Source organism: Apium graveolens, chromosome 2 (genome assembly GCF_009905375.1).
Source record: "Apium graveolens cultivar Ventura chromosome 2, ASM990537v1, whole genome shotgun sequence".
In the NCBI taxonomy this organism is placed as follows: domain Eukaryota; kingdom Viridiplantae; phylum Streptophyta; class Magnoliopsida; order Apiales; family Apiaceae; genus Apium; species Apium graveolens.
In genome coordinates this window covers 28,208,813-28,280,901 of record NC_133648.1, presented here as the reverse complement: position 1 = coordinate 28,280,901, position 72,089 = coordinate 28,208,813, and the positions used below count along the sequence as shown (strand labels likewise).

Below are 72,089 nucleotides of genomic sequence, written 5' to 3'. Positions count from 1 at the left end.
AAAATTCAAGGAGTGGAAGAATCACAAAAGTCTAGGATCTTGATTTGTTCGTTAAGCAGAAGGTTCTGATACCAATTGTTAGGTCCCAATATGTTTGTAGAAGGGGGGGTTGAATACAAACTATACCGTTTAATCGAATAAAATGTGGAATAAAAAAGTGAAACAAAATTCAAGTTAAATAAAACTATTATTAAACTTGAAAGGTGTTACAACAACGGTATCATTTACAAGGGATTAATCTCAAATAAATTATTCCAAATCTAGAATAAATTCGACATGAACTTTTTCTTTTTGAAATAAAAGGATCAAATGCTAAAAGTAATTTGAGATTAAGTTCTAGGGATTTTGATCCGCTAGATAGTTACACAAGAACAGGAAAAGGATTTTTAGTGGTTTAGATTTAACAATAAATACTAGAAATTAATGTCTAGAGAAATTACAATAAGTTCTCTGCTGTTCTGTGTTCTTCATGTGGTTTTGATATTCAATGCTCTTTTGTATTCTTCAGTTTCTGTTTTTTATATTCAATCAACCCTTGATTTAATTGGCAAGACAATCCTTTTAGCTCAGCAAGACAATCCTTTTAGCTGGTAGAACTTTCGGTAGGACTATTGATTGAACTGGCAAGACTATCGGCAAGACAATCTAAAAAGACTTGGAAAAGACCTTTCGGTATGACAATCCAATTGTCATACCAGTTCAAATATTTGTCTTGCTGATTAATTTTGAATATTAATTCAAAATCATTTCTGAAAAATGCATAATAATAATTCAGAATTAATTATCCAATTAATTCAATAATCAATAAATTAATCTTTGCAGATATAATTTATTTTCTTAATTAAATTATATGACTTAATTAATAATAGAGAATTATACTAATCTTGAACATCTACCCTCTCTGACAATCTTTTTGAAAATCACTGAAACTTATGAATCCATTCACCCACTTCAATGTTGACACTCGATTTACTGTCTGATTCATGCATGGACTAACATCTATGATGTTTCTTCATGTCTTGATTTTCTTCAGATTAAATCCCTATAATTAATTGATACCCTGACAAGATCTCTATCACTTGATTAAATCCACAATCTTGGTTTATATCACTGAGGCTTGATCAATTTCTTGAGCTTCTTCCAGTGAATTAAGGTCCTCAAGTCTGTAGATGAATAATGTTACTTAATCCTTTGACATATTGTACTTTGAGAGATCTTTCTGACGATAGAACCACTATTTACTTGTTACATCCTTATTTGAGTTGAGTGTAAATCCTCGAATAAACAAATAGGCTATGACATATGCCTTTCAGCCATGGCATCTCGTACTGAGTCAAGCACACTTCCATTACTCACAATGGAAGCATATAGACCAATAGATGATACTCAGGACACAGAGAGAGGAGGTGCACATTGAGTCAGTTATAGTGCCTGCCATAGTTACGGCAAGAAGAGCAGTCACATGCTTCAGAGAGAAAATCTGACTCTCAGCCACCTCTAATTGAGTCATTTTCTCCCCTCCCAGATCCAACACCTCTGCCTCCCTCACGGGATTCTTCACTCGCAGATTTTATCTGGAGAAAGTGGAGGGCAACTCGGTCAACCTATCCCTGAAGCAATTCACACATCTAGTTCACATGAAAAGATAGGTTTGACTGAGGATCGGGACTCGCGAATTCCCATTGCACCACCACTGACCTCTCTTGAAGAGGCTAGGGTGATTTCAATTGCAGGTACAGAAGACCAGCTACAGGATGGCTCCTCACGAGCACTTATATTGAGAGAAACACAAGCACGTGAGTTTAGTGAACAAAACAGGAGAGATATTCAGGTGAGCGCACACACAGACACAAACACTGAAATCTGTTAGCTCAAATTTGCTGATCTGAAAGAACAACTTGCTAAAAGTCAGACTGAGGCACAAATATTCAAAAGCACAAGTGGTTGAACGTTCTTCTTCTTCCACCTCTGTTAATAATCAGCTGGCACCTCATCAGGACTGAGATATCAAATTGAAAGTCCACTGTTGTACCAAAGCTTAACTCAATCCAGGCATCTCCAACTTTATCAGCTGAAGACATTTCAAACTTTTGCTCTCTCCATATAAGAATGACTTCTCTAGAAGACCTGGTTGAAATGAATCATTCACGGGGACTCTTCCAGATTTGTGAAGATAGAAAGGGACATGGAACATCTCAATGAAGGGATGAAACACTTGTATTTCATGATAAAAAATTCTCACTGCCCTAATGAAGAGCAAAGGATTTTCTTTGAAGGGCCATCTGGTGGAGGCTCGGGCTATGGAGGAAATGGAGGTCATGATGGGTCTCAAGGTAAGCTGTAGAGGATTCCTCAACTAAGGGGGAGAAACAGGGGGAAGTGGGAAAAGAAAAAGTTCAAGATTCTGATGTTGGAGGGACAAGGAAGGCTGATGAGAATACTATAGTAGAGAACAAGATGACTTTGACATTCTAATGTTCCAACTGTTACCACTGAACCAGTCATGGAAGATAAAGCTGATATCTTTGAAGCTGAAGAGGAAAGTCATTTTGAAGACTGGGAAGATGAAGCATCAGTGGACCATGTCTTTGAGAAAGAGTTCCAGAAAGAGCAGTCGGAGTTGAAGAGAAAAGAAGTTGAACTTCAAAAGATATCTCAGATCATTGACATGAGGAAGGAAATCCCACGAACAGAAACTCTTGAAAAGCAACGTCTTCATGACATCAAAGCTGAAGAACGGAGGAGAGATGTAAATCTGAAGATTAGTGTAAAATGGGATGAAGCTAGGAGAGTACTTGATATGCCTCAGCTGAGCACAAACAATGATAGGCAGTTTCTACACCTTCTTGACAAGCTGGAAATCTCTAATCCAAACAATGACATGTACATGAATGCTATCAAGACTGAACTCTCAAGGATCACGGCTACCTTTGACAGATCTTTAAATGAAATGAGCATCTTTGTATATTGTCATAATGAAGGATCTTTTAAAGTATCACTTCACTTGTTTGAGAATCGTTCTTTATCTGGGATTTGGGTTCTTACTCAACAAAGTAAAAAGAAGCTCAGAATTAAATGAAATTCTTTGAGAAAGGCTCAAAGAGTTTGCCAGCAGGGCTAGTCCTCAAGTGGTCAACAATCCTCATCAGGTAAGATTTTTTAAGTCTGACTGTCTTCAAATCTGCCATCTCAATGCACAATCTCTTAAGACTACTCTACTAAGCATCTTGTCTGGATGGAACATCAACTTAAGAATTGTCGGATACTCATCCATGTTGAAAACTCAAGCTGCTGATCTGATTCAAGCTTACTGTGAAAAGAACATCAAAAGGTACAATCAGTTAAGAATAATCTAAGTTCAGTCAGGGTTCAACCAGTCAAACCAGGTAGTCTCTCTACAGAAAAGGATCGTGTCTTCGATAAGGAATTGCTGCAAGAATTGGAAGAAGGTGAAGTTGGAAGGGAAGATCACTGAATTCGATAGCTCAAACTTAATGTATATGCTTAGAGCTTTATGAATCAAGATAGACCAATGTATTCATATGTTCAGACTAGAAGGAGCATCTATCTTATATTCACTTGTAAATTTCTTTTGGAATCTGGAAAATGTTAAATATAATCCAGAACTTTTTCTGCTATTTACTTTGCATTTTCTGTTAATATCTTTTTCTTATTTGTTAGTTGAGTTATCCTCTAGGTATTTGTTGTTATTGTCTAACAAACAAATAGGGGGAGATTGAAAGGCATATGTCATAGCCTATTTGTTTATTTGAGGATACTCAAATAAGAATGTAATAAGTAAATAGTAGATCCACAGTCAAAGAGATCTCTCCAAGTAACATTTGTCAAAGGCTTCAGTATCAATGTGTTCATCTACAGCTTTAAAATTACTTCACTGGAAGAAGTTCAAGAAATTGATCAAGCCTTAATGATATAAATCAATATTGTGGATTTAATCAAGTGACAGAGATCTCGTCAGGGGTATCAAATATTTACAGGGATTTAATCTGAAGAAAATCAAGTTATTAAAGTCAAGACATGAAGAAACGTCACGGAAGTTAGTCACTCATGAACCAGACAGTACATTGAGTGTCAATATTGAAGTGGTGGAATTGATTCATAATTATCAGAAGATTTTCAGAAGAATGGTTGATGTTCAAGAGTAGTATTAATTCTCTATTAATAATTAAGTCGTATAATTTAATTAAGAAAATAAATTATATCTGCAAAGATTAATTTATTGATTAATTGAATTAATTGATTAATTAATTCTAAATTAATATTATAAATTTTCAGAATTAATTTTGAATTTAAATTCAATATTTAATTCAGCAAGACAATCTTTTGAACTAGTATGACAATCGGTATGACAATCAATAGTCATACCGAAAGTCATGCCAGTTCATTTGATTGTCTTACCAGAAGTCTTACTAGCTGTTGGGATTGTCATGTCAGTTCATTTAACTGTCATACCGAAGTCTTACCAGCTGGTGGAATTGTCTTGCTAGCTCAATTGATTGTCTCACAGATCATGCTAGTTCAATTTATTCTGTTGATTGAATATAACAAGACAGAAGCAGAAGCTCATTCAATAGACAACAACAACCTGAAGAAAGAAAATATCAGAAGCATTTCATTTCTCTCAACTGCATTCAGAGCCTATTAATTTCTAGTCATTAATATTAAATTCAAACCACTAGAAATCATTATCTTGTTGTTGTGTAATTATCTAGCGGATCCAACATCCCTAGAACTTAATCTCAAATTACTTTAAGCATTTGATCTTTTATTTCAAAAATTGAAAAAGTTCATGTCGAATTTATTCTATATTTGGAATAATTTATTTGAGATAATCCCTTGTAAACGATACCGTTGTTTGTAACACCTTTCAAGTTTAATAATAGTTTTATTTAACTTTGAATTTTTGTTTCACTTTTTTATTCCGCATTTTATTCGATTAAACGGTATAGTTTGTATTCAACCCCCCCCCCCTTCTACAAACATATTGGGACCTAACATTTATTCACAAGAGAACTCTGAGATATCGATAAGCCAACATGTCATTAGAGAACTCAGAATTATCGATAAGCCAAAGTGAAAACATGAAGATAAGAGATCTCAACAAGCCAAATTCTCTTATAGAGAACTCAGAGACTTCGATAAGTCAAAACAACTGTAGAGTGATTAGAGATCTCGATAAGCCAGTATACTTATCGAGATGTCAAGTTCTCTATATACCCAACTGGAGATCTCGAGGTAAAACTTAAAGTACAAAGTGCAGACCAGTCAAATATCCAAGATTATCAATCAACAATCCAATCAGTTGGATGACAAGTCTATAAAAAGCAGCTTGAAGAGTACAAGATCAAAGGCCAAGATTAACTGGCAAAGCAAAGTCACAGGCGTGCAAGATTAGCAAGATACACTAAGCCCAGAAATAGAAATATTGGTTATCCAAAAATAGGGTTTAGTACATGCTACTGCATGTTGTGTAATAACCAGTGTTTACTGTTCTATAAAGTAAACACTGGATGATTTGTTAGTAGTAACAATTTAGATCAGAAATCTTGTATTCTCTCAAGGAAGAAGCTAAGCTCTTTTATCAAGAAAGAGCCTAGAAATTTTGTAGCAAAACATTCTAATTTTAATATAAAATTAAGTGAGTTTTGAAAGATTTGTGTTCACTTTTTTATCAGTCTAAATTCAGTACTAACACATTTCACTACAAGAATTTAATTTACTTTGTTCATCACCATAAACACTTCAAGAAAAGCAGAAAAACACAAAAATACATTCACCCTCCCCCTGTGTGATTCATTATCTAACAAATCTCAATTTGCTGAAAGAAAAGGGGAACTTGAAGATTATGAAGTATGTGTTATTTAATATGTAAGGGAACCATAATAGAAATAGTTGGATGGTATTTGTAATTCAATTTATACTTTTCTTTCAAGTGCCATATGCCAAAATTTTCTAAATTTATTGTAATATATAATTTTAAGTTGTACAATTTATTTTTCTGTTGTACTGTATTTTTGGGATGTAAGTAATAATTGTTTAATGAAACAGGTTTATAGAAAATATATAAATATCAATAGAAAACAGGAAAAAAAAATAAATTTTTTGTGACAGAAAACGTCGGCATTCTTGCTGCCCGACGCTACTGATGAGAAGCAAGTTCGTCGGCATTTCTGCTAACTGATGCATTTGGTGAGAAGCAATTACGTCGGTTAAATAACACGACGTATATCATGAACACCTGATGCATCGGCATTTTAGTGAACCGACGCAACAGGTGAGAACCAACAACGTCGGCATTTAAGCTGACCGACACAATTAATCAAACCAAGGGCGTCGGCATTTGTCCAACCGACGCATAGCAAGGCAACACATAGGGTCGATTATATATATAACACTGACGCCATAAGTCAACCTATAACGTCGGTTGATGACCCTACGGCGTGTGTCGCTTAACCGACGTAATTAATGTTTGTATGTCGTTCGTTTAACCGACGTTGTAGGTTCATACCTATAGCGTCCCCCACATTTACTTCGTCACTTACTTCGCCCCTTGACCGACGCCTTAGTGTTGTTTTGACCGACGCTTAAAAGTCCAGTTTGTACCAGTGATTTTGCATATTAGTTTTTTAGGATTTTTATTAGTTTTTCAAATAGAGGTAGAAATGGAGGAAGGCTATTTTCCTAAGAATGAGTTTTAAGATTGAATATTTATGCAGTGGTTTTGTTAATCATCTTTTTAATAGAAATTCTATGAATGGGGATCAGTATGGCTACATCATTCACATAGTTTCAGACAGAGGCGGATCCTCCATGGGCGACCCCCCTTAAATTTTAGTTTAGTTAAATATGTATATTCAAATTATATAAAATTAAAAATGACCCCCCCTTAATTTTTGCAAAAAAAAAGATTGCCCCATACTTAAAATTTTTGATGTCAAAATCTTTTCATTGGGGCAACATTTATAAGTGAAAGTTATACATTTTTGTATTAAAAAATTATGAGTTACAAATGGAAGTAGAAGTTAGGAATAAATGACAAAAAAAGATAGGTATAGATATTGAGTGAGCATTTCTAGTTAAAACACTTTAACACCATTAATTTTTAATTTGATAGAATTATAATGTAGTTAATATGAAGTTGATTTCTTGCCTATCATGCCTTAATCCACATGATTTTTTATCATCTTTTAATTAAAATTCTATCCTTCAGAATTTGATCAAATACGTCTTCTAATAACTTGAAGGTCATCTTTTTAACTATATGGTTGACACAAAAATCGAAGTTGATTTTCAAAATTTAAATGGTATTCTTGATCTCGTTCAAAAGATGGTTGAAAAAAAATAGGGGTGTAATTCGGTCTGGGCGAGCCGGGTGTAATTCGAGTCGGATTTAATTGAGTCGAACCGGCTCGTTTAATTTCACGAGTCGAGTTGAGCTGACTAGTTTAATCAAACGAGTCAAAACCTCTACCCGAAATCGAGCTTGTTTACGAAATAAGCCGAGTCGAGCCTAGTAAAACGAGTTCGAGTCGGTCGAGTTCGTGAGGTGCCCGAGTTCGAGCCGGTCGAGCTCGTGAGCTGCCCGGATCGATTACAGCCTCACACAAAGATATTGAATATCTTTGGATTTACATGTTGGTAAAATTGTCAGAATTTTAAGCCGAAAATATTATCAATAATCTAATATATAAGATCTTATTTTTGATTTTTTTTTAGTAAAACGCGAGCTTATTTTGAGCCGAACTCGAGTATAGCATGCCAAATACTCGGCTCGAGCTCGTTAAATTTTTTTTTCGACCCCCTTAAATTCAAAGCTGGATCGGACACTGGTTTCAGATACTATAGAGGGTGATAGGGCATAGCAGACCCGGGTATGCTTCAACTTGGACTAAATGGAGGAAGGCTCAACCAACATGCTAAGACCCCCCTCTCCCAGGCCAATCAAACATAGGAGCCCAGGCCCGGGCCTATCCTACTTCCCGGATCCGGATCCGCCTGCATACCCGGGTCCGGATCAGGGCTAAAACCACAGTGAGGGAGGTCCCGTCAAGCACATGCACATCCCGCAACCCGCCAAGCGAAGGTACGTGGGCACGTGACTATGACAGCTATGAACAACCGGCGCACCAGACAAGCACTGCGCGTGTCAGAGGCCGTTTGGACACTCTGGAGGTGGTCCTCCCCTGGACACGTGTAAACAATCCACCCAAGCCAGGCGTCCTCTGGTCCCAGACATCCAACGGCCCAGATTTAGAGGTAACTACCCCTAAACCCTACCTTGGGGCTATATATACCCCAAGACTGAAGGGTTTAGGGGTTGGAAAATAATTTCTCTTGCACTCACACACTCACATACACTCAAAAACATACAGCAGCCATCACATAAAAACACACATACACAGCAGCCTCTAAATTACATAAATATATATATACCTTCATCTTCTCCAAAGCCTGTTCTTATTCTTACACCGGAGGCGCCGTGGGAGCCAAACCCCCCTTCCGGTGTTGTTTTGCAGGCGCCCAACCTACAGCTACACCTCTCTCACGCACGGAAGGTCCAGGAACGCCAACGGACGGAGCCACCCGCTCTCCGGAGTTATCATTTGGCGCTAGAAGGAGGGGGCTCCATCCTTGGGTCTCGGTGCCCCTGGATTCATCTTCATCAGCAAAACTCTTGAGAGAGTCCACTTTCAAACCTGTAAGAACATAAACAACCAAACCCTTTCTTGAATATGAATGTTCATTATAGCCACGTTTGTGTGAGCTTGTTGCTTTAGGCCACGTTTGTGTGAGCCCGCTCTTGTTTGTTAAGTTTTAGTTGTTTAGGGTTTGATAATCTTGATAATCTTGAAGCCTGGGGTTTAATAGTCTTGGTGATTTAAAACCCAGAACTGTTTTAGCTTGCGTATTTTCTTTTGTGTTCAAGAGCCTGCTGTTCTTGTTTGGTATTATTGTTAGCGAAACCCAGAAAGTTTGCTTCTTGTTATTCTGGAAAATTTTTGTAATATTCAAAAAAGCAACCCCAGATCCACATTTGTAGCCTCAAATCTTGGTCAGTTGTTTGTACATTTGTGGTGATGGCAAGAGCAGGAAAAAGTACAGCTGGTAGGCCCTCTGCCAGTACACATATTCAGGATCAAGACCCCTCTCAAGTTCAAGAACCTGGGGGAGACAGGGAGACCTTCCAGGAGCAACCACTGACACAGCATACACCAATCAGGGATGCTAGAAATGTCATAGAGCTAAATCAGTACAAGTACACCAATGTTCCAGTTGCAGAGGAGCATATGGCTAACTTAACAAGCCATGAACTTGCTGAAGCAATCAGGCTCTACAGAGATGAACAAGCCCGGGCTCAGATGGAATTTGAACAAGATGATGAGCAAGAAGAGTCCGGGGACTCTCAGCAATCCAGGAGATCTGTCTTCGACCGAATTGGGGCTAAGGCAAAAAAGAATCAAAAAGAGCCTAGTAAAAAGGAGACAGAAGCAACCAGAAAGAAAAAGTTAGAAGAAATCAGAGAAAAGATAAGAAAAGAAGAAGAAGAAAAGCTAGAGCAAAAAATTCAGAAAAGAATGCAGGTGGAGGAGGAGAGGCTCCTCGCTAAGACAAGAGGCAAAAGAACTCGGAGGGACCCTACCCCCGAACTTATTTCTGATGACGAAGAGGAGGGTCAGAAAGATCTCAAGGACATGATTTACGAGCTCCAGAGAAAAATGGAGAAAGAATCCGGGGTGGAAGTTGAGGAGACCCTAACGCCCTTCAGTCACTCCCTAGAAGCCATCCCTCGACAGAAAAATCTCAAACATTACAACTTTGACTCTTTCGACGGACTTGGGGATCCGGAAGAGCACCTCAACTACTTTGAACAAATAGCTCAGATATACTATTACAATGACTTGACGAAATCTAGATTCTTCGCCTCGACCCTCAAAGGGGGGGCTCAAAGATGGTTCAGCAGGATCCCATCAAGAAGCATCCACTCCTGGAAAGAATTCAGAGGAGCCTTCCTTAGAAGATTCAGAGCCAATAAGACACATGAAATGCACATGTGCCACCTGGAGACAATCCGCCAATATGATAACGAAGCACTTTCAGCCTATATGCGGAGGTTCCAGGAAGCCATTAACAAAGTCTCGAATCTCGATGAAAGGGAGGCTCTAAGCATATTTCGAAGAAACCTGGATCCAGAACACAATGAGAGGTATATTGTGGAGTTGATAAACAAAGAGCCCCAAAGCCTGGCCGCGGCTTATTCCATGGCAGCCCGGTTCATAAAAGAAACAGATGTTCTCCAGGCGATGAGAATGACTCGGAATGGAGGGAACAGGAACAAATCTTCTGATGACCGACCGAAAGGGGGTTACCATCAGGAGAAAAAGTTCAAACAAAGCAACCAAACCCAGCAAACAAATGTGGTGCAAAGCACCCCAATTTTCCAAAGATTGGGTCCTAAAACAGAGTCCAAAAGTGATCCCGGTCCCCCTAGGCAGCAAAGGGAGCCCAGGCAAGAGCCAGAGTGGACACAACTAAACAGAACCCGGGAAGAGATACTGAAGGAGATCAAGGGAAAGCCATTCTACTATCCTCCAAAGCCAATGCAGACTCCGCCAGAGAGCAGGCCTTACAACAGGCAGTGCGACTATCATGAAACCCATGGGCACAAGACTGAAAATTGTCTCTCTTTAAAATACTTCATCGAAGATCAAGTCAAGAAAGGCAACTTGAATCAATACATCTCAAGGGAGAAAAATCAGAGAGAGGAAAGACAAAGAAAAGGTAAGAATGTGGTAAATGTGGTCCTGGGAGGCTCACATTCTCCCCCGAGGAGCCCGGGCTCAGGAGATGAGGTATTCTCAATCCAATCCTACCCGGAGATGATGATCTCATTCAGCAGCAAAGATTATGAAGGGGTCAACCCAAATCACAACGAAGCCTTGGTGGTAACACTCGACATCTTTGATAACGAAGTGAGAAGGATGCTGATCGATAATGGATCTTCAGTAAATATACTCTTCAAGCATACTGTGGACAGGATGAAACTTGGGAGCGTACGCTCCAATGAATGCCAAGAGGACCCTCTGTATGGGTTCGGGAACAACTTGGTCCCGATCCAGGGAACTTTATACTTGCCAGTCGTATTCGGATCAGGCTCAAACCAAGTTACCCATGTGATAAAGTTCTACGTGATCAATACTCCTTCATCCTACAACGGCATAATCGGGCGCTCGGCATTGACCAGGATCCAAGCAATCACCTCCATATCACATTTGAAAATCAAATTCCCAACTCCGACCGGGGTAGGAGAAATCAAGGGAGACTATGAAGTAGCTGAAAGATGTTACAGCCAGGCTCTGGTAATGGCTGAAACCCACCAAGACAACAAGAGAAAGGCCGTGGTACTCCGGAAACAACAAAGTATTAAGAAACATCGCCCCCACTCAAGGGACGATGCGAGGAAAGAAGTTCAGGTAATAGAGTCCCTCTCAAATCCGAAAGTAACCATACCAAGCTCAAAAGAGCAAAAAACCAACCAAGTCACAGAAGGGATTGAATTGAACCTAGGCCTTGGCCAGATCAACCCTACTGTGCAAGCAACCAACCCTGAAACAATTGAAAAAGGGAAAAGCAACCAAAATGAGATGGGAGCCCAGGCTCAAATTTATATGAAGAAGAATACAGAGGCTCGGATCCAAAAGATGGTTTCAGAAACGGCTCAATCCAAGATAGAGGCCGCTGTTGAAACAGAAGCAATCCTGATCAGTAGAAGCGATCCTTCAAAAAAGATAAAGATAGGGTCCGGACTCGAAGCTAACTTCAGAAAAGAACTGGTGTCACTAATCCAAGGGTACTCTGATATATTCGCCTGGACCCCGAAAGAAATGCCCGGTTTGGATGAATCCATAGCAATGCATAGCTTGGACGTCAACCCAGAGAGGAGACCAGTCAAGCAAAAGAGAAGAAATTTTGCCCCGGAAAGGCAGAAAGCGATTGATGAGGAAATTGAGAAATTACTAAAAGCTGGAATAATATGCGAAGTTAAATACCCAGAATGGCTGGCAAATGTGGTGATGGTGAAAAAACCAAACGGAAAGTGGAGAATGTGTATCGATTACACAGATTTGAACAGTGCATGCCCCAAAGATCCCTACCCCTTGCCAAATATTGATCAACTGATCGATGCAACCTCTGGGCATGTCATGCTAAGCTTCATGGACGCCTACTCGGGTTACAACCAGATCAGGATGAATCCCAGAGACATTTTAAAGACAGCATTCATAACCCACAGGGCGGTCTATGCCTATGTGATGCTGCCATTTGGATTGACTAATGCGGGAACAACATATCAAAGGGCAATGAATAAAATCTTCAAGGACCAGATTGGAAGAAACCTGGAATCCTATGTAGACGATATGATCGCAAAATCCACAAGCATAGCCGGCCACATTGGAGACCTGAGAGAGTGCTTCGACAACTTGAGGAAATACTCACTCAGGCTCAATCCAGAAAAATGCACATTTGGTGTAGGGGCAGGAAAATTTCTGGGATTCATGATAAGCAACCGAGGAATTGAGGCCAACCCAGAAAAAATAAAGGCAATACAAGAGATGAAGGCCCCAAGAACACAAAAAGATGTGCAGAAGCTAGCAGGATCACTGGCCGCACTCAGAAGATTCATCTCCAAGCTAGCTGAGAGATGCCTACCCTTCTTCGACCTGTTAAAAGGAGCAACCAATAAGAGAGAAGTTAATTGGAGCCCAGAATGCCAAAGAGCATTTGAAGAAGTAAAAAGGTACCTTTCTCAACCCCCTGTATTAACAAAAGCTCAACCCGGGGAGCCCCTATCCCTTTATCTTTCAGCAGGGGCCCTGGCAGTTGGGGCAGCGTTGATCAGGGAAGAGCATGGCAAACAGCAACCAGTTTATTACGTAAGCCAAGTGCTAAAAGATGCAGAGACCCGTTACCCGAGCCTAGAAAAGTTTGCCTACGCATTAGTCACAGCATCCAGGAAACTCAGACACTACTTTCAGGGAAGGGAAATACGGGTGGTAACAAATCAACCATTAAGGAAGATAATACACAAGCCAGATATCTCAGGGAGGTTGGTAAATTGGGCAGTTGAGCTGAGTCAGTTCAACCTCACTTTCATTCCTAGAACAGCAATCAAAGCCCAGGCTCTAGCTGATTTCATCATAGAATGCAATTTCCCGGAAGAAGAGCCCGCGCCCATGTGCATTGAGACTGAGACAAACATAGATCAAGAAACAGAAGCCTGGGCTCTCAACGTTGATGGTTCTTCAACAAATGAAAGATCAGGAGCCGGGCTCATCCTAAAGAGCCCGGAAGGGTTCACAATCCAAACAGCAATATCCTTTGCATTCTCAGCAACAAACAACCAGGCAGAGTACGAGGCTTTGACTGCAGGATTGAAGTTAGCAAGAACACTCAGGATCCAGAATCTCAAAATCTACAGCGATTCCCAGATCGTCGTAAAGCAAACAAACGGCGAGTACATAGCCAAGGATCCAGTTCTAGCCAATTACCAGGCTCTGGTCCAAAGCTACCTGGCCTCCATACCAAAAGTCCAAGTCATCCAAATCAGCAGAGAGGAGAATTCAGAAGCCGATTCATTGTCTAAACTTGTTCAAAATTCATCAGACCTGGATTGCTCCGTCTACTTCGAAGAATTGCAGAAACCAAGCACAGAGTCTGAGGAAGTAATGGAAATAGAAAACATTCAAAATTGGATGACCCCATTCATTAACTACTTAGAGAAGGGAGAGCTCCCGGACGATAAAGGGAAGGCGCAAAGGTTAAAGGCAAAAGCTTCAAAATTCTTCATGGAAGAGGGAATACTCTATCGCCGGACCTTCTCCTCCCCCATCCTCAAATGCATAGGCCCAGGAGAGGCACAATACTGCCTCATGGAAGTTCACGAAGGAATCTGCGGGGACCATATGTCCGCAAAAGCACTAGCTCATAAAATCATAAGGCAGGGGTACTACTGGCCTACTATCCATCAGGATTCAACAGACTTTGTGAAAAAGTGCAAGGAATGCCAACTCTTCAGTAATGTGACACGGATGAGCCCCGTCCTACCTTCTTCAGTCTTGTCACCAATCCCATTTGCTGTATGGGGAATTGACATCATGGGACCCTTTCCCAGGGCAAGGGGAGACCTCAGGTACCTACTAGTCTCAATTGATTATATGACAAAATGGGTAGAGGCAAAGGCGATGAGGACAATAAACCAACGAGACTGCATCAAGTTTATGGACAACATATTGATGAGGTTTGGGATCCCGAGAGTACTTGTCTCAGATAATGGTCCACAGTTCGTCGGTTCAGAATTTGAATCGTACCTTCAAGAAAGGGGCATCCGACACAAGAAGTCTTCAGTAGCCTACCCTCAAGGAAATGGCCAAGTTGAAGTAACAAACCGAATACTTCTCAGGGGGATAGAGAAGAGACTCAGGGAAAGCAAAACCAAATGGCCAGAAGAATTGCCTAATGTACTCTGGGCATACAGAACAAGCCCCAGAACAAGCACAGGAGAAACCCCCTTCAAGCTGGCTTATGGAACTGAAGCCATGCTACCAATTGAAGTAGGATCCCCCTCCCATCGAGCAATCAACTTTGATGAAATAGCAAACGAGGAGGGGCTCAGAACGAATATTGAGCTAATCGATGAAGTTCGAGACCAGGCAGTGGCAAGAATGGAAAAGTATAAGCAGAAAACAAAAGAGCACTTCAGCAAGAAGTCCCGGGTCAAAAACTTTCAAGTGGGAGATCTGGTCCTACGAGACACAGAAGCTTCAGATCCCACTAATACCGGAAAGCTAATGCCGAAGTGGGAAGGCCCATACAAAGTCAAGGAAGTTTTAAGGCCAGGAACATACAAGCTCATGAACATGGATGACTCTGAAGTACCAAATACATGGCATGGACTCAGGCTCAGAAAGTATTACCAGTAGAAAAGCAAACAAAAGCAACCAGAACTTGTAGCCTATGGCAAGCAACCAATCTATGATCCGATATTTTGTATGAAAAAATTTGCAAATCAATGAAAACAATTTTCCATTTTCAGAAAATTATTACTTTTAAATTACCAGTTATGGAAGCAAACAACAACCCGGGTACCTTCTCACACCCGGGTTAGAAGCAAAAAACGAAAGCAACCACTATTTGCTTAGAAAAATTCTAAGTAAATGGAGCAATCACCAATCCGGGTTAGACATACCCGGATTGAAAGCAAATTTAAAAGCAAAAAGCAACCCGGATTAACATTTAAATCCAGGCTGCAAAAATCCATTATGTACTTGGAACATAAAGCAAAAAAGCAAACAACCCGGGTTAGACACACCCGGATTGAAAGCAAATTTAATAGCAAAAAGCAACCCGGATTAGCATTCAAATCCAGGTCGCAAACAACAATTATGTACTTAAGTTTTCAAATACTTAAAGCAAAAAAGTAAGCATCAATCCGGACACTGTCCCATACCCGGACCAAACCCGATATGAAACAAGTCCGGATTAGGGGCCATAACAAGGATCCGGATTGCACAAAAAGAGAACAAAATATGGAAGAAAAGCAAATATTTTCAAAGGAAATTCAAAGGCTAATCCGGATTGACATCAATCCGGAATAAATCCAAATATTACAAATGGTTCAAATCAAAGTACCAAACAAAGGAATCCTAGAAATGAAATTACATGGTCTGGGCCCGAAAAGCCTTGTAAGGCTGATCCGGATCTAGAGGAAACTGGGGCTCGGACCATCATAGGGTTCCGGTTCCCCTTGACCTTGCTCGACAGCAGCCTTAGCAGCAAGGAACTCTTGGATAAAGCTCTCCCAGGAAGCAAAAGGGTCAGTCTTGATATGGCGCTCTGCAACAACCCAGGACCTGCGTACCTCGGGAACCCCGGCCTGAGCAACTTCGAAGTCATAGACGTCGCTGGCCTTGAAATCAGCAATGATGGCCTCCTTGTTCAGGTTCTCTTTGGCAGCAAGCTCGGCCTTCAGCCTCTCGACTTCCTGGGCCAGCCCCTCAGCCCGGATCTCAGAGTCCTTCAACTTCTCGTTCAGCCCGGTCTCCACCACCCGGAACCCCTCCCGGGCCTCCTCCAGCTCACCCCTAAGGGAATCGGAGAGAATCTTCTCAGCCTTAGTCCGGTTGTTAGCCTCCTTCAGCTCAGTGAAAGCAACATCGGAGCAAATGGAAATTGCACTCCCAAGCTGAGAAACAAAAAAAAAAATATATAATACTATGAGCAAAGAACAAAGTAAATTCGAGGCATAATCCGGAACTAAGAGCATAAAAATCCAGAAATTACCTGCCCCCATTGACCAGTGACCCTCTTCAAGGCAGCAGCCATGTTGTAGCCCTCGACCTCCTCCCAATCTTCTTCTGAGGGGATACTGGACATGAACCCGGCCAGATCAATAAGACTCTTTGTCCCTACCCGGATAGGAGCCCCATCCGGTCCCTTCCCCTCCGAGTCGCATATGACCCGGTCAGCAACAACAGTTTTTCCGCGGGGAGGCTTCCCCGGGGCGGACTTCCTCTTCTTCGAAGGAAGTTCCTCTTCAGAGATTTCCTGAACGTCCGGGTCCTTGGCCAATGGAGAATTACCCGGATCAGCAACATTCCGGGGGGCAGAAGATTCGGCACCGCCCTCTACATCCGCAGATCCGGATCCGGTGCCTGGGGCCCCCTTGGTTGTCTTGTATGCCAACCCCAAAGAGTTAAAAGCCGCTGCGTATGCTGAGGAAGACATTATGGCCCGGGTTGCAGGGTTATAATGCGGCAAACCTGAGAAATAGAAGAAAACTATAAGCACAGGATTAATAAAAATGAAGACTACCAAACCCGGAAAGAAATACTACAGGGAGCCCGGACCATGGCAAGACGTTTTATGCAAATTATCTAAAAAGTAAAGCAGGAAAAGCAGGGGGACCCGGATCAAAGACCAAAATAGACCTTGATCCGGACCAAAGATTACAAGTTACAAGCAAAAGAAAGGTAATCCGGTTCTCCAAGCTTGGATGGAGACCCGGATCAAGTAAAAAGGGGCAAGTTAAAAAAGAACTCACAGCCAAGTTGGAACATGAGTTTATGGTTCATAAACGTATCCCGGGTTGGCTGGAACCCGAGACTACCACAAAATTTTCTAACTTGGTCTACAGCCTCCCCATCTAAGATCTCTGGGTTGAACTTCGTCTTAACCTCCCCAGTCGTGAAATAAGGAAGATACTCCAAATCGTAACCCTTCAACATCAGTATCTCCCCATTCCAATGCTTCAAAGAGGTCTGGTGCATGACTGGTTTGGACCTACCCGGACCAAATCCGCACTCTGCTGCCCGGAATCTCAGTTCGTAAAAAGGTTTCTGGCTTGACCTAGAAAGGTAAAAAATCTGGTGGAATAACTTGAAGGTAGGAAGAAGCCCGGACTTGTTACAGCAAGCTATGAACCAGGTCATAGACTTGATCCCATTCGGAGTTATCTGCATAGGAGAAATCTTGTAGACATACTTACAAAGGTGCTTCAGAAAAATGTGCCACCTGGGGCTCCACCCGGACCTTAAATGCTCCAGCCAGACCGGGACAAAACCATCAGCAGGACGATGGAAAATCCTCTCATATGGCTCAGGCCACCTCCAAGCGATGTCAGAAGTCAATTGAAAAGCAGCCCGGATTGCATTGTCCATATCACCCGAATCTGCTTCGGCATAAAAATCCTTAAGCTGGTAGTGATCCCGGCTGATCCCAAAGGAAGCAAAAGCTGTTTCCAGAGCACCTTGGTCATAAATACCCGGGTGCCCATCCTCGTGCCTCTCATATCTGACCCGGGTATAATAAATGCTATCCTCGAACCCGGGTGGCTTTCTTATTAAATGATACTTAATATCAGACCACCTGCCCTCTGGCGTAAAAATAACAGAGTTTTCTGGAAGCCTCTTGAACCGGAAGCTCGTAATTGTTCCCACGGACCCGGACCCCTTTCTAACCATCTCGCCCTGGATCTGTTCTCTACCAGATGAATCCGGATCACTCTCCTCGTCAGAAAAGTTGGGATAGCAGTTGTATACTTTCCTAGCTCTCTCTTTGATCCGGACCATATACCTATTAAAATGAAGGTCAGTTAATCTGGGCCCTACAGATTTTATTTGTCTTACTAAGTGGTCCGGATCAGGTACGTTATGTTAATTTTATCATAACCTAATGATCTGGACCACCAATGCAAGTCCAACCCGGAAAAACATCAACGATCCGGATCATGTTAACTACAATCCACAAAAACAAACCACCATGGACCCGGATCTTGATGGCAAATACCCAGATCCGGATCCATTGCAACAAAAAACTTAAAGCAAAACCCATACACCCAGATCCTCATGGCAAACACCCACACCCGGATCAAAAGCAACCAAAAAACAGATAAAACCCAAGTCATACAATTCTACCCAAAAACCTACCCCCGATCCGGATCCTATACCCTCGACCCGGATCCAAACAAAAACCCTAACCCACAAACAGTTACCTTGGGAATCAAAAGGCAAAACATGCCACTTTTAACCTATACATATATATATATCCCAGCCAAGAACACGAAGAACAACAGTGCAAAAAACCCATAGAAATCAACAAAAATCGAGCCTAAAACACAGAGACACTTACTGATCTACAAATAAACAAAAAGCCAAGCAACAAAAACAACCAAAAAACTCGATTTCACTTCGAAGAAATATAGACGAACCTCAAGCATGCAAAATCAAAATTCCAAAAACAAAATCGAAGAACAAATGGAAAAAACAAGAAAGAAGAGATCTTACAAGTCAATTGAAGATGAATGGAGCAACAGCGAATCAGCGGCGGAAGAAAGAAGCCGAGAGTGAAAGCCTTCGAAGAAAAATGAGAAAAAGAACAGAAGAAACTATTGGATTTTTTAGAATTTGGGAGAATAAAAGTAAGAAGGAAAAAAGAAAGGGGACTGCAGCCTTTTATAGGCCCAGGGGAGAGAAACCGCTCCTGCCACGTGGCAGGATCCTACTGGTTCCAGGAGCGGTTACAAAAAAAAAATAATACACATTAAAACACATTTAAAACCCATAATGATTATGGTCCGAGTTTCTAGGAAGTAACTGCCCAAAATTCAAATTCAAAGGGGGGAAAATGAGCAAAACCGATTGAAATCCCAAAACCTTTCGAATTCCACAGCCCAAGACCCGGATCAATAGCCATAATCCGGATCATTGCAAACAAGATACATTTCAGAGGCCACCAGGATCATAAATTCTTCCAAAGGCATCAACAATTCTACCCTAATCCGGATTGGCATCCACCTCACCAGATCCGGATTGGGGGGCAACCAGGGGCAGAAATTTTCCTGAGCAACCACTATACCTTAATCCGGATTGGTATCCATTTCACCAGATCCGGATTGGATGGCAACAGGGGCAGAAATTTTTCTTAATCAACTATTATACTTTAATCCGGATTGATATCCATTACACCAGATCCGGATTGGGGGGCAGAAACTTTTCTCTAAGCCAAATATGCGATCCTACTCTACTCCCTCATCCAGAAGATCTGCATAAGGGAGTGGGGGGCAAATGATAGGGCATAGCAGACCCGGGTATGCTTCAACTTGGACTAAATGGAGGAAGGCTCAACCAACATGCTAAGACCCCCCTCTCCCAGGCCAATCAAACATAGGAGCCCAGGCCCGGGCCTATCCTACTTCCCGGATCCGGATCCGCCTGCATACCCGGGTCCGGATCAGGGCTAAAACCACAGTGAGGGAGGTCCCGTCAAGCACATGCACATCCCGCAACCCGCCAAGCGAAGGTACGTGGGCACGTGACTATGACAGCTATGAACAACCGGCGCACCAGACAAGCACTGCGCGTGTCAGAGGCCGTTTGGACACTCTGGAGGTGGTCCTCCCCTGGACACGTGTAAACAATCCACCCAAGCCAGGCGTCCTCTGGTCCCAGACATCCAACGGCCCAGATTTAGAGGTAACTACCCCTAAACCCTACCTTGGGGCTATATATACCCCCAAGACTGAAGGGTTTAGGGGTTGGAAAATAATTTCTCTTGCACTCACACACTCACATACACTCAAAAACATACAGCAGCCATCACATAAAAACACACATACACAGCAGCCTCTAAATTACATAAATATATATATACCTTCATCTTCTCCAAAGCCTGTTCTTATTCTTACACCGGAGGCGCCGTGGGAGCCAAACCCCCCTTCCGGTGTTGTTTTGCAGGCGCCCAACCTACAGCTACACCTCTCTCACGCACGGAAGGTCCAGGAACGCCAACGGACGGAGCCACCCGCTCTCCGGAGTTATCAGAGGGTGTTACATGTATTGTTCTTAAGCTCTGACTGTGCTGATTGGGCTCAGATGAGCGTTCTTTGAAGGGGAATATCACATGCAACTTGAGTTGGAGAATGCCGATGAAATGAAGGAATGAGAGGACTGGGGTGACATCTTGACCGTAATAACCATGAAGAAGAGATCCACCAGTTGGAGCGTGATCAGGGAGAGTAAGAATAGGTTGGCTCGTTATCTAGCCAATAATGGAGCGACTAGTAGAACTAGCTTGGTGTTGTTCATGAGATCGTTCCATATGTTTAAATGTGAAAGTTGGATATCTGGGGTCTGGTGGAAGATAGCCTATATGTAGAAGAAGATGGATATCAAATTTTAGCTAGCGGTAGAAAATAGATTTCAATTATTTTAGAATTGAAAAAGTATTAATTTCTCTTATGTGATAAGCCATAATATACTGTGTTCACAACAATGTCAGTTTAGCTCTAGATAGGATGAACTTGAACCTACCAGCTCACATAATTAATTTAAATATTTGTTTGAACTTACTAGAATGCTGAAGTCTAGATTGTACTATTGAAGTGTTGATCAATAGTTATTTATTGTTAGATAAGAAAGTGTTGAATAGTATATTCGTATAAAATTATGTTGAAACCAGCTGGTTACTTAACCAACATTTATTAAATTAAGCAAAGAGCCTTATTAGTATTGAAACGAGATGTGCGAACGAGAACATTGAAATGTCCCGAAACTATCACCAACCACCACAGTTCCTAATTAACTCCAGAAATTAACTATATGATATCACCCAAGGGAAAATAATCTCAAATCAAGGGACAATGAATACTAACTGATCAACATGATCTCAACTGACTCGTTAATCATCAAGCACAATCTTCATACTTTTGATTTTAACAGCACCAGTACTTCCAGGTTTAGGCACCAAAGTAACCAACACATTATCATCATCCTCAGCTCCCAAATCTTCCAACAAATCAGTCAAAGCCAACCTCAACCTTGTCTTAATGTTCTTACCATGCTTATGTTTGTGTGGCACATTCACAAAACTTCCAGCAAACTCAGTCTTATCAGCGGCGCTCGCAGCCTCATCTTCATCATTAATAAAAACATCAAACTTCACAAAAGCATCCCTCTCGACTTCAATACCTTCGATCACCAAAATCTCCTCTTCATTTTCTTTCTCCTTTTTGGTTCTATTTTTCTTTGGCCTGTGAACCAAAACCTTCACTACTTTGTCGAGTTTAATAGGAAAAACATCCTTAACCATCGGAAACTCAGCTGCATTGGCTACGTCGCTTTTCTTCAACTTGTTTAGTACTCTCTTGAGCCTTGGTGTTGGGCGACTTCCTGTCCATGCAAGTGGAACATCTTGATATACATATCCGAGTTTCTTGCTATCCAAGCTATCTCCAACTTTTACTCTTACTAATTGAGACTTTTCATCGTAGAACACGAATTCAGAATCTAGCCAATCTCTATCAGTATAATCCCTTCTGTTTCCACCTAGTGTTTTCCATACGCTCCACATTCGATCACAATTAGCATGATGTGCGTAAAACATGGGATCTCGACCAGCAGAGTAGAAATTACCCATGTTTTCGAGATTTGGTTGAGTTCTATCACCTGACCAAATATGAACCGGACCGTGTGGCACGCTCTCGAAGTTACCACCACCTTGTTCAGACTCCCCCGCCCTTAATGGACTTCCAAGAAACAAGCTTGCTGATTTGGAACCCGAAACCATTTGCCTATACATGATAGTAAGATTCTGATTCGCCTGTTGGTCTTTCGTGATATTCTCGTCTCTTCCATTATAATCAAGATCAACCATAAATCCGCTGGTCGAGTGTTTGGCATCACGAAACCGATCATAAAGAGGAGAGCTTCGATCTGTATACATCGAAGCCATTGGCATTCCTCCAGAAGAATCCCAGTTCCAAAATGGAATCGCAAATGTAGGATCATCAATCAAGCTTCCCAAGATTCTTTCGAAAAAGTACAAGTACCATCTATGAAAAGGAAAGAAAAGCCAAGAGTTATGAACTTGGATATCTAGTTCAGGAAACCCTACTTGCTCATAAGCTCCATCACAATAAGCACAATGAATATTAGCTTGTTGTGTGAAACTACGAGGATCAGAATCAGGCAATGCTTTCATGAGCTCAAGAGCTTTCTTGAACTTAGCTTGGTAAGCCTTATCAGCCAAATGAGCAGCCGGTCTAACACGCATGGTGCTTGGAGGTACAGGGAGTTTGTAGTCCACCACCTTGCCCGAAAACGGAGGGCAACAGTTGGTGTGAGCTGCACCCGCTGGTAAATCAGCCTCACCACATTTCGAGAGATCTGGTGCCTTTAGAGGAGACGCGGATGCGGATGGATTCGAGGTTAGGCTTGTAGCTCCGTAAAGTCCACCTAAGCCAATGAGTAAGTCTCTCCTATCAAACCTACTAGCATTATTTTTTGAGGTGTCTTTGGAGTTTTCATCACCATTTGTGGCTTTGCAAGTAAATTTTATCAAGCCATGATATGAGTACCTTTTAGTGACGGTGAGTTGAGATGGTCTAGCAAGAAATGGGGAGGAGGAAGACGAGAACGCCGTCGCAGAGGCGGCAGATATGGTGGTGGCGGTGGACGTTGGAAGAGGAAAAGAGGCCATATTTTTGAATGGTTTATGGTATGTATTAAACTATAATAGAGGTGCGTTTATTAATACTAAAGGTGGTGAAGACTTTTCTTGATCGGAGGGGGTTCAACGTGCTACCAAAAGTTAGAAACGTAGGTTAAATAATGTCAAATGTACATTCACCCACGTGTGAAGAAATTAAGTGTTTTTTCAAAATTGATCTGTAATTTACTGGTTGTTTATTAAATTGAAATTACCTCCAAAACTAGTTTATTACTACTCCCTCCCTTTTCTTTTATAAGATGTTTAATTTTTATGCACAAATAATTATTTTGATCATGTAATTAAAATAATAAATTTTAAATTTTTTTTATGAATAAATATATAACTAAAAAATTAGTTCAGAAAAAGAAATTTTTAAAAATTATTATTTTAATTAAGTCGTCAATAAATTTAGAAATATATGCATAAAAATTAAATTTCTTATAAAAATAAAACAAAGGGAGTATATATTTATAGTACAGTTCAGGTAGATTTAGCAAATGGAATCAAATGTGGTGGCGTTGGCGATTATTATATTATTTTATTACGTGCCACTATATATTTTTAATGTAATCATCCCAAGGCAGGCAGATAATTTTGAATCTTGAATATGATACTACAAGTGGCGTCCTCTTGGCGTAGTTTATAATTAAGGCTGCTAATGGAGATATGTAACCTCTAATTTGCATACTTTAATATTTGGCATTGTTTTAGATGAGATCTGCTGCCATATATTAAAAACAATGCACAGAGACTGCTATTTATCTTGTTTTTCTGTTTGTTTATTTATGATTGTGCTTAGGGGGTAGCTTTATCTTTTTCAATAAATTCTACACCTTGTAACTAAAAAACTTGTGTGAAAATAAAATTTCCCATTTTTTTAACTTGATGTGGATTGTATTTAAGATTTGATGTATATAATCCAGCAAAGTTATGTTCTCTCATATTATTATATACTAGCTTACGGCCCGTGTACGGCTCTTAGTTAATATTTATATATTTTTATTTATATTTTATATAAATTTATTAAAATTTTATATTAATAATTAAATACTAAATAATGATTATATAATTATATTTTCATTGTGTATAATTTGAAGTAAGATTCAAATAGTATAAATAGTATATGATTATGAGATCTATATTAATGTTTGTTGTTAGTGACCTAAAAAGTTATATGTATCTTTATAAATATAAATAATAATATAAATGTTTGTTGTTAACCGAATTAAAACCTGAGAACTTAAATGTATCTTTATAAATAATAATATAAATATTGTTGTTGACGGATTCGAACCTAACAACTTATGTAGTGTATTTTTTTAGTATTTAGATTTAACGTTCTGATTATTTGATGAAGAAAATCCGGCTCTGATTAATGGGTGTGTAATTATTCATTACACACCCACTAATTATTCATTACACACCCATGTGGTGGTTTGGGTTACCAAAGCCACAACGTTAATAATCAATTAAACAATTACTAACCTATTTCGTCGTCATTAGCTAGTTAACTGCTGTGATCTGTATTAGTAGTATTTAATTTAATCATTTTAAAGACCAAAAGTAAGACAGGTCATTAGTATCATCCTCTTACACAGCGTGCACGCACCATTATATGAAAAAGAGAACATTGTAGCATTATTTTAAGATCAACTCCACTTTTAAATTAATTTTTATTAGATCCATCTTTTTTAAATTCTTGATTATAGATGTGAACGACTAGTTTGAAATTTGGAAAAATTGATAAACAAGGTTATCCTCTTCATCTCCCTCGTCAAACGTAAAACACCAACGTGTCTATATGTCGTTGCTTATCTGAGGCTCCATCTCTTTTTTACTACCAACCTAATTTTATACTATTGTTTATCAGAACCAACTCCATAATTCAAATTCACGATATATTGTTTAGTCAACTAAAAATTTAGTTTGATAGCTACAAATTAATCGGAGTTTCAAATAAGTTAAACCGGTATCATATTTGATGTGTTAAGTAAACCCGAACTACAATCTATTTTTTCGAAACCATGTTAAATATTTCAAAAATTAGCACATATACCGTTATTTTCAAATATTCTTGACAAAAATTATAAAGTGTATGATATTATAATTTATAATAACTTTTTTTTAGAAAAAGAATAGGCTTCAATACCCAACAATGAGTAATTATTTTAAATAATTTCAAGAGAACGACGATCAAAGCAAATTCTTAAGTTACCTGACACTTTAAATTTGTAGGGTTACTTGGTTTTTTCTTTTGAAATAATAAAAATTAGTAGAATAATTGCCTACCTAATAAAAACTGAAATTGTTGGCCTTGAGGTCATTCTTAGGCAAAATCCCTGAGCTTAAAATAAATATAATATAAGTAGGGGGTTAATTTTATAAATTATGAAAAAATAACATAATCTTAGGTTAGTTATCTAAGATCAACCTCAGGTCCGGTTTTCTCATAAAAATTACTATAATATCTTCATTAGAGTACTTGCATGCATGTTTGATTAACAAAGCGAAAATAAGTGAAAAAGAAATTATTATGTTTTAAAGTCATAATATATGTTCGTTGTTTCTACGTAACTAAAAACAGTGTTTAGAATTTTCTAAAATCTAGAGAATCGAATTAAAGACAACTACAATAGTAATATTTTTCGTATCCGATTTTTCTAGTCAATTTTTTTAATTTAAAACACAAAAGCAAACGTGTGGTAGACGTGACTGTATGCTGTATATTCGTATTCAAAACAAGTACTAGTCACATGTTTTAGTTAATTTTAAAATAGTTGCTAAGTTTTCTTTTAGTTTGACATTTATTGTTAGATTATGTATAAGTATAACCAAGGCGAAACGGTGTTAAATTATTACTGTTGGGTTATGCTACTTGGATGAGGAAATTAACGATTATGCCTGTCTCGTTCCAGATTTTTTATTTCAGTGGTATTAACTTTCGAACTCTCATTTAAGCTCTATTATGTAAACCGGAGGTGGTAGTATATCATAAATTTAAACTTGCAAATAAGCACCCCGAGAGAAAGCCCAGATTTTGAGGTTACATAGTTCTGTTTTTTTTTTTCTTTTTCATATTAAAACTCACTCACCCACATTTCTCATTCTTGCAAGTTTTGAACTCTAAATATCCCGTAAAGAAAGCCGGTGTGAGATACCCAGTTCTTTATTTTTACTACATGTTACAGTTATTTTCATAATTTCAACCTGATTTTGGACTGTATAAATTTTAAAACCCATTTTCAACAAGATTTTTATATGTTTCAGTTCTGTATATTCGTAACCACCCCTTTAAAAGATACAAAGCTTAAATTTTGCAAATAATAACTGCACAGACCTGAATAGTAAACTTCGATACAGAGGTTTAGTCAATTCTGTTGACAGAAGTTCGGTACCAAAGCTAATAAACATAAAACAACTGGGAGCAAAATTGTACTCGTAAGAGATTAAAAAAAACACACTAGACGAAAAATTTGAAGTATATGAATTTGGAAGGCATAGTATTGCTATTGCAGATTATGATCAGTAAAAGAAAATGACATATTTCAACCACCCCAAAACCTCCAACCAGTGCAGATGGTAAGTAAAAAAATAAATTAAAACTTTGAAATCTTTTTTCTTCAGACTTGCCATCTTTTTCCTGCATCTTCCGTTTCCTCTTTTTCGCATTCTGCGTAAAGAAAAAGATGCAGTCACAGAAATGAGAAATACACCATTTGACATTTATGATCTTTAGCTGTATCTATCAATCTCAATCCTACAAGCTGTTGCTTTCTCTACTTTTATACAACCAGGCTCCTAACAGAATCGTAACCAACTTTTCTACAAGAAATGACTATCCTACCCTTGACAGTTGACTAACATGGACTTGACTAACATGGACTGACTTAGTAGCAGTAGTGTAGCAGCTGCAGCATTTAGCATCATTTAGCATTTCATGTCTCATTACTCCCCCTCAAGCTGTGTGTTACATGTAGTAACACCAAGCTTGTGAACTAAGTAGTTGTGCTGCTTGGAAGAGAGCTGCTTTGTAAAAACATCAGCAATCTGAGCATACGTAGGAACATGTCAAAGAAGAATTGTCCCAGAAGCCACTTTATCTCGAATAAAATGACAATCAATTTCAACATGTTTTGTTCGCTCATGTAATACTGGATTAGCAGCAATAGCAAGAGCCGCCTGATTGTCACAATTAAGCACAGTTGGAGGCAAGTTGTGAAGACCCATATCATGAAGCAGAGTAGAGAGCCAAGTTACTTCACAGGAGGCCAAAGCCATGGCACGATACTCAGCCTCAGCACTAGACCTGGACACCACAGATTGCTTTTTAGATTTCCAGGAAACGGGTGAAGCACCAAGCATAATACAAAAACCGGATGTAGAACGTCTAGAGTAAGTACAGCCAGCCCAATCAGAATCGCAATACGCTGTGAGTTGGGCTGCTGATTTGCTGGCCAAAAGAATACCCTGACCAGGATTACCGACCAGATACCTCAACAAACGTTTTGCTACATGCATATGATCTGTAGTTGGCTTTTGCATATACTGTGCAAGAATGTGCACAACATAAACTATGTCAGGACGTGTAACAGTGAGGTAAATAAATTTACCTAGTAGTTTCTGATATGGCTGAGCATCTGTCAAGTAATCACCTTTGTCAGGATTTAGAGAATGTTTTGTCTCCAATGGAAGTTTGCTTGGTTTAACACCAGTCATATGATACTCATGCAGTAAATCGACAACATACTTCTTTTGAGAAACAAAGAAACCATTAATTGATCTGTGTACCTCCAAACCTAAGAAGTATCTAACTTCACCTAGATCTTTCATATGAAAGTATCTTGACAACATTGTCTTTAGCCAGGAAATTGCAGCAGTAGAATTCCCAACAATGAGAAGATCATCAACATACACAAGTGTGATTGTAATTGTTGTGAAATCTGCCTTTGTAAACAAACTATAATCAGCTTTAGATTGCTCAAAACCATTCGATCTCAGTGTAGTTGACAGCTTATGAAACCAGCACCTTGGTGCTTGTTTTAATCCATATAAACTCTTTATCAACTTACACACCATCTTAGCATCTGAACGACCAAAACTCTCCCCTGAATAGTATAACCATCACCTGCAATTCTACTACCCCATCCAGTATATCCTTGAGGAAAGAACATGTACACTTCTTCTTGCAAATCTCCATGCAGGAAGGCATTTGTAACATCCATTTGTAGAGTATGCCAGTTCTGCATAGCAGTGACAGCCAATAAAGTTCGCACAGTTGCCATCTTGGCACCTGGAGCAAATGTCTCTTCATAGTCAATATCACGAGTTTGTCTGCAGCCAAGAATTACCAACCTGCTCTTGAATCTGTCTATAGAACCATCAGCTTTGTATTTTGTCTTAAACAACCACTTACAACCAATAGCTTGCTTTCCTGGAGGTAACTCCGTAATGACCTAAGTACCATTTCTTTCCAAAGCCTCGATTTCAGCATTCATTGCATCAATCCAGTGTTGATGCTTAACAACCTGTTTATAAGAAGTGGGATCTGCATTTGTTGTAACAGATGTTAAGAAACAGCTAAAGGTTGATTCTATAACTTGATCCACCACAGCTGAAACATTCTTAGCTTCAGAAGACACCATATTAGCTGTATAACTAGTCATCCAAACCGGTGGTTTTCTCACTCTTGCGGATCTCCAATTCTGTAAATTCTGAGGACCAGTTGAGTCAGTATCAAGAGAGTCAGAAGACACTCCATTATCAGATTCACTTGTTACTATAGCGTCTTCAGTCAAGTTCTGAGTTGATTGATCAACTGTGTCAGTTGGTGCTAGATAATCAAAATCATCACCATACTTATTAGGCATATTTACTGACTCGGGCATATAAACTGGTAATGGCTGCAGATACTGAGGTGTAGCAGATTTGTTAAAAGGAAATATATCTTCCCTAAACACCACATCCCTTGACATAAAGAATTCTTTGGTGCTAATCTCCAATAATCTGTATCCTTTTTGACTAGGAGTGTATCCCATGAACACACATGGTACTCCTCTACACTCAAACTTATTAGAGGTATGCGTTGGATTAGCAGCAAATGCTAAGCAACCAAATGATCTCATATCTTCATATGCTGGTGCTTTCTTGTACAACAGTTCATAGGGAGATTTTTTGTTCAGAACAGATGATGGAAGTCTATTAATAATATAGACTGAAGTTAGAACACACTCCCCCCAATACATGATTGACACTCCTGACTGGAACTTCAATGCCCTTGCCATTTCTAAAATATATCTATCATTCTCTCAACCCGGGCATTTTGTTGCGGATTATAGGGGCATGATGTTTGATGCAGTATACCAACAGCAGCATAAAATTCAGAACATGATTTATCTTTAAATTCCAATGCATTATCAGTTCTAATCATTTTAACAGCAGCATCAAAGTGAGTGTGCACATAAGCATGAAAAGCCTTAAAACTAGTCAAGAACTCAGATTTGTATTGTAGAAGATAAACCCATATCATTCTGGAGTAATCATCGACTAATGTCAAAAAATATTTATATTTGCCTCTTGTAGCCACTTTGTATGGCCCCCACACATCAATGTGCATTAAATCAAACTCTTTGCAAGCATGTGATTTACTTAAAGAAAAAGGCAGTTTGGTAAATCTTGCCAGAGGACAGGTAACACAAACATGAGAAGGAACATAATTTACCAGCTCTTTTATTTGTGCAATTCCCATAATTTTTGACTCTGGAGCATGTCCCAGTCTTTTATGCCAGATTTCATATTTAGACTTCACAGAATGTTGTACAACATTGCATTTAGCTTCACTGCAGGAATTTACCAGATAGTATAATCCTTTCTTCAGAACCCTCATGCCTTGCACAACATCAGTTGCTTGATTCATAATCAAACACTTGTCTGGATAGAACATTACTTGACAACCATTGTCTTGAGCTAGCTTATGAATTGACAGCAAATTATGATTGAACTCAGGCACACATAGCACTCCAAGTAACATTAGTCCACTCTCTAGTCTAACATCTCCAACATGAGAAATAGCTGCAGTATCTCCAGTTGGTAGTTTTATAGTTAACCTTGAGGTTACTATTGTGACATTGCTTAACAACTGCAAATTAGATGCCATGTGATCTGTAGCCCCAGAATTCATGATCCATTCCTCCTTATAATAGCAGTCATAATTTCCAACGGCCATGCCAGAAAAAGGACTATCCAACTCATTTGTATCCTCCTTTTTCTGATGTTCAGGCAATAACTTCAGCAGCTGCTCTAATTGTTTAGCTGATAGTAGTACTTGATCATCACCGGAATTTTCATCTCCATCCATGGTAACAGAATTTTCCATTCTAGCACCAGAACCACCATAATTCCTATTTGCCTGCCATTTAACTGTGTTACCACTCTCTGAAGTCTTTGAAGTTCCTGAGTTCCAAGATCCTTGATTCTCTTTCTTATATCTACTATGCCATTTAGGATAGCCAATTATACTCCATCAATTTGCTTTTGTGTGACCTCTTCCTCCACATTCTGAACACCTCTCTATATGACTCTGTGAAGAACTTTGTGAAGTATATGAATTTTTAGATTTACTATACATAGCAACAATCTCATTTCCTGCACTAGATTTACTATTTTTTCTTTGTGACTCCTCTTGTTGAATCACAGAGCAGGCTACTTCTACTGTAGGCAATGGTATCATCATTAATATTTGACTCTTTTGTGGTCCATATCAGAATTAACAAACAATATCGATTTCTTGATCGCATCAGATACGTTGTTATGGAGCCAAGAGATTACCGTCGTATTACACGTATCCCATTGCACAGCCTCAGTTGCATCAGTCGCACTCCGGATCTCCGTTCCAGTCACAAACCCTAGCTTTCGCTTTGAAGCTAATTGAATCTCCATTGACCTCTTCCAAGTTCGATAATCACCTGATCCTTGCAGTTTTGTAACACTTACTAAGGTCGGTCCATTACTTGGATGAAGAAATAATGGATTCTGCAAATCTGCAAACGAAAATCGACTCGCTGCCATTATCAACAGCTTCGATCTTACAATATACACTCAATTGATCACAAATCTACTCTCAGTTGATGTTTTACACAAAGATGATAACGATTTCACCAGCTTTTTAACAGATCTTATGACTTTAATGGAGTAATCTCACATTCTCAATGACTAGCTCTGATACCATGTTGAGTAACCAGCTCATCTAAAACCTTAAGGTGGTAGAGGAAGGCCCCAATAGGATCATATATTTAACACTCCCCCTCACTCGAAAGCCCATTTATGGGTCGAAGAGTGGAACACCGGCACCCATCTTTTGGGGTATTGATTGCCTTTAGTGTCCACAATAAATTATGAGAATATTGGGGGTGGCTGGGAATCGAACCTTAGTTCTCCCGCCAGCCTAAGCTCTGATACCATAAAGAAAAAGATGTAGTCACAGAAATGAGAAATACACCATTTGACATTTATGATCTTTACTTGTATCCATCAATCTCAATCCTACAAGCTGTTGCTTTCTCTACTTTTATACAACCAGGCTCCTAACAGAATCGTAACCAACTTTTCTACAAGAAATGACTATCCTACCCTTGACAGTTGACTAACATGGACTTGACTAACATGGACTGACTTAGTAGCAGTAGTGTAGCAGCAGCAGCATTTAGCATCATTTAGCATTTCATGTCCCATTACTGCGAAAAATAAACCAGTCACATTACTGATATGAAAACAACTTACAACATAGTTTTAAAATAATAATGTATAGATGAAGCAAAAGAAGCAGATGAAACTTGGAGATTTTGAGGTTTGAGTTTGTAGGAGCCCTCTTCAAGGTCACCAATCTGCCTCCTCCTCCCCACAGCAAGGTCCTGCATAAGACACTTGGTAGAGGTGAACAAAATATCACAATAGTTGGTAGAAGTACGGGCCGAAAATAAAAATAATAGTATCACATTATTATTTGCTAAATATAATATGTAAAATATTGTTAAAATATGTAGTTAAAAAAATCGAAGTTAAGTGTAATTCTAAAATTTCACCGTATAGTTTTAGTTATGCATGCACCTAATTATTTACTTAAATAAATCTCACATGTTAACTTACTAATATGATTATTTTAAAGTATTAATATTGATAAACACGGACCCGAGATTAAAAATATCGAATTAATATTTGCAGGGAATTATTCATAATCCGTGCGAAACACGAATTAAAATTTGGTACTTGTAAAAAATAGTTATGTGGTTAAAAAAAATCGAATCAGTTATGAAATTTTCCACCATAATTCTAGTTTTGTATTATTTTACTTGATTTAGAAATCTAACATATTAGTTTTATTTTTATGAAACGAATTTTATCTCTATCTTATGAACCAAATATTTGTTCTTTAGATAATTTAATATTAATTAATATAATTTAATAATTATCTTATAATTAGCCTTTTCAATATAGTTTATTTAATATTACTTAATTATCGATAAAAATCAATTTACAAATTAAAAGTAAATAGATGTTATTAAATTTAATTTAATATTACTTAATATAGTCTAAATACAACCCATAAATTTGTTACTGTTAAAATATGTTTTATAATTTAAAGTAAATAAACGTTGTGATGGACAGTAACAAGTACAATCGTTAAATCAATAATTTTCAGTTTAAATAAAGTTAATAAATGTTACTAAAGTCATTTACTATTACTTAATTATTCTTAAAATAATACTATAGAAAGTAAAGTTTACAGAGAATAGAAGTCAGTTCGTGTTAATAGTTTACTTTGTAGTTAGTAATTTTTTAAAATAAAAGTAAATATATGTTATTTTACTTAATTTAACGTAACTTAATAAATTTTGATATAATTTATAAATAAATAAAATTTGCAGAGAATATAAGTCAATTCGTGTTAGTAGTTTACTTAGTAGTTTGTAGTTTTTCTAAAATTAAAAATAAATATAAGTTATTTTACTTAATTTAACGTAACTTAATAAATTTTTAATATAATTTACAAATCGTTTAAAAGATATTTTTATTTTATAAAGTAAATAGATGATTGGATGAACAGTAACTAAAAATAAAATAAAATTTATAAAGAATAGAAGTCGATTTGTGTTAAAAACAAAGTTTATTGAGAATAGAAGTCAACTTATGTCAGGTAAGTATCAAAATTTATTACCTTGGTACTTTGGTACTTTTAGCACCAAATTATACATGGTTTCGTTTATTAATAAAAAGTATAGATTCAGTCCTTCATATAAACAATTTCTAGTAGCCACTGATATTGTTCCTACACCATACACATATAAGCAGGCTTGTATAGATGCAAAGTGGTTACAAGTCATGAAGCATAAGCTCAATGCAATCTTGAAAATAATCACACATAGGAAATTGTTCCCAAACCTGCCAACAAGCACATTGTTGAATGCAAATGGCTCTTCAAAATCAAGCATATACCTGATGGTTATATATAGAGGTACAAGGCATGCCTTGTTGCCAGGGGTTTTACACAAACTTATGGGTTTGACTAGTTTGAAACATTTTGTTGTAAAAGACATGCATGTACTTTAACAAGACTAAGACAATTTGTCAACCCTAAGTAAGTTGTATTGTTATCTAAATTTGTATTTTTTACTTGTAACACTTAAAGTCTGTAAAAATGCAAAGGAGCAGACTGGAGTCTTTTTCCTAGAACAGTATCAAGCCTAAGGATTCTATCTGGAAAAAGATCAAGAAGATCATGCCTCGGAAGAATTTTGAAGAATTTTGGAGTTGAATAAATCTGTTTGGAGAAAAATATTCTAAGTCAAGATCTGTACAAGTCACAGATTTAATGTTATAGAGAAGTCATTCGAGAACTCCAGAATGATTTATCGAGAAGTCATTCAAACTCCAGAAAGTACTGACGGATGAGCAATATCTACTCGATGGATGAGCAACATCTACTCGATGGATAAGCAATGTCTACTCGACGGATAAGACATCACTACTCGACGGATAAGCAATATCCACCGGGAGTAGAGAAGTCAGGAAAGCTACTCGAGAACTCAAGAAGATATCGACAAGCCAATTGAAGAACTGTAGGTTGGAGATATCGACAAGTCATTTCTTCACTAGAGAACTCAGAGTTATCGACAAGTCTACATTTATTCGAGAACTCAGGGATATCTACAAGTCAAAGTGAAGATATGAAGACTAGAGATCTCAACAAACTGAAGACCTCTACAAGCCAAACTCATTACGGAGTGATAGAGATCTCGATAAGCCTATGTACTTATCGAGATGTCAAGTGTTCTATTAAATCAAACTGGAGATCTCGAAGTACAGTCTCAAAGTACAAAATTGCAGATCAGTTCAATATCCAAGATAAACAATCAACAAACAATCCAACAGCTGAATTTACAAGTCTACAAAAAAGCATCTTGAAGAGTGTGCAAGATCAATGGTAAAGATTAATTGACAGAGGAAGATTAAGGTAAACACGGGATGCCAAAGATAAGTTAAGTCAGAAATGGAAGATTTGTTTTTTTATAAATAGAAATTGCAAGTGACAGTTTAGAAAAGTTAATAGCATATTTATTATCCATTGTGTAAACCAGCAGTTAACTGAGATATAAAGTTAGCATTGGTCCTCTAGTTAGAAGTAACAATTTAGATCAAAATTCTTGTAACACTCTCGAGAAGAAGCTAAGCTCTTTAACTTCAAAGAGTTAAGAAATTTTGTAGCAAAACATCTTAATTTTTAATACAAAAATTAAGTGAGTTTTGAAAATCTGTGTTCTTTATTTTCTGCAAGCTTATAATATGCATGAACACTTTTCTTATACACGATTTAATTTACTTTGTTCAACCATTAACTTTCAAGAAAAGCCTAAAATCAGAAAAACACATTCACCCCCCCTCCTGTGTGTGATTCATTACCTAACACATTTGCCCATGTTACCAAAATGACCACATTTTGTCTGTTAATAATTGTTTCTAATTCCCATAACTGGTCAATTTCTCAGTTGGATGTTACAAATGCGTTCCTTCATGGTGACACTCATGAATAAATCTACATGAAACTGCCTCCCGGATATTTGCAATTATCCACATGCACTTCTGTTTCTCATATTACCGATCATTTTGCCTTTGTTTGTAAACTTCGAAAGTCTTTGTATGGATTACGTCACGCTCCTCGTTGTTGGTTTGACAAGTTCTCCTCGGCTTTGAAGGATTATGGGTTTTTTTAGTCTCATTCTGACCATAGTTTGTTCACATTAAACTAGGGAAGTAAGTTTGTTGATATCCTTGTGTATGTTGACGATATTTTAGTGACATGAACTCATGTTGAACTCATTTGTATTATAAAATCTTATCTGGAAACTAAGTTTTCTCTTAAGGATTTGGGACCTCTTCGGTGTTTTCTTGGTATCGAGGCTGCTCGTTCCTCTAAGGGCATCTATTTGAGTCAAAGAAAGTATGCTCTTGACATTTTGCACGACACTGGTTTGGTTAATGCTCAGCCATATGTGATTCCCATTGATCAAAATCATAATATACAGGATAATGTTAGTCATTTACTTCCTGCTGAGGCTGCTTCTTCTTATCGACGTTTGATCGAACGTTTAATTTACCTCACAGACGCTCGTCCTGATTTGGCCTATGTTGTTCAGGTTTTATCTCAAATCCTGGATACTCCTCGTCATGATCACTATACTGCAGCTCATAGAGTTGTTCAGTTTATCAAAAATGCCCTTGGTCAGGGCTTACTTATGTCTTCACCGTCTCAATTTACCTTAAATGCTTTTTGTGACTCTATAAGATCGAGGAATTTCACGACTATATTACGATATATTATGTAAAATATTATGTGTTTATCTCAGTTTAAAATGTTTCTGATAATAAATCTTACGTGTTATATGCTATATGTGGTCCCATGAGGGTAAGAATATTTTTCGAATATTTTATTATGTGTTAAAACATTATTATATAAAATTTTACGCTACGTGAATTGATTTTGATGGTATGTATTACGTATGGTGTATTTAATATTATTATGCGTGAGTCATCACTCGCAATATGTGTTTTCGGAATATATTATTAATTTAGAAAATATTTCATTTTATGAAAAATTATCAGACCGGACCCTTATTGGGACGTCAAAATCCACGAAATTCGTATTTTTATTTTTATAAAATCACGGGACTTTCAAATAGTCTATATTTTCACATTTTTGAAAAGTTCATAATTTTTGAAAAAATTCGGTATAATTTTTATACTTATTCAAAAATAATATTTTAAAAATTATTCCAATTAATTATTATTTTGGGCATGCTATACAAAATTTGAGGTTAAAGAATTTTATGGGAGAGTTTTTGGATTAAAAAAAATTATATTTTATATAATTTAATCTACCCAGCCCCCCCCCCCCCCAATTAGCTGTACCCCTCTCATCTTAATCTTTCACTTTATTATGTCTCTCTCTGATCTATATCTAAAAAATTTAAAATTTTAAATCTTACAAACCGTTTATCCAAATTTCGATATCTATATATAAAAATGACCAGTTTTTCAATATCTAGAAGAAAATTTTCTAGGAAGATTTTTCATTTTAATTTATTTTCGGTTTAAACAAAGGGAGTTTGGTGATGTGAATTAATCTACAAGGTAATTCAACATGTGTGTATCTATGTGTATTAATTCCAGATTTTTCTGAAAATATTTTTCGGACATCAGAAAACCTCTTGGGGTGACCAGAAGTAATGTTGGGGTGAGAATTTTGAGATTCTGATTTTGTGCTTAGTCATATTATAGCATGTAAGTGTATATATATTAATTTCGGAATATTTAGAAATCGTTGTTGGTCGGGTTTTGGGCTTCGGTGGCCGTATTCTTTGCTTCGGCGAGTTTGTACGTGTAAATATAAATTACGGTGTGTTTGAAATTTATTTATTTTATTATGGTATAATTGAATGGTGGTGTTTGGGATTGATTTTGAGGAGTTGTGATTCCGGGGGGAATTCGTTTTATAAAGCCGTTATTTCAAAATATTTTCTTCTGATAAAGTATTTATTTTTGGTTTAATTGTTTTATTAAAATGTTAATTAGTGAATTATTTTGATTAATTGACTTGTAATTGATTATTAAATTTGAAAAATGATTTATTAATCGAATTATTAATTCATAATAATTCGATAATAATTAGACCGGTTATCCGTTTTAAATGAAACAAATGTGTCTAAACTCAGAAAATTATTCTTCTTTCAATAAAAATACTTTCAAGACCTAATTTTTTTTGTAACAAAAAGGTCGATTGTTTTACAAACACTTTCGAGTTAGATATTTTTCGAAAAGTCGTATATTGACCCGATTTCAGTTTTAAACACACTGAGACACATCTTTTGACGAATGAGTTATGTGTTACGTGCCTTATGTGTTTACGTGTTATGTGAATTGTGCGTCCACGTGTCTCTTAATTTTTTTATAATTAATATGATTCTTATCTATTGTCGTCTGGTGGGTAGACGATAAGGATAGACGCATTGATTAAACAATTATATATAGTCGATTGATTAAAATAGTATATTTTATGATACATACACATAGTTCGAGGCGTTCGAGGCGTTCGAGGCTAGATTGAGAGAATAAGAGTAAAGCTTGTTCATATGTAAAAACGGAGACCAGTAGATTCAAAGATGAGATGGTCTAAGAAGAACATAATGAATAACGGGTAAAGATCGGATAATATGTTGTTTAGGACACGGATAGACGAAAGCTGATCCGAGAAAGATTTATGTGGCAGATGGTTAAAGATCAGATGCATGATCAATTAATGCAAGTATTTCTCTCATATTCTAAATCCAAAATAATTAAATATTTTAAATTTCGATGCAATAAATCTCACTTATGCCAGTATTCCTTATTCTTATTCTTGCATTATTAATTATTGATTTATTGAGCAAAATACCTATTATTCTGGGTTATTTGCGAACCCTGAATTATGATATTTTAACCAAAATGGTTTATTATCAAATACTCTACGAACTAGATGGTTAAGAAAAGGGTCATAGATGGACTGGACCCTATGATTTATTAGGCCAAAGTGTGCCTGGGTACCCGTTATGATGGTGGGTATATATGGATGTGCATAGATTCGTACTGTATTCTGACTGATTAGTGGGATATAGTACATATGTTGGTTCTCGTGTTCATTCTAATTTCTTGTTGATCGCCATTAACGACATTCCTTTCTCAAAGTTTCATAGTTACGAAACCAAACATGTAACTGATTCATGAGATGAATCAGTGAATTGTCAGTTGTTTTGTTTCAGAAAAACCAAATTTATTGTCAGAGGCCAATGAGGGTTGATATTTTATTCGCTCAACTATTAAAATAAGAAAAGACGTTTGTAAAACTATTCCAAAATGGTTTCCAGTGATTTCTTTTTTTGATATTGATACTTGGAACCCGAATTATAGTACTTGTTGGGCATTTTTGACTCACTTTTACTTTGTTATTTTCTTGTCCTTTTAGTATTACCTGAGGATAATTGTAGATAGCTTGCAGTAGGAAGCGTAATGGAGCGATACCAGCTTCAGGATGTTGGATATCTCAGAATGGATAAGACGAGAAAGTTGGTAAAGAAGTAATGAAGTTTGAGTTAATTGTTATAAAAGTTTAGATGTTCAGATTCTTGTTCATACCATAACCTCTAATTGATCCAGAGTTTGAGGGTTTATCTTTATATTTATGTTAATATAAAGGTTTATATTATTTAATGTTGTTTGATGACAGCCAATTCTGATCCTGAATTTGGGGATGTCACAAACTCCAACTGGGGAGGGTGTAAAGAGACCCGTCACTCTTTGACAGACTGTTGTGTGATGTTTGGTTCATCTCTTTTATCTTAGAAGTGTAAAAAGCAGCCTACAGTGTCTAAATTATTTATTGAGGTGGAGTATCGTAGCATATCAGACACATGTTGTGAACTGCTTTGGCTATTGTCTTTGTTCAAGACGTTTGATTTACTCAACTTAACTCCAGTCATGCTACATTGTGATAGTAAATCTGTCATTCACATTGCTCATAACTCTGTTTTTCACGAACGGACTAAGCATATTGAACATGACTGTCACATTGTGTGTGAGAAATTTCAACTGGGCATTATTTCATTACAACACTTATCTACTCACTTGCAACCTGCAGATATGTTCACAAAGGCTTTGGGTGCCTCTGTTCTTCGATTTTTCTGTAGGAAGTTGTGTGTGACTTATTTCACCCCTCTAACTTGAGGAGGTGTTGATATATCAAATATTGATCATACTCTGCAACAAGAGAGTGAATCATCCCGCTCATGACAGTTGGCATTATAGTGACTTCAGCATGATCTTATAACAGAAGAATTCAGTTACAAGTTGTTAGAATAATAGAATGTGTATAAAAAGACTCTAAGGTCTTTGATCGTAGATTTAGATTGATTTGTTAAGAAATGCAATGTAGTTTGTTACTCCTTTTTATTGTTCATCTTCTTTAATCTTTAATTTTGTCAAAAATAGAGTCAATTATTTTAAATTTCCCTCCAGAAGTGGGATAAAATGAGAGTTAAACTAATGAAAACCTTCACTTTAATTTATCTTTAAATCCAAAGATATTATTTATTCATCTTATAGAATTCCTCCCGTTTGTATTTGTATCCCTCCTAGGCTTCTATTACCTCTCATGAATCACACTAACAAAAGGTAATTAACTTCAATCTTAGATGTCTTACGTTACGTGAGTGCGCTCATTGTAAGAAACAAGAAATATTACAGAAATATCCTTCCAGTAAAAGCCATGTTCCCCTCCTTGATGATGATTTCATAATTTTTGTTGTAGAACCTTCTCGTCTAACCTCCGATTACATGTTCCAAATTCACATTGCCTTTACGACCTTACTCTATGTAGATGCCATGAAGGCGGTCATGACCACCTAAAAACCGAATCGTGTATGAGAACCATGTCATGTCGGGTTTGTCACTGCATTCCAAGACTATATAATGTCCTCATTTGAAAATTTTCAATTTCACGGAGCTTACTCAAAGAACTGGCCCTGTAACCTTCTTCCTTAAATCCGTAAGTGGTTGATGAACTTTTGATGCCAATGAACCTTCTAACTGTTTGGCCCCTCGCCTGGGAACTAGATCTATAGAACCCCTCATCATTTCATCAAGGTAAATCCCGTACTTAACCTTATCATCAAATATATAAACCTTCATATTTTCGTCAACCTGATTGTTTAATTAACGAAGCTTTCAAAACAAAAGGCGTAGAAGATTTTCTTTAGCCTAACATTGTAGACCCAAATACTTCAAGTTCTGTGAATCCTCATCAAGAATCCGAGTGGCTGCCGACCTTATTCAGTAAGGGGTTCTGATTTCTGAACCTGACGTCCGTCAAGGGTTAACGAACCTGAACCCCATTCATGTATCCATTTGTTCAAAAAATGAATGTTTTCATGAACCTCAAGTATACTATTACCCTCGACTCTTCGATGCAGTCTATCCGTGTATGAAGCTGAGCAATGCATGACCCGCTACAGTTTCAACAAGTTTATTAATCCGAGGAAGTGAGAAGTCCCATTTTCACTTTCTGAAAGCATTAAAGGTGACCATTTCCAACTTCCACTGCTGGAAATTTTGAGCTTCTACCTTTTAATGCCAACTGATAGACATCACGAAAATAACTTTTACACAATTGAAATTACTTGATTCAAGAAAAATTCTTGGCAAAAAAAATAATAGTGTCAGGGCGTGTTGTCAGTGATAAGTCTATCAATGATATTTATGAATGTCTCTTCTCTGTATTCATCATCAAGCACCTGCACCTGTGGGTGATATCTGTTGTGCTGAGTGTGCTGAGTCTTGAGCCTTTGTGACAAGGTCTTCGTTGAACACTTTGAAGTGGGCCTTCGAGGTGAGAGACCTAACCCACGTAGATTTCTTACTCCGAGAATTAGGCTTATTGCTCTCCGAAAATTACGTTGAACTTGAACCCCTTTAAACAAGGATGTATACACATTAAAAGGGCTGAAAATTGAAAATAGCCACCACAAACCCTTAAAAGACTTGGCCACCAATTAATCACAAGCCACTACCCTCCGGGAACCTTTTTAGACAAAGAGCCACCATCACAACTGAGGTGATAGATACTTCTACAAGAACATGAGGAATAAGTTTGATGGACCAATCAGAATCACTTTAAGGGTTATCATCTGCAATCGTCAAGCATATAAGTTATGCTCCCCTGGTCCACTGTACCTCATACTGATATTATAAATTGGAGAATCCTTTTACCACTAACCAACATACATCAAAGAACTTCAAACTTCTTAAATGATGTCATCTATCAGGTACAGAGCACAGGCTAAGCGATGAGAATTTTATGCAACATCGAGTGAAATGTACTGATAAAGTACTTCAAATATATAGAGATTAAAACTAGTAGACATGCTCAAACTTTTTATATTTCTATTTCAATGTTCCGATCACAAAGAAAGTACCAATGAAACAGAATTTGAAGATGAACAAAATGATCAAAACACGGCTGCCTAAAACTTCTAAAAAAGGAAAATGTACAATTTGGTTTAAGACTACTTGTGCAATGAACTGAGTTGATTCATAAGCACACATAGTAAAGGTCTAATTTTATACAAGCGCACATGCAATGAGCTGTGCACATGTTTGACATCTTTATTCTACTGTCACCATGTCATTGCAGAAAACACAATTTTCCGATATAATCTGTTTGATGATGCTGCCTTCTTCAACCTTGAGCCCTCTGCTTTGCTTATTCCAAAGATGCATTGCATAACTCTGTCTATAAATATGCCTCAACTTAGCATCTAACCATATCGAATCAGTCTCATATCCAGGCCTTTGAAAGAAGCCGCCAATCCTACTCCAATCAACCGGATAGAATGCTATTGGCGGTAGAACTGTAAAATTATAACCAGGCCTACCAGTAATCCTCGACACAACCCTAGAAACCAAGTAAGGGCCATTATGACCCCATTTATTCCCATCAAATGTAAGTGCAAACTCTTCAATGAATTTGTAAAGCAATGGATGCCCTTTATCAAAAATCATTACAGCATTATTCAGCCTACTCCAGTTTCTTGTTTCGACATCAATACTTTGTGCCCCTATTACATTTCTTAGCTTCTTAAAACTTTTCAAAACTACAACATCAGTATCTATATAAATTCCGCCAAACTTATACAACAAACCAAGCCTAAGCAAATTCGAAAGGTTTTGACCTAATGAAATTTCCCCGGTATTCACATTTCCCCTACGTAACCGATTGATCCATGATTCAGCCACAGTATCCTCAAATAAATAACTAAAATCTGGTGAAATTGCAGTTACCTGAAACCCCTTATCAACAAAATGTCTCAAAATATGTTTTCCTCTAATCGAATCCAAAGAATTCGATACAATTACCAAACACCCATCAGGGTGTGATTTAAACAAAGCCTCTACTACAAACAATTCTCTATCACCAAATGAATCTAATGAAGAAATCCAAGTCATGAAAAAACGAAACTTACATGATCTTTGACCCAAAAACTTCTTCACTTTATTCGAAAACCTTTTCGAGTTTTTCTTGGCACTCAAAACCTTGATCACATTCCAGACAATTTCTCTCTGTCTTCTTGATTCAATTTCCAAATGATTGTCACTTAAAGACACCAAATTTCGAGATTTATGCAAAAGGGGTGATTCTTTTTTCAATTTTGGAATTGGGATATCTTCCTTTATCGCATAAATTAAAGACGAAGAGAGTTTGATGGAAGTTGAGTAATCCCCTTTTCTTGATTTTCCGGCGACATTTTCCGGCGAGATGTCTAAAGGGGTTTTGGCGGGAAGGGGTAGGTCTAATAAGAAGATGGAAGTGCAATGGCAAGTTAAGAGGAGAAGTAAGAACAAGGAGAGCAGAGCAAAAAGAGATCTTTTCAGTTTTTGAAAGTGGTCAATAGAGAGAAAATGGTGAAACTGATTTGAACTTGAAATGTTCTCTGAACTGCCCATAAGCTTGTGTGTGTGTCAATTTGGATGTTGAATTGGGCTGTTTTTGAATGAAGATGAGAAGATAGTGAGTTGCGGAGAAGTTTGATTTTTGAGGAAGTTTTGATGGCGGCAAAAAATGGTGACAATTTGGAAAGTGTTTTTATCTTTTTGTTGTTTTGGGCTCAAGAGGGAGAGAGAGATATCAAGTGAACTTGATTGGCAGGTTGTATAGTGGAAAGTGAACTTGATTGGCAGGTTGTATAGTGGAAAGAATCATTAGTTTAAATGTTCAAATGTGCCAAACTGCTAACTGAACAAATTGACCTGTTGCACACACAAGTCAAATTTGCAGGGCTGTCTTGCTTTTAAAAGTGAATGCTTTAAGTAAATTATATTTGGAAGAAAATATCAAAAAATAAACATTCAGTTTGATATACATGTTGATATTGGCTGTCTGAAGCTCATATTGATTTTTTTTTTCTTTTGATATTATGTATTAAAGTCTCATAATATTGTATTACAAATTTAATGTGTGAGCTGATACGTGCACACCCTTGCTTTGTATAGATGCATACAAGACTAAAATACCCTAGCGTGCATATTAAATTTTAAACTATTTTTCATGTACACAAGGATTATTTGGTCTCATAATTTCACAAAGGGATATGCACCTATAAATTAAGTTATGCTCATATTAGCTTCCTTCAATTTTTAGTGCAAGTAAAGCTTATAAGTGCACATAAGTAGTACTACCCGTTCATCAATAAATAAGTCGAATTCAAAATCCAAAAATAAACTCCTACTTCTTACTACTATGAACTAATCTAATCACGCTCATAATATTAAAATTTTGTTACAAGATTAAGGAACCTAAAAGACAAAATCAATGCCATTAACAAATAAAGGGAACACTGGAGGAGAATGACAAGCTATATAGATGAACACCAGTAAGCTCTGTAAAAGCAGGAATATGAGCCTAAAGAGAAGGATACTTGCATACAAAAGTATTCTCTAGTACCAATATTAATAATTGCACATTTACACTACACCTACTCTCCCTTGTGGCCTTGTGCTTTATGCATCTGATTCCAAGATAAGATAGCTCCCCTTCAACCATCTCTCTTAAATGGCTCTTCCTATCTCAAATTCTATGTATGTTTTGTGAGTCACTCACACAACTCACAGATGTTTAGTTGTTCACTCCTCAACTTGTACATATTCCTTTTCAACTCTCTTCAGCCTTTATACACCCTGAAGAATTGCTCTGCAACATATCTACATCTAGACAAACACATTTCATGGTATCTTCTTTTAAATTTTATTTTAAAAAACTAAAAAACAATGCTGTCTAATCTACAATTATCTGACTTTTAATCTGAATTTCTGCAGGTTACATAGAAAAGATGCATTATCATTCTTAAAAGCACTGTATATAATGTAGACAAACAAAAAAGGGATAAAGTTAACAAACATATGATTGCTACTTTAGTTAGTTTCCAATGGTACCCAAGTTGGGTAATGGCTAGGACCCTACCAAACACTTGGGTGTTAACATCCAGTTCAACTTCCATTAGCCACAGGTACGTGCCAATATCAAAAGCATTATACACTAAACTTTTAAGATTATACAGTCAACCAAACTATTACAGCAAACCAGCTCATGTTCTCCATTAGAGGTGGTCAATTGTGCGGGTTTGAACCGCACAACTGGGACATGTTCGTTCTAAAACCGGTATTTATTCGGTCCGGTTCAGCTCCCTAAAAACCCGCACAATTCGTCAAAAGTAACGAGCCGATTACGAGTCAGGAAACAGAAAACCGGGACCGAGCCCGGCTCGCACGAACCCGCACGGCCCGCCCGCGATTCTAGTTGAGTAGTAGTTTGGAGGTGGCTAATTAGAGGACTCTATCTACACAGACTGTAATATATTAATAAATTATAATATATTATTTACTAAAGCTACTGAAGCTAACAAGTGGACTATACTATCAATAGTTGGGTGCAAAACAGAGACCGGAAAAGGAGGGTGCAAAACACGCGGCCCGGTAAACCGCACAAAACCCACGGCTCGTTCGCATTTTTTTGGCGGGCGGTCCTGAATTCAGTTTCGTCAATTCGAGCCCAGCCCGAGCCCGGTTCGCTTGCTGACAGGCCGGTCCGGTGTTATGTTTTTGAGTGTCGAACCCGTGTGTGGCCCGGCCCGGCACGCACGGACCGCACATGTGGCAACCTCTATTTGCCATACACAGTTCACAATAAAGTGCATAAGACTCCACATGCATGCATATATGAGAAATGCATACATAAGCATACTAGTAACTTGCGAAATCATGTCCTACTGTCATCTAATTCAGTAAACAAACATCTAAATATTTTTTTTCGTAACATACAAATGCCACAAACACAATCTTTGTATTTCTTTCATAGTTCATACAAATACTGATACCAACATTCTTGCTATTTGTCCTTCACGATGAACACATCTCGGACATCAGATACAACAGGACCCATATCAGTTTTTGCTTTAATGAATCTTCTCTTGCATTGACGATGAATCCGACTGTGAGTTGTGATACTAACCTTCCTAATCAGAAAAGCATGCCATGATATTATAAGATACTGGTCAAAAACAATTTAGTATAACGAAAGGAGAAAAAATAAAATAACTATATTGACAGAGAAATAGCTATTACAAAAAATAAGGGCTGTCAGCTTTTTGGTGAATAAAACATTATGATTAAGAGCCCAGATAACACGTGAAACACCCCGCCTAGGAAGTATGGTCGCAAAACTGCAAAGCTCAAAGAATTGGTGGGCGCCACCTATCCATCACTTGTATTTGGTTTGTTTTACAGCTTTTCAGTTGCAAAGACAAAATCGTAATCTGTACATGAATTGACAAGAGACTGGGAAGCACACAACTGCCACATCCTCCTAGGTGGAATGCACAAAATCAGTTGGGTAGCAATTCTCTGATTACATTGGTCTTGACTCTTGAGGCTTTTACATGGAATTCTATCTTCACAGTATGCATGTGCACATAACATTTATAACATATACTTCTATAGTCTTTCATAGACAACTAAATCTGCATTCACCACCCCCAACCCTGGGGTAAGAAAATAAATCATTGGCTACTCACAATACAAAACCAAAAGCAGACGGCAACATCACTTGTTAAGGTAGGTGTAGTGGCCTCAACAAGAACATGGCAGTTGCAAAGTACTAAAATTTCAAAATATACTTGAAGAACATATATATTTAAACTAGAGCCACTATGTCAGCCAAAATTAGTAGGCATCTGATATAGATTCTCTATAGGGGCACAGGCACAGCACAGTGCAGTTGATAAGTGGTTCAAGACAAAGCTTTAACCACATATAGGCCAGAAGTTTGAAAAAGAAAACTGAAAAGCCGATATTACAATAAATAAGTCAAATCACAGAGCATTTAGATAAAAAGGAAAACTGAATTTTGAGAAAAGACAAGACAATACAAGGAAAAAACCTCCTATATCCCGGTGAAGAATACAGGAGAAAGGCGCTCGATTCTCTTTTCATTACAAGTTAAAAGTAAAAAAAGTTTGAAGGATATTAATTTACAATAATAATTACTAAGTACCCGTTACTGAAGATGGAAAATTCATACAAGTACGAGGCGTCATTGAGGAATACACATATCAGAACAAGTCAATCAGTGAAAAGAGAACATGAGAGAATAATGAGAGAGGGAAGAGGGATATTCAAAAAGTAAAAGACAAACAGGAGAAAGATTACACTGCACCAGCCACGAATTGGAATTAACAGCTGTCTATCTACTGTTTACACTGCACCAGCCACGAATTGGAATTAACAGCTGTCTATCTACTGTCCATTTAATATCCAATGTCAGGTAATCGATTTCCAAAAAGATTCTCTTACTGAAATTAATTAGTTAATTAAAATTGTTGGCTGCTTGGTCCAGATAGCAGGTCAAAAAATTGATCTTATTATTCACCTAAGCAAATCAATGTGGATGACTAACCAAATGGTTATATCTAAACAAACATGTCACATTTACTAATTAAGCAGAATGTTGCCAAAACCCCTAACCATTTAGCAATCACTTCAACCTTAAAGAGCAACACTATATTTAAAATTAAAAAAGAAAACAGAATTAAGTAGTGTTTTACACATTTACCTGGACTTTGCACAGCTTAGAGCAGCCCCCTACGCCTCTTATAATCGCTGACTGTCAGCGTCAGAGCATGTCTCCTCCCATCATCCTCCGGGACCTGACATCCTATTGTAGCTTCAACCCTCTGTTTTCTAGCCATGAATCCTGCTTGGGCTCCTTGAGCACCACCAAACTTTTGCAACATAGTTAATGAAATCGGCAGTTCAAAATTATGCAATATATTTGACTCTGTCCCCTGATCGACAGGAGCACTCGTATCTACCAACTTCCCTGCATCAGCTGCAGCCTCCAGTGCTGCTGCAGTAGCTACTGCACCAGCTTCACTTGTAACCACGCCTACTGCTTCACTGCTATCAGGACCTACCAAAGCAGCAGCCTGATCACTAGTTCCTGCAACTGCAGCCTCATTTCCACCACTTGACTTTGCAACATAGTAATTTCTCGACCTTGTCCATCTCCTTGAAAATGGATCATAACCAGCATCACCGGCCTTTAAGCCACCGGCGGATTTCAGTCCAGACGCATTTTTAAAATTGTCAACCCTGTTCTTTCTGTTCATTTCTGCAAGCTTAACAGCCTTTTTATCTTTCCCTTGAGTTTGTCGGGAAGCCTCCAGTTCTAAAAGTCTTGCTTTAATCCTCTCAACTTCTGCCTCATCATTTGTACCCAAGGCCAGTTCCATTCCCCTTCTCAGACGGTCCTTCTCAGCTGCAACATTTAGTGGCCTCCACGTGGCTGATTTTTTCTCCTGGAGCATCTGCTTCACAGTTTCTGCTGAGTAGACAAACGTGCTGGTCTTTTGTATTGCATCTTTCTTGTCTAATACATCCTGTTTGGAAGGCATCCTCCCACCACTACGCTCCACCTCCTTGACCCATAGGTCAAATTCTTCCTTGATTGGAGGGGAGTCTGAAACCATAGCCATCTGCCACCTAGCAGCAGAGCTTTCATTTCCCCATACACAATTCAGATATTTGTGTGTCAATTTGTTATCCAGCTTATACTGACTATCAGGATCTGTTGAGTCAACATTCCTGACAACACAGAGCCTGTAGATTGGCCCAGTCCTAGACTTCCCAATTCCAACCCTCACAAAGCAACCTACAATCAAGTCATCAAAAAACGGCTCCATTAGCCATTTAGCTAACTTTGATCTTTTGATAGTTATGTCCTTTATATCCTCATATGTTGGAACTGTTGATTCTGGTGAAGTCTTATCATCATCACTATCACCTATTCGACCGTCACCAGTTGACTCTTCATCTTCACTTTGGGAGCCACTGCCACTTTGGCTGGAGCTACTTACAGCTTCTGGAGCAAAAGATCTCCGCTTAACAGGCGAATACCTACGGCTTCCAGAACCTCCCCTGCTCGAATCTCCAAGTCTTCGATGAGCATCAGGATCCTGTTGCCTCAATCTTTTTGCTCTCAACTCATTTAACGCATCATCTTTGGCAGTTGCCCTGTCAGCAGATCTGGCAGAAGATCTCACACTTGTGCGAGATGACATGTGAGGACGGCTATCTTTCCTGGATTGGTTCATCTTCTCCTTCTGCTTTCTCAACTTCTCCTGCATCTTCTTATCAGTTATCTTTGTTGATCGCTCTGACAAAATCATCTCTCTTTCAAGTTCTGTCATTTGTGCAAGCTTTCGTCTGTCATCTTCATCCTTGTAAAGATCACTTCCAATAGAGTCATCATCACTATCACCCTCCCGGCCATAAACATCATTACCTTCTTCTCGGCTACTACGTTCATCTTCTCTTTCTGAGGGATCCAACCTTTTCTTTAAAGGAATCTGTGATGTCGTGCGCTTCCTGTTTGAATAACCACGATCATCATCCGAATCATCGTCCCTTGAGTCACTTCCATTGTCAGAGTATGAACCCTCACGTCGTCTTCGGGGTGATGGCGGTGAATGCCTTTTCCTCCCAGATCCGCCAGTTCTCCCGGCTGCCTCAAGTAGCAATTTTTCAAGGTCCGCCATTTCCAGTTATTACAGGTATAAACTCAACTTCAATCTGCATTAACATCAAACAGTTATTAGAATTTAGTTTCCGAAAAAGTGACGCCGAGAATACTTGTACTTCGCAGGTCTTGGAACAAATTCTACAATTAGACATCATTCCATCATGGTATCAATCCAGATATCGGATTTAAAAGCCTTCGATATTAAATTCTCTTAGCAGGGAAGTCCTGGTAAACCGAAATCTCACAGTTCCTACAATAAAAATTCTAAGCTCTTCAAGATGCTTTTTATTTGTTTTCCTTTTTACATTTTAACTCAGCAACCCTAATTGTTGCACCTATATGAAAAAGTGGGTACATATAGGTTTAGGGACCTCGTGTATTTGTCGTAAATGCAGTCTGCATATAACAAGTCTCCAGTAGAGTGATTACTAATATAAATGGAAACCAAGTTTAACAATCAACACATGGCAGGTAAATGGGTACTATCTATACTTCTGCTAAGCAAGTAATAACGAAAAGTATACATCACCCAGAATAAAAAGATAACATCTTTGTACAGCAATCAACCTCAAGTAAAAAAATTACATCTTTACATCGCCCGGAAGAAAAAAGATAACATCTTTGAACAGCAATTTATCAATAGTGATAAAAATTACATCTTTAAATCACCCAGAACAAAAAGATGACATCTTTGTACCCAAGAATCAAAATTACAAGGTCTAGCAAGCAAATAAAAGATTAAAGTTGAGAAAATTAGCAAAGAAAACGGTATTAAAACAAGGGTTTCGACAAGCATATAGGAATAGATCTTGTTCTTATTACATACATACAATTACACACATATGTTTATTACATAGAGATTGAAATCAAGAAAAACAAGTGTACCTCTAATTAGACGCTCTTTCACTCCAAGCGAGATGGAATATGGGCGCTACTTGTCTGAAGATGCAACACAAACTTGTTTAGAACATAAAGTATACATCTTTCTTTCTAGAACTCCTTTTGGGAGTTGGAAAATAGAACCATTTGGGCTTTTAGAAGGGCCCAAAGCTTTCGACAAAGATTGGCCCTGGTTTGTTAACATTCTATTTTTTCAGGACTCGGGGCCCAGTTTATTTATGTTATTTGTTTTGTAATTTTTTCTTTCCAATTTTTTTTTCAAGTAACATCCTTTAGATTTATTTGGAAATATGAAAATGTTTAACAAATTGTTTATAATGATGAACTGATATTTAAACTATTTTGTCACTTGCTACACTTTTTGGTAAATATTAGAAAAAAGAGTAAATTATCAATAAAATAGTAGGACTCGGGACGATTGTATCTATTTATCTATATTGTTTTCAAAAATATCCATGAATACTTAACTATCATTATTATTATTATTATTATTATATTATTAATCATTTTCTCATAAATAAGATACGGCATCTTATTTGTACATCATACACATTAGTTCCACAAATAAAAATATTTTCGGTGATCCACTAGATATGCAGCATTGTTCTAAAGCATTATTCTAAATAAAATGTGTCACACCTGCGGCTTCGAAAATTTCGAATTGGGCTATTTGGGAATCCGTCAAATCTAAACTTTTCATATTAATATATGCCGACAATAATTAAAATTAGTGAATATAATATTCACTATTTTTTTCTCATAAATCTCAAATTTTTAAACAAACCACAATCAGTATCATAATATCATCTCTCCTAACTAAGTCACTCTGTCAATTCGAATCAAATTTTGATTTTTTTAAAAAAATATGATCAAATTCCGATTTTAAACTCAAAATAAGCCAAAGTCTACTTATTCAAATGTAACCGACTTGAATCTATATTATCTTAAAGGCTATTAATGCCCATTTAGAATTTACCCACTAAATTTACCCATGAATTTAGTCATGACCCACTATCCATGACCCATTTAATTTTTTTACACATAAAATATTATATTATACACATATCCATGGATCTTTTAAGATTTAAATATTTTATAACCCATATACAGACTAACCTATTATACAGCTAGACTCCCCTAATTGTAGCAACTGATTAGTACGTTCAAATTTTTTTGAATTTTTTTCTCTCTCAAACTAGTGCTAAATGTAGTAACTGATTAATAGGTTTCCTCTACTGTTCTTCTCAATCGAACGATTTTGCTCCGCCGATCTCCTGTCAAGCATGGATTCACGCTCCCTAGAAGGCTCAGGCTCTGCAAGGACATCACTTTTAGGTTTGATTTCATCATGAATAACTGTTAACTATCATGCACGTTAAGTGTTATATGATTTTGAATGATTTGATGTTTTTGTCCGTAGGGTTGAAACGTTTGATTCGTAGCCAAGATTCATCAGATCAGGGCTCAAATCAATCTTCTCTGTTGCAGGCTATCCCAAGTTTTCCTGTTTCTGAGTCGAATGGTGAATATCATTCTTCCTCTTACATTTTGTATGTAGATTATAATCTAATTCATGTTCATATATTTGTCTCATTGAATCAGTTGTGAAGCGTAGAAACGTATGTGTTGAAAAAGAAAATCAGAGTCCCAATGTTACAGTCTCGAATACACAGTCACCGGGTTCTGCATTATCATCTGGTATGTTTCCATTATATTTATTTATTATCTGTTACATTAGTGAATGTTGAGAACTCATGATTCATATGCATTTTGTAGTTGGATTTAGGTCTCCTTTACAGCCATTATTCAATAGTAATACAAATGTATTGCGAGATTCCAGTCCACACAATCCATCTAATTTTGTTGTTGATGTTTCGTCTAATAGAACCACCCGGACTTCCTTCACAGGTATTTGGATTTTTTTTACCAGTGTAAAGTGTAGAAGTGGGAATGTTTGTATGACTATTTGTTCTGTTTTTTTGTGTTGTAGATTTGAAACGTATGAGCAGAAGTGTGGGTTTGAGACCTCTTGGTGGATCAAATAGCATGCCTGTCAGTGTACAAATTTCACCTATTTCGGGGATTACAGTTGAAGAGAATAACACTCCAATTGCTAGGTGCATGGATCAACCTGCTACACTCTCAGATATTACCAATTTGCCGTGTACGTTATATTATAACTTTATACTGAAATAAAGATTTTTGTATGCTCTGTTGCGTTTACTAAATTGCTAACATTATATTATGTTGCTTGTTACAGCTGTGAAACGTAGAGTACGTGGTCGCAATATTGAGAATATTTTAGCTATTAATAACAGTGTTTCAAGGAATAAAAAATTATGCCTTCAGAAGAATCATGTGTGTTACCTATTAATCAGTTTATAAAATTTCTAATTTATAAAATTTGTAATACTTTATATTTTATTTGCTATTACGACCAACAAGAATCCATTGTTATTTCTTGATGCAGCTAAGAAATATAGATTACGTGGTCCTAATGTTGATAATAGGAAGACAATACCACAGAGTAAGTTTTGTGTGATGCACATTAATACATGATTATGCATGTTCATTTATAAGATTTCATGTTTTTATTGTTGTGAAAACAATTAAAAATCCATTTGTGTATTTTGTTGCAGCTAAGAAATGCAGGGTACGTGGCCCTAATATTGAGAAGATTTATACAGATCCCATGTGTACGTTTTGTTATTACATGCTTCCTGATATGCGAATTTATAAAAAAAATTACCTTGTTGGGATTCATCCCATTATTACCATTCACTGATTTGTATGCTGAAGTATTTGTTCACTTTTCAGCAGTGATAGGAAAAAGACCTGGTACATCCTCTATGAATAATGGTGACGCTTTGTCAAAGTCTAATAAAATATTTGAACATGGACGAATGAGTCAACCTCCGACGTCTCCTTTACGGTCAAGTTTTCATAATCCCCATGAACTGAAGTCAAGAAAGAGTAAAGGAAAGGATAAAGAACAAGCATCTCCAGAAAAGAGGAATTTGATATCAGATTTTGACAATGTGGTTGAATTTGTAGATTCAGAGTCAAGTGATTCAAATGTTGGAATTGATGATATGTATCATGATGACATGGAAGAGGTAATATTGAATCAGAATTTGTGGCGTGGATATATGGATCTTGGTTCTCCGTCAAAGTTATGCAATAAATGTGGTGCTAATATGTGGAACGAAGAGCGTAATAATAAATCATGTCCGCGTAAAGAGCCCACATTTTCTTTACTTATGTTTTGCACAGTTATGCATGTAATTGAATTCCAGAAGCGTGGTTTGCCACGTGAATATGCTAATCTGGCTGAGCCCTGAAAGCAGACCTAGTTCTATTAAAAAGGTTGACCAGTTGGTTTCTGCTAAAATACCAGATAAGAATTTTGATCCAATAGCATATGAAGTTGTTAAAAAGTACATGATGCATGGACCCTGTGGTAAAGACTTATACACATCTCCATGTATGGTTAAAGAAAAATGCATGCGTCATTTCCCAAAGAGGTGTGAATAAATAGAATGATACATATGTTCTGTAATAAGTCTATTTTATTATTAATCTCGACGCATGTAATGTTTTATTTTGCAGGTTTAATGGTAATACCTATTTTGACGATTGTGGTTTTCCTGTTTATCGGAGGCATAACACTGGTAGAGTTATCAACAAAAATGGGATCAACCTTGACAATCAATATGTAGTTCCATACAATCGAGATCTTTTGTTGCGGTTTCAGTGTCATATAAATCTGGAAATTTGCAACAGTTCAAGATCGTTGAAATATCTCTTCAAGTACTGTTTAAAGGGTCATGACACTGTTACAATGTTGTTGAAGAAGAAAAGTAACAAATCAAGGAGTGAACAAACTGCAAGATCCGTGAAGAATTTGGATGAGGTAAAGAATTTTCTTGATGGTAGATATGTTTGTGCATCTGAGGCATCGTGGAGGATTTTTGGGTTTGACATTCACCATCGTTCCCCAAGTGTTGAACGCTTACCAATACATTTGCCCGGTCAAAAGTACTTGAATTTTCAGAGTTCTGCAGATTTGGAGAATGTGTGCAATAACGCGACTTCCAAAAAAAGTAAACTAGAGGCTTGGTTTGTAGCTAACAGTGAATTTCCACAAGCTCAAAATTTTACGTATTCTGACTTTCCCACCCAGTTTACATGGATAAAGAAAACTGCTAAATGGAAGCTTAGACAAAGAGGTGATGTGGTTGGGAGGTTAGCAGAGGTTCATGCAACAACTAATGAATTATTGTATCTTCGAATGATGTTACTTAGATGTAAAGGTGCTTTATCTTTCTCTCAGTTGCGCACTATTGATGGAACTACATATGATACATTTAAGGAAGCATGTGGTGCTCTTGGTCTGTTAAATAATGACAAGCAATGGCATGATGCTTTGGAAGAAAATGCATTCTCAGCTATGCCAACCCAAATTCGGGCTATGTTTGTTAACATACTGGCATATTGTTCAGTGTCTGATCCGCTTTCGCTATGGGAAAAACACTGGCCAGCATTGTCAGACGATGTTCTTTATATTAGGCATAAGATTTCAGATAACATTCATTTAACACTGTCCGAGTATGAAATCCAGAACTATGCTTTAGCAGGTGTGTGATCAGTATTAAATACATGATACGTTTGTTACTTTGTAGTATTATTTTTAGTATTTTTATTTAGATGCCAGAACATTTACCAATTTTTTTTTGTGCAGAGATTGAAAAGTTGTTAAATGATGTTGGTAAGTCCTTAAGAGATTTTCATATGATGTCATTTCCTGACGAACAATTTTTTCACACTTTTGTCAATCGTCTTATTGTTGAGGAAACTAGCTACAATAAAGAAGAATTGAGACTTAATCATGACAAAGCTCATAAAAATCTGAACTCAAGGCAGCTGGATGTATATAATGCAGTTGTTGATAATGTAAACAAAAATAAAGGTGGAATGTTTTTTGTTTACGGGAGCGGTGGATGCGGTAAAACGTTTCTTTGGCAAACTCTTTGTTCACGTTTTCGATCAGAAGGAAAGATTGTTCTTCCTGTTGCAGGCTCGGGAATTGCTGCTACACTTCTTCCTGGTGGCCGAACAGCTCATTCTAGGTTTAAAATACCGCTTAAATTAGATCAGAGTTCTATTGCTGGAATAAAACATGGTACAGACATTACAGAGTTGATGCAGCACACAAGTCTTATAATATGGGATGAAGTTCCAATGCAGCATCGCTATGCATTTGAAGCCGTGGACAGAAGCTTGCGAGACATAATGGATGCCGTTGATATAGAACGAGGAAAAAGACCCTTTGGTGGTATTACAGTTGTTTTTGGAGGCAATTTTCGACAGATATTACATGTTCTGCCTAAGGCTGGAAGGGCTGAAATAGTGAATGCATCATTTAACAAATCCCGGCTTTGGAAATCTTGCAGGGTTTTTCTTCTCAGTCAGAACATGAGATTACATTCAGGTAATTCTGAAGCTAGAAATAAGTAATAGCTGACTTTAGTAAATGGCAACTTGAGATTGGAGACGGTAAAGTTGAATGCATTGATACTCATCGTGCAGATGTTGAAACAGAGTTTGTAGTTCCTGATGAATATGTTGTCAAGGGTCCCTTGAAAAGTCCCATTAAAACCCTAATTGACATTATATATCCAGATTTTCAGAATAACTTGCATTCACAGGAGTATCTGAGATCGAGATCTATTTTGACTCCAACAAACGTTGTAGTTGATGACATCAATGCGCAGATTCTTGAAAAAGTTCCGGGTAATATGCATACTTATCTCAGCCAAGATTCAATTGAAGACAGGGGTGTTGACGAGAATGACTTTGATTTGTCATTTCCAGTTGAGTATCTGAACTCCATAAATATGCCATGTATGCCTAAACATGAGTTGAAAGTAAAGTTTGGAGCTGTTGTTATGTTGATGAGGAATTTAAATCAGATTATGGGTCTATGCAATGATACAAGGATGATAGTTACTGGCTGCAAAAAAATAATATAGAATGTCAAATTCTCTGTGGATCTCAAGTTGGTACGAAACATCTAATTTCAAGAATCGATATGGTCCCAACAGACACAAATTGGCCATTTGAATTTAAAAGAACATAATTTTCTCTCCAACTATGTTTTGCCATGACTGTGAACAAGAGCCAAGGTCAATCATTGGACACAGTTGGATTGTATCTTCCTCAGCCCGTATTCTCTCATGGTCAGTTATACGTTGCAATATCCCGTGTTACTTCTCTAGAAGGACTACATATTCTTATTGATGACGATAATGGGAAAAGCACAAATATAACATCAAATGTTGTGTTTGAAGAAGTTTTCTACAACCTTCCTAAATTGTGATAATATTTGATTTAACTAACTTATTGTAATTGTTTGACCATGAGTATTTTGTACTTGAAATCCTTATTTCGTGGTATGTGATTTGTTTAACAGTTGAATTTGATTTTATTATTATAATTTTATGTCATTTCGTTTGGAAAAACAATTTATTGTATTTAAAAATAATAAAAAAGAATGACATGTATATAACAAAGCTGTATAATTAGTTCTCACTAATCCATCTAACTAACTTGATGTTGAGCCAATCACATTGATCCTCATCGTATCAAATAATAATTTATCCAATTAAAGGATATGTTTATGATTCAGTTAAAGGCTGATTGGATTATCCCTTTACAGGCCTTATGTCACGTAGTAAAAGGGAAAGATCAAGTATGCAATATATGTTTATCGTGCACTTCATTCAACAGCATGTCATCAATTATCATTCCCGTTAATGTAGGGTAATGGACTACAAAAAGACCATCACGTCGGTGTGATATTCTAAGTTCAGTACCTCGATTAAGAATAGAACATGGAAGCTCTCTCAGGAGTTGTGACTTTTAAATTCTAATAATAGATCATCATGTTTAATATAAATTACAAATTGTTTTCACAGAATCTTGCAAAGATGGAAGCCCTCATGTTTGAACACATTTTAAGTCTTGACAAGTCTAGGTCGGATTGGAAGATCAAGGAAAGAGTTACAAGAATGTGGCCTACTGTGTCTTCTGAATCAGGAATAACGAAAGGCCGAAATCTCATTCTTCTTGATAATGATGTAATTACCTAATCTGTTGATTTCGTTCTATATTGATTATGTTTACATTTTTAGAATGGATATTTATGATTATACTTTTCCACTTTATACTAAGTGCAGAATACTCATATTCATGTATTTACTTTTGCTGATACTTGGAAACTTATTGGGAAGAATATTGTTGAAGGAGCTGTTTATATTATTGACACGTTTATGGTTAGGGATGCTTCTGGGAATTTAAAGCCTGTTTCTACAGACACATCTATAAGATTTACAAATGCTACCACTTTCCAACCATGCACCGAGTATGTTATGATTTCAAAATACAAATTTGAATTTATGGATTTGGGTGATTTGATGGATGAAGCCAGAAAATATGGTCCTAAAGAGAATCAAGAATTTGCTATAGGTTACTTCGTCTTTCCTATTTGGTTTATTATTATTCGTATTAACAATTGTTATAAAAGTTCTGACTGCAATCCATGTGTTTATATATTGTAGATATAATTGGAGTTGTTGAAGACTTTATTAAAGTAAGCAAAATCTTCACTAAGTTTGGAGATAGGGATATTGTTCGATTCAAGATTTGTGATGCAAGGTTATTCTTTTAATTCAACATACAATTTTTTATTAATTTTTACGTCGTTATCAATTCTGGGACCTTGATTAATAAATAATTAAATGTTTACTTGATTACATTATAGCAACAAGCACAGGGTTGGTAATGGGGAGATATCGCGAAAGTTGTCAGTGGTCAATATGAGGAATATAACCATGAGGAAAATGTTATTGTAATCTTGACAAGCGTAAAGCTAGGAACATACAACAGTTTGATCTTTAGTATTTTATGTTATATACTAATTTGTCAGTAAGGTTATACACGGTTATATTAAATTACATTTTATGTAAGATACATATTGCTTTAAAACTTTAGATACGCTTCAAATCAGCAGCTTGGCATCCTCGAAAGTGTACTTCAATCTTGATGATGAGTGTGTACTTGAGATGAGAAACATGTACAATCTTATAAACATTTACTCATTTTCCATATTTTGTCAAGATTGCATATGATATGTACATTATATAATGTGTAGGCTTGAACTTGAAGGCTATAAGCCGTCGAAGGATGATGCGGATAATAGCTATGCTTTAACATTGGCCTCTCCTTATGAGTTTATAAATCTGAAAACATTATTTGACAATGTTGCTGACAGTGTTGAGGTTAATTCTTTTTTGACAAAAGTTTTAGAGCATTATCTTAGATTTATATGCAGTATAATTTTCATTTATAACATTATCCTCAAAATTATCATTTGCAGAAGAAATTGTATTGTGGTTTGACAATTGCTAAGTTGGAGGAAGGACATTCTTGGTTTTCATATTCATGTAGCAAATGTCATTTAGAAGTTGTTGAAGTTGGGAATAGATTTAAATGCGGTAAATGTAATCGCACTTTTCCAGTTGCTGGAAAAAGGTATTGACACATAGGAAATAATATATTTAACATTCGGTTGGTACAATTTCTTTGGATTACGAAATGTTGAATTATTTAATACTTTTTTTCACTCACAGATTCAGTGTAAAGGCTGTTGTTGTGGATCAATCGTTCTCATGGAGACTCTTCTCATGGATCGTGTTGTGAAACGGCTCATAGGATGCTCTGCTTCACATCTTTATTTGAAGCAAACAAAGGTTCAATCAATTATATTTTTAAAATTTGTTTCCATATTATAAATTGTTTGCAATACAGACCAATTATGTTGATGACTTAATTATGAAAACAGGAAGAGGTAGCTGCTAAAGTGTTTCCTGCATTTCTGCATGTCATGGACGGGAAATAAATTATTATTGTTGTTGAAGTTCATGCAGCCAGAGATATTTCTGAAAATTTTATCATCAAGGCCCAAGACATGTATGATTGAAACATGTATGCCATGTCAACTTCTGAGTCATCCAATCATGTTGATTTCCCTACCCTTGATTTGTCAGAGGTATGAGAATTTTTTCATAAATTACTGTTATTGCATATTTTGGAATATAATTAAACATTATTGACTAAACGTTTGCATTATAGTCATTTGATCAGGCCGAGAGTTCGAAAAGCCCTGGATCTTACAAATCCGTCAGTAAGAAAATAAAAATGGTAAATAGTAATAATAGTTTTTGAGTTAATCTCTTGACGTATGCGTATTTTACATTAAAATGCTCTAATATTACAGGAGAAGTGATGATGTGCTTCTGTTTTGTGGCATGGATGCGGCATTTGATCTTGCAATCCAATTTCCTAAGATTTTATTTATGATATTTCTTTATCACAGTGAACTCTAAACATTATTTTCGGTTGTTTCAAGTTTGTTTTTATATTATAATCTATGAAGATTGCTCTTTGGTTTTGTTTGTCGTTTAATTCATAATTTTGGATAATCACATTTTTAATGTTTAATGCGATGTTAAGAGGAACACTAAATTTTTGATTCCTGCTTTTAGTTATATATGTTACAGGTAGTTAATCTTATATAGTTATAACTGTTTGAAGTTAGTTATTAATGAAAAAAATTGTTTTATAAATAAAACTCAACATCCATTCCCCAACAGTCACATCTCTGTATCTTTTTTTATATATAGATGTCCGTCATTATGGTTGAGATTAGTTGGTCTTTAAACGTTTTAGTAAGAATACCAAAAACACAAAACATGTAATCATGGAACATGTTGAACGTGTATGGGAATTCCCTGCTCAAGGTTGGATCAAGATAAATGTTCACGTTGAGTTTGTTCAGAATGCTCCTGGAGGCCAAAATAGAAATGGCATTGGCGTTGTTGTGAGAGATTCAAATGGCTTTCTTCTTAGATTAACATATGGCACCATTACAGGCCTAATTAATCTGAATAGTGCTTTATGGGCTGTTTTGATAGGAATGCGTAGAGCATTTCAAGAGCAGTAAGAACATGTTATCATTGAGACTGATAATATCCAGGCTTACCGTGAATGCAAGTACTACAGAGATGACGGATTAACACCACATACTAGGAGCACTTTCAGATTTATCCTTTCACGTCTTAATGATCCTAACATTCGTTATGAAATTAATTTGGTACATCCGTAAAGGAACTCTGTTGCAAGACTGTTAGATATATTTGATAATGTCATGGCTAATATGTTTTATGTTTAGATTTCAGATCTTATTTGAACAGAATAAATCAGTACTTAACTGATCAGTACTTATACTGGAAGTCAGAACTTAAGGGATATCAGTACTTATGTTATCAGGAGATAGATATCAGAACTTAAGTGCTGAAGGACGATCAGATAAGGACAGTAGCTGATTAAAGTTAAGAAGATCAAGATAAACATAAGAAGAGATATGCATGAAGAAGGAATTCCGTGAAGAATGGAATACTTGGAATAGAAGATATCTGATTGATATATTTTAGGAAGCAGAATTATATTCCATATCAATTAGCGAATATCTTGTAACTGTGTAGTATATAAACACAGACATAGGGTTTACACTATAAGTGTTATCATTATCGAGAATATTATTTATTATAACCCTAGCAGCTCTCGTGATATTTTGTTCATCACTGAGAGATAACAGTTCCAGATTGTAACAGAGTTTATTGGTTAAATAAAGTTTGTTTTCTGTTACATAAGTTCTTGAAGTTTGATTTGATTGTAATAAACACTGTATTCACCCTCTCTACAGTGAAAGTGTGACCTAACAAGTGGTATCAGAGCTATCTGTTAACACACATACAGTTAAAGATCCAAACACAATCATGTCTGACACAGAAACTCCAACTAAGCCTACCAAAACTGAGGAATCATCAAAGACATCAACTCAGAGTCGATATGAGACTATCAGAGTTCCCATATTGAGACCATCTGAATATCCCATATGGAAGGTAAGGATGACCATGTTTCTGGAAGCAACAGATCCAGAATACCTTGATAGAATCAAGGAAGGGCCTCACAAACCTACCAAGCTCGCTGTTGTAGTTGCAGGTGAAGCAGCAATGACCGTACCAAAGGAAAAGAATGATTACACTGCTGAAGATATAGCATCTATTGCTAAGGATGCCAAGGTACGTCACTTATTGCATAGTGCCATTGATAATGTAATGTCAAACAGGGTAATCAACTGCAAGACTGCTAAGGAGATATGGGATGCACTGGAGACAAGGTGTCAAGGAACTGAAACAGTTAAGAAGAACAGGAAGACAATACTCACTCAAGAGTATGAACACTTTGACTCTAGGACTAATGAGTCATTGACTGATGTATATAATAGATTTGTCAAACTCTTGAATGACTTGTCATTAGTAAATAAGGAGTATGATCTTGAAGATACAAACCTCAAATTCCTGTTAGCTCTTCCTGAATGTTGGGATTTGAAGGCAACAACAATAAGAGACAACTACAATCTTGATGAAACAACTCTTGATGAAATCTATGGAATGCTCAAGACTCATGAACTTGAAATGGAACAAAGAAGCAAGAGGAAAGGAGGAAAGTCAAGGACAGTTGCTCTCAAGGTTGAAGAGGAATCCCCCAAACCACCTTCCTCAAAGAAAGATAAGGGTAAAGCTCTTATCATAAAATCTGATACTGAGTCATCAAGTTCTGAGAGTGATGATGACTCAGATTCTGAAAGCTTGCCTGAAACTGATGCTGATGAGGAGATGATGAAGCTGTGTGCTCTTATGGTGAAAGGAATCACAAAGATTGCATACAGGAAGTTCAGGAAGGGAAAGAAGTTTTCCAAGAAAGGCATAAGTTCTGATAAGAAGAATTTCAGAAGATCTGAAGGAAGAGGAGGAAAGTCTGACAGAGGAGATTACGCTAATGTTAAATGTTATAATTGTGGTGAGAAAGGCCACATATCTCCTGATTGCAAGAAGACCAAGAATGACAAAGGCAAAGCTCTTGTCACAAAGCAGAAAAGCTGGACAGACACCTCAGACTCTGAAAGTGAGGAGAACTATGCATTGATGGCAAATGCTGATAAATCAAGTTCTGAGAGCAGTTCTGAAGCTGCTGAAACAAAGGTACCTCAGACTACTTATGCTTTTCATACTGATGATATTAATGAGTTGAGAAGATATCTTAAAACCATGTTTGTTAGTTATAGAGATCAAACTTTAACATGTGAAAGATTAACTTCTGAAAATCTTGCTTTTAGGAAAAGAAATGATTTCTTAGAAAAAGAGTTAGTCATGTTTCATCAAACTCAGCAGGATAGAGATGATGCTTTTTATGTTAGGGATGAAGTGCTAAAAATGAATGAATCTCTAAAAACTGAGTTAGAAAAGGAGAGAGAGATTATCAGAACTTGGACTAACTCTGGCAAAACAACTCAAAATTTGCTAAGCAGTGAAAACTGGAAAGAGGGCTTAGGCTATGGAGAAAATAAAAAAGGAACTGTAGAAATTAAGCCTGTTGATAAGCAAAAGCCGAAGTTAAAACCTGTTAAGTTTGTAACTGAAAAATCCGAAAATGAGAAATCAGAAGTTAAAAAGGAATTAGCTTCTGACAAACTAAAACAGGAAAAGACAGCTGAAGTTAACATAGGCTTAATGACAAAGAAGCAGCTTAAGCATAAGCTGAAAGATGTTAAGAATGCAAACAAGGTAAAATCACCTAGGAAAAACAGGAATGGAAAGGAAGGTGTGAATAAAAGCAATAACTATAAATCTGTTCCTGATGCTCCTAGGAAAGCATGTCATAACTGTGGAAGTTCTAATCATCTGGCTTCTTTTTGCAGGAAGAATAAGAATATTAACTCCTTATCTACAAAGTCAGGAGTTAAGAGTCAGTCTGTTAGATACAAACCACAAAATCCTTGTTTTCATTGTGGTAGTTTATGGCATTCCATTTATACTTGTAAGGAATATCATAGTTTGTACTATGATTATTATCAAATAAAACCTTCTTTAAAGAAAGTTTCTGTTGTTCCTTCTAGTATAAGTTCTGATAAGAAAACTGTTAACATAAAATCTGATGTTAAATCCGCTGCAAATGTTAACAAACCTAAAAAGGCCAAAGGATCCAAGCAAGTCTGGGTCCTTAAAACTAATAATTAGTGGTCTTTTTGATTGCAGGGCAACAGGAAAAATATTTTAGTTCTGGACAGTGGATGTTCAGGACATATGACTGGAAATAAGGCCCTGCTATCAGACTTTGTGGAGAAAGCTGGCCCAAGTGTTTCTTATGGAGATGGCAACATTGGAAAAACTTTGGGATATGGCAATATCAATCTTGGGAATGTCATTATTAAAGATGTAGCTCTGGTCTCAGGACTTAAACACAACTTACTGAGTATAAGTCAAATCTGTGACAGAGGTTATCATGTTGATTTCTTTGCAGAACATTGTGAAATAGTTAGTAAATCTAAAGGAAAAATTGTTCTGAAGGGATTCAGGCGTGGTAACATTTATGAAGCTAAGCTTTCAACAAGTTCTGATGGTTCTGCAATCTGTTTAGTGAGTAGAGCCTCAACTGAAGAAAGCTGGAATTGGCACAAGAAACTCTCTCATTTAAACTTCAACAAGATAAATGAACTGATCAAGAAAGATCTTGTGAGAGGACTACCAAAATCAGTGTTTGTTCCTGATGGTCTTTGTGACTCATGTCAGAAGGCTAAACAAAGAAAATCTTCGTTCAAGAGCAAGACTGAATCATCAATTCTTGAGCCTTATTATCTACTTCATGTTGATCTATTTGGTCCAGTGAATGTCATGTCTATTGCAAAGAAGAAATATGCGTTGGTCATAGTAGATGAGTTCACCAGATACACATGGGTGTATTTCTTGCACACAAAAAGTGAAACTGCATCTATCCTGATTGATCATGTCAAACATCTGGATAAATTGATCAAAGATTCTGTGAAAATTTTGAGGAGTGATAATGGCACTGAATTCAAGAATTTGATAATGGAAGAGTTCTGCAAAAATCATGGAATAAAGCAGGAATTTTCTGCTCCTGGAACTCCACAGCAAAATGGAGTTGTTGAAAGGAAGAATAGAACTCTAATTGAAGCTGCACGAACAATGCTTGAAGAAGCAAAGCTTCCAACCTATTTCTGGGCTGAAGCTGTGCAGACTGCTTGTTTTACTCAAAATGCAACACTCATTAACAAGCATGGAAAAACACCATATGAGATGGTGAAGAACAAAAAGCCAAATCTCAAATACTTTCATGTATTTGGATGTAAGTGTTTTGTTCTCAAGACTCATCCTGAACAGCTATCCAAGTTTGATCTAAAAGCTGATGAGGGAATCTTTGTAGGATATCCACTTTCTACAAAAGCCTTCAGAGTCTATAATTTGAGAACAAAAGTGGTCATGGAATCTATCAATGTCTCTTTTGATGACAAGAAGATCACTGGACTTGAAGATTGCATTGATCATGATAAGCTGAGATTTGAAAATGAAGATTCATATTCTGATATCTCAAGTCCTGACAGTCTAAGTCCTGATACTGTAAATTCTGATGGATTAAACTCTGATGTTATTGAAACTGTGGTGACTACGTCAAAGGAAGATGCACCAATGCAGGGGGAGCATACTCAAGATATTATCACATCTCAAGAAGCATCAGAACATACATCTGGCTCTTCAAATTCTGATTCGTCAAGTTCTGATAAGCCAAGTACTGACAGTGCTGAAAATCTAAATACTGAAGGATCCAACTCAGAGAGCATAGTTTCAGGGGGAGCATCAGAAAATGAAACCGAAGACAGCATGAATCATGGGGGAGCATCCAGTTCTAGAGAAAATCTTCCATCTGCAAGGAAGTGGACAAAATCACATACACCTGATTTAATAATTGGAAATCCTGAGGCAGGTGTCAGAACTAGAACAGGTACTTCGAATGAATGTCTTTACAATTCTTTTCTCTCTCAGTCTGAGCCAAAGAAAGTGGAAGAAGCTCTTCAAGATGCTGATTGGGTGCAAGTAATGCAGGAAGAGTTGAATGAATTTGAAAGAAACAAAGTCTGGACCTTAGTGCCAAGACCCAAGAATAGATCGGTTGTTGGTACAAAGTGGGTATTCAGAAACAAAACTGACAGTGATGGCATAATTGTAAGGAACAAGGCAAGGCTGGTTGCAAAAGGATATTCTCAACAGGAGGGAATTGACTATGATGAAACATTTGCTCCAGTTGCTAGGTTAGAAGCCATAAGGATATTCATGGCTTATGCTGCTCACAAAAAGTTTACTGTCTTTCAAATGGATGTGAAAAGTGCTTTTCTCAATGGAGAATTGGAAGAGGAAGTATATGTTGAACAACCTCCAGGCTTTGTAGATTCCAAACATCCAGATTATGTCTACAGGCTTGATAAAGCACTTTATGGACTTAAGCAAGCTCCTAGAGCATGGTATGAGACTTTAGCTTAGTTTCTTCTGGAAAGTGGATTCAACAGAGGAACTATTGACAAAATATTGTTCTATCTCAACCATGGCAAGGACTTACTTTTGATCCAGATTTATGTTGATGATATTATTTTTGGGTCTCCAAATGACAAACTTTGCAAAAAGTTTGCCAACCTAATGCAGTCAAGATATCAGATGAGTATGATGGGAGAACTTAGTTATTTTCTGGGCCTTCAAGTCAAGCAGAGTGAAGAAGGAACTTTTATTTGTCAATCTAAGTACACCAGAAACTTGCTGAAAAATTTTGGAATGCAAGACTGTTCAAGTGCATCCACTCCCATGGCCACTGCAACAAAACTGGATAAGGATACTGGTAATTCAGTAGATATTACTGATTACAGAGGTATGATTGGCTCACTTCTCTATCTAACTGCTAGTAGACCAGATATCATGTTTGCTACCTGTCTTTGTGCAAGATTTCAAGCAGATCCAAGAGAACCTCACTTAACAGCTGTAAAAAGAATCTTTAAGTATCTTAAAGGAACAGCTGATCTAGGATTATGGTATCCTAGAGAATCAGATTTTAAATTAATAGGTTACTCAGATGCAGATTTTGCAGGTTGCAAAATTGACAGGAAAAGCACAAGTGGTAGCTGCCAATTTCTTGGAGGCAGGTTGGTTTCTTGGTATAGCAAGAAACAAAAGTCAATTTCCACATCAACTGCAGAAGCAGAGTATATTGCTGCAGGAAGCTGCTGTGCACAGATTCTCTGGATGAAGAATCAGTTACTAGATTATGGGTTAACGTATTTCAAAATCCCTATTTACTGTGATAATCAAAGTGCTATTGCTATGACAGGTAATCCAGTTCAACACTCTATGACAAAGCACATCAGCATCAGGTACCATTTCATCAGGGAACATGTGGATGAAGGTACAGTGGAATTGCATTTTGTTCCCACAGATCAACAAGTAGCAGATATCTTCACAAAACCACTGTGTGAAGCTACCTTTTCAAAATTGGTAAATGAACTTGGAATGATTTCAGGTTCTTTCTCTAAATCTGCTTAAACTTGTTCTATGTTATCAGACTTTATGATCAGTATTTACAGAATTAATCTCTTTGTATATTCTGTGCATTAATTGATAAATGTCTTTAAGTACTGACTGTTGTCTGATATATGTTTCTAAACTCTGATAAGTGATATGTCTGTTTCAGTAACTATTCAATCCTATGAGGATAACTGTGCTAGATACTGACCTACTAGTCTTCAATAAACAAATGATCCCATAAAAGAAGTAATTATTTCTGTGGAAATCTTATGACACAAGCAAATTCTGATAACTGAGCTTAGTTAAGTTTACTTTGTATATCTTATTACTAAGTCACAAATTAGAATAATGCTACTCATCTGTTTAAGTTCTGATTGTAGTAAAACTGCTGAATGTACTAAGTGCTGATAAACCTCACTTATCAAAAGAAGAAGAACAATAATCAAAGAATAATATCAGGTACTCCTTTGAGATCTAGAGTAAAAATGTGAAAGGGACGACCCAAGTGCATTGCTGGTATTAAGTAAATATGCATTAGAAAAGCAAAATATTTTCTTGGTGACTTTTCACACTCTATGATTACTGGAGAAATACTCTGATAATAGCATAAGTTCTGATAAACAGTCGTGACTCACTTACACTGAGAAGCCTCTGTAAAATAGAATTTCAAAAGATGCATAAAATTAGCACAAAAACAGTAGAGGTGAACTCATGCATGAACTCATTTATCAGTAGGTTTCAGGATAATGGCAGCTCTTTAGCAAAATTTTAATTATGACTTATTTCTAAGATGTACTGAAGTAGATCAGACTTTACTCTTTGTCTGTTATTTAGCTTAATGCACACACACATCACTCCATATGAATGATGAAATTTCTGTGGTGGTCTATGTTATTTTAGATCAACAGTCATTGTGTCACTTTTGCACAAATTCTGAGGACAAGTTCTAGTTACACGTTCTGATGATTAAGTTCTGACGTTCATAACTAAGAACTTGTATGAGTATTTACTAAGATAGATATTCCTTGTTCGAGTTAAGACATTATGTTCTGATGACTGTTAAGTTCTGGTATAGGTCTAAGTTCTGATTTTTCAGTCTAACCCTTTACTTGACTTATCTGTGAGTAAAATTTGGTAACAGTCTCAGATTAATTTCGAAATGTTGAAGTGGAAGATTAATAGTCTATGGTTAAAACATAATGGCACTCGTCCTTGAACAGTTCACTCTTGTTACATGTGTACATTCCTTTTCCAATGACTGTTATTCTTTTTCAAAGTCTAGGGAGACGAGGTAGAATTAATTCTACCTGTCTGCATTCAATATCTTTGTGTCTCTTGGCATTTTCATGCCTATATATGCAACCACTTCACATTAGTCTTCTCATCACACTTGTATCACAAATTCAGTCTTGTTTTTCATTTACTATCACAAATGGCTGAATTTGGCTGGTTCTACAATTACGGTGATGAGACTGTGCATGTCTTTTTGAATGGAATTTCAACTCCCTACCCTATCACCAACATCCCTCACAATCTCTGGATTCAATTTCCAGAGGTTATCAAACGTGATCTGGTGGCCGTTCGAAGAGACCTTCACCTTCGTCGTATCCGTCAGCAAGAGCGAATCATTCGACTCGCTATCTTGTTTGTCGAAGATAGGAAGAGGAGGCTGACTTAATCTCGTCTTCTTCCTGTTCTTCCTCATCCTCAGCTTTGTCAGGCTTCTTAGCTAGGACTAAAGCTGTTGACGTTAGGATTAGAAGCTTAGGGAAAATCTTGTATTGATGTAATTTCTATTTCATATATGTATTGACTTGATATATTAATGAAAACTGTTTTTACTTCAAGATTTTGTCTCTGAGTTATTTTATCTGTAGTGTTAAATCCTGCTTGATATTCTGATGACCATTTAAATTTTGTCTTTATTTAAGTTCTGATTCTTTGTCAGCACTTATTCATCGAAATTATCTCGGTCATTTTTAACATGATTCATTTTCAGAATATTAATGTTGCAGTGAAAAACAATTCAATCAGTGCTAACGGTTTCAATTTTGAATTAAACCTGTGTCTCTTGATAACTGAAATGGTTTTTCCTTGAAACAAGGCAACTGGATAAGTAATCATTCCTGTTTTCTCGAGCCCAGTAACTACCCGTTATTAATGCATGTCTGACAGGTGTCCAACGGTAACATTCTTTTTTAGAGTATAAGAACAACAGAGAGAAGATTTCTTTAATCTTTTACTTTCTTTATACTTTATCTCTCTTCTTACTTTTACTCTCTTTCTCATTCTTTCTCACGTTGGTTTTTCATACAGACATTATCTCACACACCTAACAGGCATACTTGAATTTCAATATTTTTTCACATGGCACCAAAGGATTTAATCATTGATGGAGCAAAGTTTGTTCCAAACAACTATGCTACAATTCTTGATCATGCTGAAGCTCCATCTGAATTGCATTTTGTGCAAGATCTTCTTGCACATAGTGAGGTTGGGTACGCCTTAACTCAGCCTGAATTATTTTTAAGTCAACAAGTTCTGCGGTTCTGGAGGACTGGAGTTTATGATGATGGTGGTAAACGAGGAACTCCCAGTATTATCTTCCAAGTGGGTGATTCTTCCTATGTAGTCACTCCTGGTACAGTACGAAGAGCATTACATCTTCCAGAAGATTGTACCTTCTCTATACCAGAGGAATCAGAACTTCGGGGGTTAATGACTGATTTGGGATATGAAAAGAGTCTGACGAAACTTGGACAGTTGAAACGGGCTAATATCAGAAGAGAATGGAGTTTCTTCTTCGATTGCATCACCAAGGCTTTTGGCAACAAGTGTTCAAATTTTGATGCCATCCCAATTCTGAGTCAGCACATCGGGTATGCTATTATCCATCAAACTCATTTTGATTTTGCAACTGGAATAATTAGTTTTATTGGGGATAGGATGACAGAGGATCGAGATGTTGTTTATTTTGCTAGATTCTGTCAACTTATTTATACGTATTGTACTGCTGAACCCCAGTTAGTCAGCACTCAAACCCCACCTTTTAAGGTTGCAAAAAGGTACTTTAACGACCTGATAAATGCTGACACAAAGAAATCAATGGTGAGACAATTACAGATTCCTCAGTCTGTGAAACAGATTCTGGTAAATGCTGATCCTGCTACTTACAAATCTGTTTACTCAAATGTTCAACCAACTCACCATAACCAAAATCCATCAACCTCAGTCCCTACCTCTCATTCTACTCAACCTACCCTCAGAACTTATCTCAAATCCTATCTCTCCACTTCACAGACTGCTCAACCTTCTTCTTCAGCACCTACTGTGAAGCCTACATCCTCTAAGCCAAAGAGAACAAAGACTGTTCCTCAAACATCTCAGAAGAAGAGGAGGATTACTTTGAGAGATGAATCAGATTCTGAGGATCAGATTCCCTCTTCAGAACCTATGATAGATGAAGCTGAGAAGGCAACTTCTCAGAAGGATTCTGCAATTGGGGGTTCTAGGCTTCTCAAGAGGCTTAGACGTATGACGGTTCCTGCAACTCCCAAGGAATCCAAATCAACAAGGAAGTACAAGAAACAGAGGGCACAGAGGCCAGTTTCAGATGATGAGGAGGAAGCAGCTAAGGAAGGGGATCAGGAATCTCTGATCTCACAAGACAAGGAATTTGCTCCAGTCACTTCTTCTCCATCAACTCCATCTCAGGAACCTGTATCTGACAAGGCTAATTCACCTTCTATATCTCTTGTTGATCCAGGCACAAGTGCTAAAATTGATATTCAGAACTTGGTTGTGCCTAAAATACTTTTCTTAGAAGCTCCAACAGCAAATAATCCTTCCACAACACCTGTTACTGATGCTGTTCAAACTCCTGAGTTATCACTAACACCTTCTCTGCATCAAGATGATGATCAGATTTTAGGTGAGCATCAGGATATGGCTGTTGATCAGAACTTAGTATCAGATCAGCAATTAGAGGATGTTGCAGCCTCCATTGCTACTCATACAGTTGTCTTATCAGAAGATACTGATTCTTTAAGTTATGATGCTGCAAATGTTGGAGATACTGGTGAAGCTGCTACAACTGTAGATGCTGATGAAGCAGGTCCTTCAGGACATACTCCTCCACTGACTCTTCCTAAGTCTGAACTGCTAAAGGAGTTTGTTATCAGGGATGCACCAGTACCTTGGAGTGAAACTCCTGCAGGTCAGGAGTGGACTAAGGAATGGAACTCAGTTTCATGTGTTCCAAATGCTTTACATCTTGCTGAGCACTTGACTAAAGCTGATGAAATGTTACATTCTGATGATTTTAAAATCCAGCTTAGAGTCACTGCATTGAGTACTAAACATTTACAAGGTCTTCATTCCAACACTCATGCAGAGCTACACAAGATTCAGGAGAACTTTATTAAACAGGAACAAGTTTGGAAACTTGATAAGAAAAAGTTCTTCCAACCTACCATTGACAGGGTTGCTTATATTGAGAAAACTCAAGAGAAGCAACAAGCTCAGATTGATCAAATTCTGACAAATCAAGCTTCTCAGCAATCGCAACTTACTGAAATCCAGACCTCAGTGGAACTACTTATCTCTCTTTTATTACCTGCTGATGCCAAAAAGGGGGAGAAGGTAATTAAGTCCAAATGCAAAACCAACAAGTCACTGCAAGGAAAGGATGATGGAAAAGATGACCAAGGAAACTCTGGAATGGGTAGTGGTCATAGTCAAGGTAGAAGGTTTACATCAAGACAAGCTAGTCACAGAACAAGTTCTGATACTGGGAAAAGAATAAGTTCTGCTGCTGGTAAAAGGATAAGTTCTGATGAACTTCTAGATCTTGATGAGGAAATGTCAAGACAGTTATTTCTTCAAGAAAATCCAGGGATGGACTTGGAAAGTTTAAAGGAAGAAGAAGCCAGACTTAAATCAGAGAAAGTCACATCTAAATCTGAAGCTTCTGGTAAAAAGTTACTTCCAAAACATAAAGGCATTGTGATCAAAGAAAGGATACATACTGAAGAAACTTTGGCTAGATCACAACCACAGATAGATCCAAGATCCAAGGGTAAAGAAAAGGTTGGTGAACCTATCAAGCCTTATGTACCTCCTGATGAAGAAGAAATTACTGATGGAAAAGATAATCTTGCTCTGACTTCAAGAAAAGTTCTTAAAACAACCTCTGACATGGCTCAAGTTGTTCAGAGTCAAGAAATTGTAAGTTATGATATTCAGAAGAAGCAAGTAACCTCTGACAGTGCTCAAGTTAACTTGATATCAGAAAATAAATCTAAAACTCTCCTACCAGGATTCACTAAAGCAAAACAGACTCAATCTTTGAAGACTACTTCAAGTGGTTTTGAAGC

The 72,089-nt window shown here is 37.1% G+C and overlaps 4 protein-coding genes across 9 annotated transcripts; 1 reads left to right on the top strand and 3 right to left on the bottom strand.

Annotated features, from left to right (window-relative positions):
- Positions 1-21,010: 21,010 nt before the first annotated feature.
- On the bottom strand, positions 21,011-23,132 carry LOC141707194 (polyphenol oxidase, chloroplastic-like). The gene has a single exon (XM_074510234.1). The coding sequence runs from the start codon at positions 23,047-23,049 to the stop codon at positions 21,250-21,252; it is 1,800 nt and encodes a 599-aa protein (XP_074366335.1). The 5' UTR covers positions 23,050-23,132; the 3' UTR covers positions 21,011-21,249.
- An 18,370-nt stretch (positions 23,133-41,502) lies between these two features.
- Positions 41,503-43,340, bottom strand: LOC141707193 (uncharacterized). Its single transcript, XM_074510233.1, has one exon. The coding sequence runs from the start codon at positions 43,138-43,140 to the stop codon at positions 41,803-41,805; it is 1,338 nt and encodes a 445-aa protein (XP_074366334.1). The 5' UTR covers positions 43,141-43,340; the 3' UTR covers positions 41,503-41,802.
- Positions 43,341-45,453: 2,113 nt separating this feature from the next.
- Positions 45,454-50,290, bottom strand: LOC141707192 (protein RTF1 homolog). Of its 6 annotated transcripts, none has more exons than XR_012569009.1 (4): positions 50,153-50,290; positions 47,300-49,317; positions 46,742-46,816; positions 45,454-45,704 (listed from the first exon to the last, which is right to left on the bottom strand). XR_012569009.1 is itself a non-coding variant. In XM_074510229.1 (3 exons), the coding sequence occupies exon 2, from the start codon at positions 49,281-49,283 to the stop codon at positions 47,316-47,318; it is 1,968 nt and encodes a 655-aa protein (XP_074366330.1). In that variant the 5' UTR covers positions 49,284-49,317; positions 50,153-50,290; the 3' UTR covers positions 45,454-45,704; positions 47,300-47,315. The 6 variants fall into 6 exon arrangements, 4 of the variants coding, with proteins under 4 accessions (XP_074366330.1, XP_074366331.1, XP_074366332.1 ...); XR_012569010.1 differs by having other exon boundaries at positions 45,454-45,700; XM_074510229.1 differs by lacking the exon at positions 46,742-46,816.
- A 6,040-nt stretch (positions 50,291-56,330) lies between these two features.
- LOC141687226 (uncharacterized) lies at positions 56,331-58,927 on the top strand. The gene is made up of 8 exons (XM_074492431.1): positions 56,331-56,519; positions 57,145-57,306; positions 57,406-57,694; positions 57,787-57,883; positions 57,990-58,076; positions 58,380-58,506; positions 58,605-58,759; positions 58,858-58,927. The coding sequence occupies exons 1-8, from the start codon at positions 56,331-56,333 to the stop codon at positions 58,925-58,927; spliced, it is 1,176 nt and encodes a 391-aa protein (XP_074348532.1).
- Positions 58,928-72,089: the final 13,162 nt, after the last annotated feature.

Bases quoted from the DNA above. Each gene is read 5' to 3' on its own strand.
- LOC141707194 (XM_074510234.1), bottom strand. From the start codon at position 23,049: ATGGCCTCTTTTCCTCTTCCAACGTCCACCGCCACCACCATATCTGCC.
- LOC141707193 (XM_074510233.1), bottom strand. From the start codon at position 43,140: ATGGGCAGTTCAGAGAACATTTCAAGTTCAAATCAGTTTCACCATTTT.
- LOC141707192 (XM_074510229.1), bottom strand. From the start codon at position 49,283: ATGGCGGACCTTGAAAAATTGCTACTTGAGGCAGCCGGGAGAACTGGC.
- LOC141687226 (XM_074492431.1), top strand. From the start codon at position 56,331: ATGACTGTGAACAAGAGCCAAGGTCAATCATTGGACACAGTTGGATTG. The intron at 57,884-57,989 runs GTTATTCTTTTA...ATTACATTATAG, and splicing joins TTCAAGATTTGTGATGCAAG to CAACAAGCACAGGGTTGGTA. The intron at 58,507-58,604 runs GTTAATTCTTTT...TATCATTTGCAG, and splicing joins ATGTTGCTGACAGTGTTGAG to AAGAAATTGTATTGTGGTTT.